Genomic DNA, 72,089 nt, shown 5'->3' on the forward strand with positions numbered 1-72,089 from the left:
AATTAAGTAATAGTGTAATGACATTGGAGAAAAAATAGAAACTCCATTAGCAACTATAATATAATAAAAGAACATCCACAATTTGTTTTTGACTGAAATATATTTCAAAAATATTTCCAAGGACTTTGCAGAGATAATAAGACTATGAATTGAGAAGCACCTCACATGTTACTGAGAAAAAATTTGAAAATCAGTACCGATATGATAAGCTGCAGAGGTCAAAATGAACAACTTAGTAACATGTATTCTTAGAAAATAAGAAAAAAAAATAAAATCATATCGTTATTTTTTGCAAAAAGAGTACATCTCCAAAATACTGTATGCTCTTCAATTCAACACTGGAAGCTAATGGAATAGGATAATGATATTAAATGATTTTACTTAAACAGGCAGCTCTGCACAATAAGTTGAAATAAGTTTCATTTATGCCATTTTCTAGTTATCTGGAAGCACTTAAATAATTTTTATATTATTTTCTTATTTTAAGCAAATCAAAATCTTGCTATGTGTGCTTACTTACTTCCATTTTTACAATTGTGGATGTAAAAAGGCACTTCAGGCACCTCATAGCAAAGCTAGTATGTAGTTGTATACTTTCCACAATAACATTTCAATATTGAAAGAACTACATTTATTCATATCTGTGGACTTTAAACTATGAAAACATGATAAAGAATGTAACAAAAAATAAGCTGTAAAATAAACTACTTTAATTGACATGGTATTTTAACATGATTAATTTAGCCAACAACTAAATGTAATAACTTGTAATGTAATCCCATTTTAGGGAAACATTTTCAGCTTAGAGTCTTTATTTAGGAGGTAGCCCTATTAAAACTAAAATGATTTTACACCCCCAAAATATTAATGATAATGGAAGGATTGATAGAAGGAAGGGAAAATACATATAATACTGATACAATTAACTTTGAAAGACATGCCCTTGCAATGAAAAGGAAGTCTGTTGGAAGCAGGGTTTAATATGAGCACAGTAGGGATGTTTTTGTACCTTGTTCATTGTCCCCGACACCAAGGAATGGTGGCATCTACCAGGGCTCACAGAGTGGAAAGAGTCAAAAGAAAACAGGCAAAGCTGAGTCAGGACCAGGCCTGCAGGGAAAGCCAGGAAGATGTGGTGGAGCTTAGCTTGGGACAAGCTCCATATGCCAGTCAGTCCTACCTAACTCTCTGAATTGTGCTTGTCTTTTGTCATCCTTGAGAATTGAGTGTGATCTTGGTAAATTCTAATGCCTAGTCTCTGTATTCTGTGATGAATTATTGAATGAATTTACTATCCATAAGTTCAGTTCATTCAGTCACTCAGTCATGTCCAACTCTTTGAGAACCCCTGGACTGCAGCACGCCAGGCTTCCCTGTCCATCACCAATCCCAGAGTTTACCCAAACTCACATTCATTGAGACAGTGATGCCATCCAACCATCTCATTCTCTGTCATCCCCTTCTCCTCCCATACTCTGGATGAAATGATAAGAGGGAGAGAAATGCGCTGACACAAAGAGCATAAAAATAGCAACAGGCATTTGAACACACATGTGTGAACCACAGACTGGGAATAGACTGCTGCCAATGCAGAGATCTGAGATTGGAGCAGAGTGATTAGAACTGGAGTCCAAACCAATGATCCCATGGAATATGATATGGGAGTAGGTGAGCTGTGGTTTTCCTATTGATTAGATTATGTTTGCTTAAGCTGCTGCTGCTGCTAAGTCACTTCAGTCGTGTCCGACTCTGTTTGACCCCAGAGACGGCAGCCCACCAGGCTTCCCCGCCCCTGGGATTCTCCAGGCAAGCACACTAGTCAGATATATAAGTATCAAATTACTAGTAATTGCAATTACAGTAACATAGCTATTTTGGATTATATGAGAAGAAAGTTGACACTACATATTTTAAGGTAAAGATTTCATGCCTATGGGACTGTGTGTGTGTAAATATACGTAGAATATATACCAATGTACATAAATTGAAATCCTAACCTTCTGTACTTCAGAATGTAACTATTATACCAATAGGATTTTCATGGAGATAATTAACTTTAAGTCTTTAGTTATTGTTGCTAAATCACTAAATCACTTTAGCTGATCTTGCTAAAATCACTAAATCACTTCTGACTCTGTTGCAACCCCATGAACAGAGGAGCTTGATGGACCCCATTGACTGTAGCCCACCAGACTTCTCTGTCCATGGGCTTTCCCAGACAAGAATACTGGAGTGTGTTGCCTTTTCCTTCTCCAGGGAATCTTCTTGACCCAGGGATTGAACCCACATCTGTAGTGTCTCCTGTGTTGGCAGGCTAATTCTTTACCAAAGCACCATCTGAGAAACCATAATTCTAGGTACTTCTTCTGTACGTACATACTATGTACATACTTCTGTATGTATTCTATGATTTATAAATTTAACGGATGCATAACTGTACCTATTTTGTCTTATTTATAGCTAGTTTTTTCAATATATATGTGTTTATTTTTCTTTAAAGCATAAAATTTAATCTTGTAATATTGAATTATGTTTAAGAATCTCTTCAATGCCGAATGATACACACACACACACACACACACACACACACACATGCATATACACACACTATTCAACAACACACTTGCATAGTTTGGATTTGCAGCTATAACTATCAGTGAACATGGTTTAGTTTTGATATTTAGTAGAAGAAACCGAATGAATAGCAGTGAGGAGAGTGTCCCAAACAGGAGAAATAAGAGCAGAGATATTGCATAGGAATAAATACAATAAGGGCTTCCCTGACGGCTTAAGCAGTGAAGAAGAAACTTCCTGCAATGCAGGAGACCCAGGTTCGATCCCTGGGTCAGGAAGACGCCCTAAAGTAGGAAGTGGCAACCCACTCCAGTATTCTTGCTTGGAGAATTCCATGGACAGAGGAGCCTGGCGGACTATAGTCCACGGTGTTGCAAAGATATGGAGACAACAGAGCTACCAGCACTTTGAAACAGGTAATATAGGTGAGAGAGTTCTGCACAAGAACTGTTGAATTGTAATTTAAACTTAATTCCAATTCACAAAAGTATCATTAGGTTGGACCCTGAATCTTAGAAAATTGTCTTGGATTTAAAAATAAGGATGTTCCTTTAAGAAGAAAATGAGTTTTTGCAAATTGTAATTAAAAGTTAATAAATACAAATGGGCGAAAGCAGGAAAGGGAACAGTACATCTTAAAGTTATCTCTGAAGGACACATGTCTTTGCAATGAAATGAGGTCTATTGGAAACAAGGCTTAAACATGCATGTAGGAGGGACCCTTCTGTAATGAGGTTCTTGGGCCTGAGCATGAGGAGTGGGGGTTTCTGCAGGGGCATATCAGAGTTGAAAGGGTCCAAGGAACAGAGAGCTAAAATCTGAGTCAGCACCAGACCTGTAATCAAATCCATAAAGGTGGATTGGGGCTCAGCTGTGGAAAGAACCGAATACACAGGCCAGTTATACACTAGTCTCTGAATTGTGTTTGTCTTTTTTTAATGTGTGATCTTGATAGATGTCAATGCCTGGACTTTATTTTCTGTGAGAAATTAAAGTATTGCTTAGCACTCAAGCTCTGAATGAAATAACAAAAATGGAAGAAATGCATCCTTACAAATCAGCATGGTAATTAACACCAGGAATTTGAACATGTTATCTGTGGTCCCCAAACCACAGACTGGGATTAGACAGCTGCCAATGAATAAATCTAAGGATAGATCAGAATGCTTTGAAATGAATTCAGATACCAATGACTCCATGATATGGAACCATATGAACTACGGTTTTGGTATTGATTAGCTGGAATTGAATTAAGCTACTCAGATATAATGTTAATAACGTGAATATTGGGGACTATACATTCTAGTTATATCAAGATGAAAGAAGAAAAGAATACATAATATGCTAAAGAACAGTTACATACACATATGCCTGTGTGTGTTTGTGTTGTATCAATCAACATGCCTTTTACGTACAAGCATTAATATGTGTGTGAAGAGATAAGAAAGCCTTCTTCAGCAATCAATGCAAAGAAATAGAGGAAAACAACAGAATGGGAAAGACTAGGGATCTCTTCAAGAAAATCAGAGATACCAAAGGAACATTTCATGCAAAGATGGGCTCGATAAAGGACAGAAATGGTATGGACATAAAAAAGCAGAAGATATTAAGAAGAGATGGCAAGAATACACAGAACTGTACAAAAAAGATCTTCACAACCCAGATAATCACGATGGTGTGATCACTGACCTAGAGCCAGACATCCTGGAATGTGAAGTCAAGTGGGCCTTAGAAAGCATCACTATGAACAAAGCTAGTGGGGGTGATAGAATTCCAGTTGAGCTATTCCAAATCCTGAAGGATGATGCTGTGAAAGTGCTGCACTCAATATGCCAGCAAATTTGGAAAACTCAACAGTGGCCACAGGACTAGAAAAGGTCAGTTTTCATTCCAATCCCAAAGAATGCTCAAACTACCACACAATTGCACTCATCTCACATGCTAGTAAAGTAATGCTCAAAATTCTCCAAGCCAGGCTTCAGCAATATGTGAACCATGAACTTCCTGATGTTCAACCTGGTTTTAGAAAAGACAGAGGAACCAGAGATCAAATTGCCAAAATCCACTGGATCACGGAAAAAGCAAGAGAGTTCCAAAAATACATCTATTTCTGCTTTATTGACTGTGCCAAAGCCTTTGACTGTGTGGATCACAATAAACTGTGGAAAATTCTGAAAGAGATGGGCATAGCAGACCACCTGAACTGCCTCTTGAGAAATGTGTATGCAGGTCAGGAAGCAAGTTAGAACTGGACATGGAACAACAGACTGGTTCCAAATAGGACAAAGAGTACATCAAGGCTGCATATTGTCACCTGGCTTATTTAACTTATATGCAGAGTACATCATGAGAAATGCTGGACTGTAAGAAACACAAGCTGGAATCAAGATTGCCAGGAGAGATATCAATAACCTCAGATATGCAGATGACACCACCCTTTTGGCAGAAAGTGAAGAGGAACTCAAAAGCCTGTTGATGAAAGTAAAAATGGAGAGTGAAAAAGTTGGCTTAAAGCTCAACATTCAGAAAAGGAAAATCATAGCATTCGGTCACATCACTTCATGAGAAATAGATGGGGAAACAGTGTAAACTGTCAGATTTTATTTTGGGGGCCATGAAATTAAAAGACACTTACTCCTTGGAAGAAACCTAGATGAGCAACCTAGATAGCATATTCCAAAAGCAGACACATTACTTTGCCAACAAAGGTCCATCTAGTCAAGGCTATGGTTTTCCTGTGGTCATGTATGGATGTGAGAGTTGGACTGTGAAGAAGGCTGAGCACCAAAGAATTGATGCTTTTGAACTGTGGTGTTGGAGAAGACACTTGACAGTCCCTTGGACTGCAAGGAGAGCCAACCAGTCCATTCTGAAGGAGATCAGCCCTGGGATTTCTTTGGAAGGAATGATGCCAAAGCTGAAACTCCAGTACTTTGGCCACCTCATGCGAAGAGTTGACTCATTGAAAAAGACTCTGATGCTTGGAGGGATTGGGGGCAGGAGGAAGAAGGGACGACAGAGGATGAGATGGCTGGATGGCATCACTGACTCGATGGACGTGAGTCTGAGTGAACTCCGGGAGTTGGTGATGGACAGGGAGGCCTGGCGTGCTGCGATTCATGGGGTCGCAAAGAGTCGGACATGACTGAGTGACTGAACTAAAACAGTATGATAAGCTGCAGAGGCCAACATGATCACCTTAATGACACCTATTTTTAGAAAAAAATTAGTATTCATATTCTTATTCTTTGCAAAATGGGTACATATTCTCCAAAATACTGTCTGCTGTTCAGTGTATCATTGTTCTTGAATGGAAATTAATGGGACAATATAACTGCCAGATAAATGGATATAAAATGATTTTGTTTAAACAAACAGCTCTGCACAAAAAGTTGAAATATAAGTTTCATTTATGCCATTTCTTACTTATCTGGAAACATTTCATATTACATAATTTTATATTGTTTTCTTATTTAAATCAAACTCAATCTTGTAATGTTTGATTACTTCCATTTTTACAGTTGTGAACATAAAAAGATACTTCATGCACCTTATAGCAAAGCTAGTATTTAATTGTGTACTTTCCACTATAATATTTCATAGTTGTAATAGTCCTATGGTTATTCATATTTGTTGATTTTAAAGCTATGTAGTATGAAAACAGATGGTAAAGAATATAACAAAAAATAAACTGGAAAATAAATCACTTAAATTGACATGGTATTTTAACATGATGAATCTAGTCAACAATTGAATGTAATAACTTTTATTAACAGCAAAATGCATTCATTTGAATCCAACATCTTCATCACTGACCATTCCATAACTACAAAGGAAATCATTAGATCTTGATAAGAAACAAATAGGAAGATATAGTTGGGTGGATTCTATTTTCACAAAATACTGCCTTATCTATAGAGATAAACTAAAAGGGTACAGCTCTCATCAGATTTAGATTCATACCAGATCCAGATGAAAAATGTGACTGAAGTAAACATGTTTATACTGATGGGTTTTATGGATGATTTAGAGGTGCAAGTCTACCTATTTTTACTTTTTCTGGCAACCTATCTTTTTACACTGGTAGGAAGTTTGGGACTGGTTATGTTGGTCATTGTGGATTCTCGGATCCAAAACCCAATGTACTCTTTTCTGAGTGTCTTGTCATTCCTGGATGCCTGCTATTCTTCAGTGGTCACTCCAAAAATGTTGATTAATTTCCTGTCAGAGAATAAAACCATATCATATCTTGGATGTGCAGCACAAATGCTTCTCTTTGTTACTTTTGGGACCACAGAATGCTTTCTTCTGGCTGCAATGGCATATGATCGCTACGTGGCCATCTACGACACCCTCCTGTATTCAGCCAGCATGGCTCCCAGACTCTACGTGCCACTCATCATTGCTTCCTATGTTGGTGGCATCGTGCATGCTACTGTACACACAGTGGCTACCTTCAGCCTCTCCTTCTGTGCCTCCAGTGAAATCAGACATGTCTTTTGTGACATCCCTCCCCTCCTCGCTATATCTTGCTCTGACACTCACACAAACCAGCTTCTGCTCTTCTACCTTGTGGGCTTCATTGAGATAGTCACCGTCCTGATTTTCCTGATCTCCTATAGCTTCATTCTGTTGGCCATTCTGAGGATGCATTACGCTGAAGGGAAAAGGAAAGTCTTTTCTACTTGTGGTCTCATCTAACTGGAGTGACTATTTATCATGGAACCATCCTCTTCACATATATGAGACCAACTTCCAGCTGTGACTCAAACCATGACATGATCGTGTCAACATTTTACACCATTATCATTCCCATGCTGAATCCTATCATCTACAGTTTAAGGAATAAAGATGTAAAAGAGGCAATAAAAAAATTGTTCAGAGAAGTTGGTTTATAACCATAGTGTATTTTTAGTACTGGATAAAGCTGCAAAGAACTTAAATGTTGCTATCTTGATGCTAAGTAACTAGAGAAGAAAATGCTCCATTTCAGTTACTAACGTTTGTGTAACCTAGAATAAAACATTACTAGTCCAACAAAAATAAGACTGGGAGCTGACTGTGGCTCAGATCATAAACTCCTTATTGCCAAATTCAGACTTAAATTGAAGAAAGTGGGAAAACCACTAGACCATTCAGGTATGACCTAAATCAAATCCCTTATGACTATACAGTGGAAGTAACAAATAGATTTAAGGGACGAGATCTGATAGACAGAGGGCCTGATGAACTATGAAAACAAGTTCATGACATCATACAGGAGACAGGGATTAAGACGATCTCAAAGAAAAAGAAATGCAAAAAAGCAAAATGGCTGTCAGAGGAGGCCTTACAAATAGCTGTGAAAAGAGAGAAATGAAAAGCAAAGGAGAAAAAGAAAGATATACCCATTTGAATGCAGAGTTCCAAATAATAGCAAGAGAGATAACAAAGCCTTCCTCAGCCATCAATGCAAAGAGATAGAGGAAAACAATAGACACGGAAAGACTAGAGATCTCTTCAAGAAAATTACAGATACCAAGGGAACATTTCATCAAAGATGGGCTCAATAAAGGACAGAAATTGTATGGACCTAACAGAAGCAGAAGATATTAAGAAAAAGGAGCAAGAATACACAGAAGAATTGTACAAAAAGATCTTCATGAGCCAGATAATCATAATGGTGTGATCACTCACCTAGAGCCAGACATCCTGGAATGTGAAGTCAAGTGGGTCTTAGAAAGCATCACTACGAACAAAGCTAGTGGAGGTGATGGAATTCCAGTTAAGCTATTTCAAATCCTGAAAGATGATGCTGTGAAAGTGCTGCACTAAATATGCCAGCAAATTTGGAAACCTCAACAGTGGCCACAGGAGTGGAAAAGGTCAGTTTTCATTTCAATCCCAAAGAAAGGCAATGCCAAAAAATGCTCAAACTACCACACAATTGCACTCGTCTCAGACGCTAGTAAAGTAATGCCCCAAATTCTCAAAGCCAGGAGTCAAAAATACGTGAACAGTGAACTTCCAGATGTTTAAGCTTGTGCTAGAAAAGGCAGAGGAACCAGAGATCAAATTGCCGACATCTGCTGGATCTTGCGAAAAGTAAGAGAGTTCCAGAAAAACATCTATTTCTGCTTTACTGACTATGCTAAAGCCTTTGACTGTGTGGATCACAATAAACTGTGGAAAATTCTGAAAGAGATGGGAATAGCAGACCAACTGACCTGCCTCTTGAGAAACCTGTATGCAGATCAGGAAGCAACAGTTAGAACAGAACATGGAACAGACTGGTTCCAAATAAGAAAAGGAGTACATCAAGGCTGTGTATTGTCACCCTGCTTATTTAACTTATATGCAGAGTATATCATGAGAATCGCTGGCTGGAAGAAGCAAAAGCTGACACCAAGATTGCCGGGAGAAATATCAATAACCTCAGATATGCAGATGACAGCACCCTTATGGCAGAAAGTGAAGAAGAACTAAAGAGCCTCTTGATGAAAGTGAAAGAGGAGAGTGAAAAAGTTGCCTTAAATCTCAACATTCAGAAAACAAAGATCATGGTAAAAGGTCCCATCATCACTTCATGGCAAATAGATGGGGAAACAATGGAATCAGTGGCTGACTTTATTTTTCTGGTCTCCAAAATCACTGCAGATGGTGATTGCAGCATGAAATTAAAAGACACTTACTCCTTGGAAGGAAAGTTATGACCAACCTAGACAGCATATTAAAAAGCAGAGACATTACTTTGTCAACAAAGGTCTGTCTAGTCAAGGCTATGGTTTTTCCAGTAGTCATGCATGTATGTGAGAGTTGTACTATTAAGAAAGCTGAGCGCTAAAGAGTTGATGCTTTTGAACTGTGGTGTTGGAGAAGACTCTTGAGAGTCCCTTGGACTGCAAGGAGATCCAACCAGTCCATCCTAAAGGAAATCAACCTTGAATATTCATTGGAAGGACTGATGCTGAAGCTGAAATTCCAACACTTTGGCCACATGATGGGAAAAGCTGAGTCATTTGGAAAGACCCTGATGCTGGGAAAGATTGAGGGCAGGAGGAGAAGGGGACGACAGAGGATGAGATGGTTTGATGGCATAACCAATTCAATGGACATGGATTTGAGTAAACTCCACTAGTTGGTGATGGACAGGGAGGCCTGGCGTGCTGCAGTTCATGGGGTTGCAAAGAGTCAGACACGACTGAGCAACTGAACTGAACTGAACTGAGTCCATCAATGTAACATTTTACAAATATATTTCATATCATTTATATGCTGATTATTACATTTAAACTGATCCATATTAAGTATTCACTGATGTAAGTACTGCAGTTGTCATTCATTCTGTGATTTGTTTCACATTCTATTGTTATAGCTATAATCTTGGGATTCGGTAGATTGATATTAAGCTAAGTCGCTTCAGTCGTGTCTGACTCTGTGAGACCCCACAGATGGCAGTCCACCAGGCTCCACCTCCCTGGGATTCTCCAGGCAAGAACACTGGAGTGGGTTGCCATTTCCTTCTCCAATGCATGAAAGAGAAAAGTGAAAGTGAAGTCACTCAGTCGTGTCTGACTCTTAGCGACCCCATGGACTGCAGCCTACCAGACTCCTCCGTCCATGGGATTTTCCAGGCAAGAGTACTGGAGTGGGGTGCCATTGCCTTCTCTGTGATTGACATTAGCTCACATTAATTATAGGAAGTCTTCAGCACACATCATGAAGTTACTTCTCCATTATGGAGCCCCTGTGAAGAACCTCCATGTGAGCTCACACAATATGTTCCATCCAGTTATATGGGCATGACTTTTCCAGTTTGTCTCAACATCATATATCTTTATTCCATTATTAAGGTGTTTTCTGATTACTGTCAAATCATAGAAACAGATTAGGTCCATTTTGAAACTCCAAAAATTATACTGAAGGTAGATGGTAATATTTATTGAGAATATGCTTAAGGTTAAGTCAGTTTAGTTCAGTCGCTCAGTCGTATCCGACTCTTTGTGACCCCATGAACCGCAGCATGCCAGGCCTCCCTATCCATCAACAGCTCCCGGAGTTTACCCAAACCCATGTCCATTGAGTCAGTTATGCCATCCAACCATCTCATCCTGTCGTCCCCCTCTCCTCCTGCCCTCAATTTTTCCCAGCATCAGGGTCTTTTCCAATGAATCAGCTCTTCCCATCAGTGGCCAAAGAATTGGAGTTTCAGCTTCAACATCAGTCCTTCCAGTGAACATTCAGGACTGATCTCCTTTAGGATGGACTGGTTGGATCTCCATGCTGTCCAAGGGGCTCTCAAGAGTCTTCTCCAACACCACAGTTCAAAAGCTTCAGTTCTTTGGTGCCCAGCTTTCTTTATAGTCCAACTCTCACATCCATACAAGACTACTGGAAAATCCATAGCTTTGACTAGACCGACCTTTGTTGACAAAGTAATGTCTCAGCTTTTTAATATGCTGTCTAGGTTGGTCATAACTTTTCTTCCAAAGAGCAAGCATCTTTTAATTTCATGGCTCCAGTCACAATTTTTCAGTGATTTTGGAGACCAGTAAAAGAAAGTCTGACACTCTTTTCATTGTTTCCCCATCTGTTGGCCATGAAGTGATGGGATCAGATGCCATGATTTTCGTTTTCTGAATGTTAAGATTTAAGCCAACTTTTTCACTTTCCTCTCTCACTTTCATTAAGAGGTTCTTTAGTTCTTCTTCACTTTCTGCCATAAGGGTGGTATCATCTGCATATCTGAGGTTATTGATATTTCTCCTGGCAATCTTGAGTCCAGCTTGTGCTTCATCCAGTCCAGAATTTCTCATGATGTACTCTGCATATAAGTCAAATAAGCAGGGTGACAATACACAGCCATGACATACTCCTTTTCCTATTTGGAACCAGTCTGTTGTTCCATGTCCAGTTCTGTTTCTTCCTCACCTGCATACAGGTTTCTCAAAAGGCAGGTCAGGTGGTCTAGTATTCCCATCTCTTACAGAAGTTTCCAGAGTTTGTGGTGATCCATACAATCAAAGCCTTTGGAACAGTCAATAAATCAGAAATACATGTATTTCTGGAAATCTCTTGCTTTTTTGACAATCCAGCAGATGTTGGCAACTTGATCTCTGGTTCCTCTGCCTTTTCTAAAACAAGCTTGAACATCTGGAAGTTCAGAGGCTTCTTGTTGAAGCCTGGCTTGGAGAATTTTGAGCATTACCTTACTAGCATGTGAGATGAGTGCAATCATGAAATGTTTGTCCTACTAAGACAAGTGTGAAATAAAAATCATAGTTAGGGCTAGATAAGAAAAATGTAAAGAAATTTTAAAGGAATTTATTTTTTTAATTGTATAAAATTAATTTAATAAATAACAAAAATGACTTTAATAAATATTTCATTGACTTAGAATACATTATATCCATTCACTAGGAAGTTTAGAATATATATATATATATTTTTTTTTTCTTTTCAGGGGGAAAAAAACCTTATTTGTACCTTGTGATATGTTCTGTTAATTTGGCTTGGTGTTCATCTTTGAACATCTTTGAAGCATGTCTTGCTTTCTTTGTCTATATATTTTTCCTTTGTTCTATTTTCCAGACTTTAATTTAATAAAATTTATTCATTTTTTCCTTAAAAAACTGGAAATAGAACTGTCATATGACCCAGCAATCCCCTACTGGCATACACACTGAGGAAACCAGAAGTGAAAGAGACACATGTACCCCAATGTTCATCGCAGCACTGTTTATAATAGCCAGGACATGGAAGCAACCTAGATGTCCATCAGCAGATGAATGGATAAGAAAGCTGTGGTACATATACACAATGGAGTATTACTCAGCCATTAAAAAGAATACATTTGAATCAGTTCTAATGAGGTGGATGAAACTGGAGCCTATTATACAGAGTGAAGTAAGCCAGAAAGAAAAACACCAATACAGTATACTAACGCATATATATGAAATGTAGAAAGATGGTAATGATAACCCTGTATGTGAGACAGCAAAAGAGACACAAATATATAGAACAGTCTTCTGGACTCTGTGGGAGAGGGAGAAGGTGGGATGATTTTGGAGAATGGCACTGAAATATGTATAATATCATATGTGAAACGAATCGCCAGTCCAGGTTTGATGCATGATACAGGATGCTCGGGGCTGGTGCACTGGGATGACCCAGAGGGATGGTATGGGGAAGGAAGTGGGAAGGAGGTTCAGGATGGGGGACACATGTATACCCGTGGTGGATTCATGTTGATGTATGGCAAAACCAATACAATATTGTAAAGTAATTAGCTTCCAATTAAAATAAATAAATTTATATTAAAAAAGTCCCATGATCTCTTTTCCTTCATCTCATGTAACTAATATTTTGTTGTTCCTCAGTCACACAGTCATGCTCAACTCTTTGTGACACCATGGACTGCAGCATGCCAGGCTTTTCTGTCCTCCATTAACTTCTGGAGTTTGCTCAAACTCATGTCCATTGAGTCCGTGATGCCATCCAACCATCTCATCCTCTGTCGTCCCCTTCTCCTCCTGCCTTCACTCTTACCCAGCATCAGAGTCTTTTCCAGTGTGTCAGCTCTTCCTATTTGGTGGCCAAAGTAATAGAGCTTCAGCTGCAACACTTCAACATCTGTCCTTCCAACAAATCACTTGATGGTCATTTGAGTTGTTTCTGTCCTTTGGCTTTCATTCATAGTGCTCATGAACATTTTCATGCGTGCATTTAAGTGAATGTATGCTTTCAGTTAACTTTAGTTACTGAAGATTAGACCAAAACCAGATGGCTTTGTAATGAAATGTACCAAATATTATTTTTTTAAAAAATCAATCATTCAACAGTGCAGAAGAGGACAGCATTCTGGAGGTTAATGATCAGCAACATAAAAGAAACTTAGTTTGCAGGATTGGTGTCATTTATTCACTAAATCATGTCAGACTCTTTTTGGTCACATGTACTGTAGCCCACCAGGTTCCTCTGTCCATGGGCTTTTCCAGGCAAGAATGCTAGCCTGGGCCTTCTCCAGGGGATCTTACTGACTAGGGCCCATATCTGTTGCTCCTGCATTGGCAGCAGTATTCTTTAGCACTGATTCACCAAGGAAGCCCAGTTTCTAGAATTATGTTCTGAAAAAGACTCATCTGCATACCCTAGTCAGCTAAAATCTGGTAGTTTATAACCAAGGATACTTTTTTCTTTGCTGAGCCAGTCTTTCTGAATTCCATTTTTACATCAAGCTAGCCTGTACCCTGACTATTACAGATTCTCTTCCTAGAACAATATCATCTTTGGGCAAACTGTTCTTTGCTTAATGGAATTTTCCTTCTGTGAATAGGACTGGACCTGGATGTTTGAAAAGACTTAGCTAGTATTGTCCAAATCATGTTGGCTGGTATTAGCATGTTTTAGAGAATGTCTGCCAGCCGTATAAGCCTTTCAACAGCCCCTGGTATTTTATATAATACTTTCTTTAATATAGTAGTGAATTTTATTTTCTCAGTTCTGGTAATCATAGTACAATTTTGTTGAAAATGCCCAATCAGTGGTGATGAGAAAAGTTAACAGTGGAGTCAGACTATCAGTGTTCAAACGTGAGCTTGTTCTTTCACTAGTGAGTGATCATGGGCCAGTTGTTTACTGTGTTCTTTAGTTTCATCCTCTATAAATTGCAACCTTCAGATACATTCATTGAGGTTTAGATCTAGGTGCTGGGGAGATGATGTTGAACAAACTAAACAAGAATCCTCATTCATTAAACTTACATGATAGTGTGTGAGGTGCGGCAGACAAGAAGCAAAATACACTAGTAAAATATTATAAAAGGTGAAATGTAGATAACTGCTATGGAAAATAAATGAAACACGCAAGGTGGAAGGGAATAGGTACACTTTTGAATGTTTTTATTAAGAATAAAATAGGAAGGAAAGCATGCATTTCTCTGCAAATAGGAAATTTCTGAATGAAAGGGAAAATGGAAAAATTCCAAGAACTATCAGTATTAGTGTGGACAGAACAGTTAGGGTGTCAGTCGTCAAATCAAAGTGAGTATGATTGATAGAATAATAAAGAATGAGTTAATGGAGGTAAGGAGTGGGGACAGGTCACTGTGGAGCAGTGGGCTATTATGAAGATTATAACACAAAAATAACAACCGCATGACAAAAAACCCCACTCCTAGGCATACACTTAGAAAAAACTATAATTCAAAAAGTGCGTACACCCAAATGTTCATTGCAACACTATTTACAGAGGCCAGAACATAGAAGCAAGCTATATGTCCATTAACAGAGTGAAACTTTTAATTCAAGAATTTATCTTTAATAATCATAACAAACATAGGAATTAGGAGAAATGCAATGCTATTGTAAAATGCACAGAATTTCAACAACAACAACAAAAAAAGCAGTTTTCTGAAGCTTTTGACACATCACACACATTTATGTGTTTTAAATGTTTTCAGATAGCTACTGAAGAAATATCACTGCATGCAGATTTTTAACTTGATGAATTTGCACACATTTCATGTCCAAAGCATTGCAAAATGAGTCTGGATTTTTCCCATTTGCCAAAAACACATTCACTCTGGATTTCAATGACAGAAGAATAACTAATGGTAAACTTGTAAGAGTACAAAGAAAGCTGCTGAAAACTTCATAGGAAATGAGAGAAATATGACATATATAATGTAATACCATGCACATACATAACTATCAATCTAGAGCATATGTCGTCGTTGTTAGTCCCTAAATGGTGTCCAACTCGTTGTGACTGCATGGACTCTAGCCCACTGGGTTCTTCTGTCCATGGGCATTTTCATGGAGTGCGTTTTCATGGCATGTCCATGGAGTGAGTTTGATTTCCTTCTCCAGGGAATCTTCTGGGACCAGGGCTCAAACTGGTAACTCCTGTATTGACAGGTGGATTCTTTTCCACGGGGCCACCAGGGAAGCCCCTAGAAGAATATATTATTGCTGCTGTTCAGTTGCTCTGTTGTGTCTGACTCTGTGTGACCACATGGACTATTGCCCATCAGCCTCCTCTGTCTGTGGGGATTGCCAGGCAAGAATACTGGAGTGGGTTGCCATTTCCTTCTCTGGAGGTTCGTCCTAAATCAGGGATTGAGCCTGTATCTCCTTCATTGGCAGGCCAATTTTTTTACCACTAAGCCAACAGGAATGCCCAGAAGAATATATATAAAAAACTTCTTTTTTTTTCTTCCAATTTTATATTTTACAAGTTTCTTGAAGAAATATTGAAGCGTTGAGCATTTACTTAGTTGTTCATGTATTTGTCTTTTAAATAAACTAAAGGTAATTTTTTTTTTGTTTCCTAGTACTTTATTATATTTTTCTCTAATGGCTTTTTGCTTTAATTTTTTTTTCTAATTTTATTTTATTTTTAAACTTTACATAATTGTATTAGTTTTGCCAAATATCAAAATGAATCCGCCACAGGTATACATGTGTTCCCATAAATTAGAATAATATTCTTTAAGAAAAAAATAAAACATTATAAGTTAAAAATAAGCAAGGATGTGAACATTCTAATGATAATAGCATTTCTTTGTAAGGCCTTAAATGCTCTACATCAATTGTGTGGTATAATACCTACAATAACACTATAGATCTGGAATTATTACTTACTTGGTGAGGTTGAGGAAATGAGTCCAAAAGTTTCAGTGATTTTTTCACATGTTACAGAGCTACAAGGGTTGCAATCAAGAACGGAAATCCTGTAATGGACAGTTCCAAAGCAAGTGCTACTAATCACTCTGCTATATTGCTTCTCCACAAAGTACATGAAATAATTTCTAAAAGTGTTATTACTGTTCCTAAAATGGACCTTTTTTCATAATAAAATTCTCTAAATTTGTATGATACTGTTTAAAAGGTAATAACCATAAGTCATAATTCTGCAAATCAGTTGTCCTTAAAAGAACACCATGAATTTAGCATGTTTCAACATTTCAAATTATTTTCTTAAGGCATATTCCAGGAAAAGGACTTCCCATGGCTCAAGGTTAAAATTTGTTGCCAATGCAAGAGATGTAGAGGATGCATGGTTCAATCCTTGGGTTGGGAAGATCCCTTGGAGCAGGAAATGACAACCCATTTCCATATTCTTGCCTGGAATATTCTGTGGACAGAGGAGCCTGGTGTGCTATGGTCCCTGGGGTCACAAAGAGTCAAACACGACTGAGCATGACCAAAGTGCCAGGAAATGCCCAAGATCATATTAGATCAAGCAAATAATCATTCAAAAAGAAAGCAAATAAATAAATAATTCAGTTTGTTTCTGGAAAGAGAAAAAAGGGGAATAAAATACAGATAAGGAAAAAAAAAATAAACTGGTGAGTATGAACACTTACCTTCAATGCTATTTTAATTGTTCAGAACACTTTACCTGGGCTTCCCTCATAGCTCAGTTGGTAAAGAATCAGGCTGCAATGCAGAAGACCCTGGTTTGATTCTGGGGTCTTGAAGATCCCCTGGAGAAGGGACAGGTTACCCACTCCAGTATTCTTGGGCTTTCCTTGTGGCTTAGCTGGTAAAGAATCTGCCTGAAATGCAGGAGACCCAAATTCAATCTCTGGATTAGGAAGATTCCCTGGAGATGGGAAAGGCTCCCCACTTCAGGCCTGGAGAATTCCATGGACTGTAGAGTGCATGGGGTCACAAAGAATTGGACACGATGGAGCGACTTTCATTTCATCTTCTGCATGACTCTACTGAGAGCATTTTTTACTTCCTTGTTTCGAAGACTGTATATGAGTGGATTCAGCATGGGGATGACAATAGTATAAAAAACAGAAGCTATCTGATCCTTTCCCAAGGAGTAGGATTTACTTGGTTTTAAGTAAGTAAAAATCATAGTGCCATAAAAGACGGTGACCCCCAGAAGATGTGATGCACAGGTAGAGAAAACTTTTTGCTTACTAGAAGTGGAAGTAATTTTGAGGATAGTAGACAGGATGGAGACATAGGACACTGCTATTGTAAGAAGAGACAGCACTAGGCTAGAGCCAGCAAAAGTGGATATGATGATTTCTATGTCATGTGTGTCAGTGCAGGACAAGGCTAAAATTGGAGATAGATCACAGAAAAAGTGAAAGATTATATTGGATTTGCAGAAATGCAATCTGCTCATGCAAAGTCCATTAACAAAAGAGTCCATAAAGCCAATCAGATAACATCCAAAGACTAGGGACCAGCAGCGTCTGGTGTACATGACAATCGGGTAATGCAGAGGGTTGCAGATAGCTGCATAGCGATCATAGGCCATGGAGGAGAGAAGGAAACATTCAGTGGCACCCAAGAATATAAAGCAGCTCATCTGGATGAAGCAGTTCGGGTACGAAATGTTCTTGGTGGAATTCAGTAAATTGTCTAAGGTTTTAGGGGTGATAACACTTGAGTAACTGAGGTCAAGAAATGACAAGTGACTGAGGAAAAAATACATGGGAGTGTGAAGCTGGGAATCCAGGGAGATTATCAGGATCATCCCCACATTCCCCAGCACAGTGATCAGGTATATCAGGAGAAAGAGGGTGAAGAGGACCAGCCGGATCTCTTCAGAGTCTGTCAGTCCCATGAGGATGAAGTCAGACACCTGTGTGATATTCCTTCTGCCCATGGTGTTCAAGTGCTCCTAACTGTTGAGAAACCAAAGTTGATATTCAGCAGGAATTACTTCAAAAGTTAAAAAAAAAAATACTTTGTGTATGTATGAATGACATCACTTATTTATATTAATTTAGTGTTTCCATGAAATGATGATAAGGAGGTGTGTATAGGGTATGCAGAGACAAAAACTTATTTTGATTTCCAAATATAAAAATAGGTGTGAGTTGACATTTGGATATATTATAACAAAAACTAATTCATTGAAGAATTAGAATAAGCCTGATATGGTCCTAAATGCTCCTGTTATTTAATTAATGCATTTCATGAGATTTTTATATCATAATTAGTACTCTTTTAGCCATATTTTTCTGATGAGACAAAGTGCACAGATAATTTAATTAACTCATCCAGATATAGAACTACTAAATTTTGAACCTGCAATTCCACCTCCATAGATTGACTTCAGAGAGCATGTCCATAAGGCCATGTGTGTGTGTGCTCAGGCATGTCCAACTCTTTGCAAATCCCATGCACTGTAGCCCTCCAGGCTCTTCTGTCCATGGAATTTCCAGGCAAGAATACTGGAGTGGGTTGCCGTATCCTCCTGCAGTATATCTTCCCCACTCAGAGATCAAACCTATGTCTCCTGCATAGCAGGCAGGTTCTTTACCACTACACCACACTATAATACCATACTCCTATTTATAATTAATTTCAACAAAACCAAGAGTAAACTGCTAGCTATATGATAAAGAATGATAAAAGAAAAGTTTTAATGTACCATGTTCTGTTCTTTCATTTCAAATACTGTTTAATGTTAATGACAAGTATCCAAACTTAGTGGACTTTAATAGAGTGTATTAAAATGATAAACCATATGTTAGTACTAATTTCCAAAATATATGATATTTTTCTAACTTGACCACTGAAAATCAAATTTCTTCCAAAATTATATTTCTAAAAATGCAAATGACTTGTAGACCCTGATCATATCAACTCTGTACTTCTCCTTCCACACATCCTGACACTTTTTAATAAGTTCTGAAAGATATCTGCATGCATATTCTGCTGATAAATTTCCCGTTTTATTGGATCCTACCTAAAACCTTCCAAATTTGAGAATGATACTTACTTTCAGCCAAGTTGGTGAAAAAAATACTTTCTTCCAATATTTTCTCTCTAGAAGTATGTCAAACTCCAATTTTTCTCACACATAACACATAAGACCATTTCAGTTGAAAATTTCTATGATGCAATATTTGTTTTCTTTGAGATAAGTTCTTTTTAATTTTAGTGCATTCATTTTGTTTTATTCTGAGGCAAAAATAAATCAAATGAAGTTTTGTTCAACTCCTGATTATACATAAAATTTGCCAGGAAGTTATGTCTAGAATGAGTATCAGGGATCAACTGTGTGCATATATGTAAGTGGGGCACCATATCTCTTGCCTCTCATCCTGATGACTCCAGACTACCTCAAATTCTGGAGACTGATGATAATGCAAACTTTGGTCATCTCTGTGGACCAATTTCCAAGCAAAATTACTTGGCATGTCTCCAAGGACAAAAGTTCAAGTACTAAACGCTGCTATGCTAAGTTCTAACTAATTTTTTTTTCCCTTAGAAGCCACACAGTGAAGAGCCTAATGCTGTGGCCTTCCAACGTTATGCTCTAAATCTATGCCTGCTTTGGTAGAGAAACTATTTTTAGAGAAATACTTTCTTATTCTGTGACTGAAACTATCAGGAATGGAATGATGCATTTTTCACAATAAAACTTTTATGTTTAAATTGTGCCAATATTATAGGAGTGGACTTCCCAGGTGACACTAGTGGTAAAGAATCTGCTTGCCAATGCAGGAGACATGAGAGACACGGGTTCAATTCCTGGCCTGGGAAGATGCCCTGGAGGAGGAAATGACAACCCACTCTAGTATTCTGGCCTATCGATCCCATGGACAGAAGAGCCTGGTGGGCTATAGTCCTTAGTATTGAAAAGAGCTGGACACAAAAGAAGCGACTTAGCACACATGCAATATAGTAGTAAATATGTACGTTGGGGAAAAAAAAAGTCAATATAATAAAATTCAAAGAACAATATGAAATAATCCAAACTAATTTAACATTTTGATTAAAGTTTCCCAATTATCTTTTTCTTCATAAAATGCTTATTTGTAGACCTCTAGATGTGCAATAAAGGACAAAAATGGTATGGACCTAACAGAAGCAGAAGAGATTAAGAAGAGGTGGCAAGAATACACAGAAGAACTGTACAAAAAGATCTTCATGACCCATATAATCATGATGATGTGATCACTCACCTAGAGCCAGACATCCTGGAATGTGGGTCAAGTAGGCCTTAGGAAGCATCACTACAAACAAAGCTGGTGGAGGTGATGGAATTCCAGTTGACCTATTTCAAATCCCTGAATATAATGATGTGAAAGTGCTGCACTCAATATGCCAGCAAATCTGGAAAGCTCAGCAGTTGCCACAGGAATGGAAAAGGTCCGCTTGATTCCAACCACAAACAAAGGCAATGCTAGAGAATGTTCAAACTACCGCACAATTGCACTCATCTCACACGCTAGTAAAGTAATGCTCAAACTTTTCCAAGCCAGGCTTCAGCAATACGTGAACTATGAACTTTCAGATATTCAAGCTGGTTTTAGAAAAGGCAGAGGAATCAGAGATCAAATTTCCAACATCTGCTGGATCATCAAAAAAGCAAGAGAGTTCCAGAAAAACATCTATTTCTGCTTTATTGACTATGCCAAAGCCTCTGACTGTGTGGATCACAATAAACGGTGGAAAATTCTGAAAGAGATGGGACTACCAGACCACCTGACCTGCCTCTTGAGAAATCTGTATGCAGGTCAGGAAGCAACAGTTAGAACTGGACATGGAACAACAGACTGGTTCCAAATAGGAAAAGGAGTATGTGAAGGCTGTATATTGTCACCCTGCTTATTTAACTTATATGCAGAGTATATCATGAGAAATGCTGGGCTGGAGGAAGCACAAGCTGGAATCAAGATTGCTGGGAGAAATACCAATAACCTCAGATATGCAAATGACACCACCCTTATGGCAGAAAGTGAAGAGGAACTAAAGAGCCTCTTGATGAAAGTGAAAGAGGAGAGTGAAAAAGTTGGCTTAAAGCTCAACATTCAGAAAACGAAGATCGTGGCATCTGGTTCCATCACTTCATGGAAAATAAATGGGGAAACAGTGGCTTACTTTATTTTTTTGGGCTCCAAAATCACTGCAGATGGTAATTGCAGCCATGAAATTAAAAGACACTTATTCCTTGGAAGGACAGTTAAGACCAACCTAAACAGCATATTAAAAAGCAGAGACAGTACTTTGTCAACAAAGATCTGTCTAGTCAGGGCTGGTTTTTCCAGTGGTCATGTATGGATGTGAGAATGGGACTATAAAGAAAGCTGAGCACCAAAGAATTGATGCTTTTGAACTGTGGTGTTGGAGAAGACTCTTGAGAGTCCCTTGGACTGCAAGGAGATCCAACCAGTCCATCCTAAAGGAGATCAGTCCTGGGTGTTCATTGGAAGGACTGATGTTGAAGCTGAAACTCCAATACTTTGGCCACCTGATGGGAAACACTGACTCATTGGAAAAGACTCTGATGCTGGGAAAGATTGGGGGCAGGAGGAGAAGGGGACGACAGAGGATGAGCTGTCTGGATGGCATCACCGACTCGATGGACACAAGTTTGAGTGAGCTCCAGGAGTTGGCGTGCTGCAGTTCATGGGGTCGCAAAGAGTCAGAGACGACTGAGCGATGAACTGAACTGAGATTTGCATAATTGTCATTATACTGAGACTCAAATTAAAATATTCCTGTGACTCTGTCATTAACTCAGAATAATTAAACCAATTTTCCTGTAGATTTAAAAGTGGCTCTTAAAGGAATGTCTGCTCATACTCCAGAATTTCAGGAGATAGTTTGTTAGTTTGGATAAAAGAGGTACTTTTGTGCTTATTGTATCTTTGATGAACCTTGGACTGGCAAATCTACTCATCATAAATTAGTGCTGTTAAAGCAATTGTGAAACAAAATTCATTCTTATGGCTAGATGAGAAAAAATTAAGATAAATTTAATTTTTTTAATTGCATAAAGAAACTTCAACTTTATAAAGATATTCCCTTGTAGCTCAGCTAGTAAAGAATCTCCCTACAATGCAGGAGACCCCAGTTCACTCTAGTCTTCTTGGGCTTCCCTGATAACTCAACCAGTAAAGTATTTGGTTGCAATGCAGGAAACGTGGATTCAATCCCTGGGTTAGGAAGATCCCCTGCAGAAGGGCAAGGCTACTCACTCCATATTCTGGCCTGGAGAATTCCATGGACAGAGAAGCCTGGCAGGTTAGTCCATGGGGTAGCAAAAAATCAGACAGGACTAAGCAACTTTCACGTTTAATACATACTTTAATACTGGTTATTCTTTGTTGACTTACTCATAACACATTATATGTATTCAATAGGTAATTTTTAATCTTTTTATATTTGGGGAAAGATAAATCTTGTGATATTTTGTGATATCTCTTCTCTTTCTTTGACTTAGTTTTCATTTTTGGAGGATCAAAATATATGCATATTCTGGGTTCTTGATCTATGTTGTCCTACTATCTTCCTCACTATATTCTTTCTAATTTATTTATTTATAATTAGAGGATAATTGCTTTACAAGTTGTGTTGGCTTCTGTCATACATACACACGAATCAACCATAGGTATACATATGTCCTCCCCTTCTTGAACCCTTTTCCCACCTCCCACTCCATCCCACCCCTCTAGGTTGTCACAGAGTACAAAATTTGAGCTCTTTGTGTCATATAGCGAATTTCCACTGGCTATCTAATGTTACATATGATAATGTATAGGTTTCCACACTACTCTCTCAATTTGTACCCCCTCTCCATCCCCTGTTGTGTCCACAAGTCTGTTCCCTGTGTCTGTGTCTCCATTGCAGCCCTGCCAATAGGTTCCTTATCACCATCTTTTTAGATTCTGTATATATGCTGCTGCTGCTGCTAAGTCGCTTCAGTCATGTTCAACTCTGTGTGACCCCATAGATGGCAGCCCACCAGGCTCCCCCATCTCTGGGATTCTCCAGACAAGAACACTGGAGTGGGTTGCCATTTCCTCCTCCAGTGCATGAAAGTGAAAAGTGAAAGTGAAGTCGCTCAGTCATGTCCGACTCTTAGCGACCCCATGGACTGCAGCCTACCAGGCTCCTCCATCCATGGGATTTTCCAGGCAAGAGTACTGGAGTGGGGTGCCATTGCCTTCTCCATTCTATACATACATATATATATATATATATATATATATATATATATATATATGTATATATATATCCAGAAAAAAAAAAGTCAGCCACTGTTTCCACCATTTCCCCATCTATCTGCCAATGGGACCAGATGCCATGATCTTAGTTTTCTGAATGTTGATCTTTAAGCTAACTTTTACACTCTCTTCTTTCACTTTCATTAAGAGGCTCTTTAGTTTTTCTTCACTTTCTGCCATAAAGGTGGTGTCATCTGCATATCTGAGGTTATTGATATTTCTCCCAGCGATCTTGATTCCACTTTGTGCCTCATCCAGCTCAGCATTTCTCATGATGTACTCTTCATTTAAGTTAAATAAGCAGGGTGACAGTATACAGCCCTGACATTCTCCTTTCCCAATTTGAAACCAGTCTGTTTTTCCATGTCCGGTTCTAACTGTTTCTTCTTCACCTGCATACAGATTTCACAGAAGGTAGGTCAGGTGGTCTGATATTCCCATCTCTTTAAGAATTTTCCACAGTTTATTGTTATTCACATAGTAAAAGGCTTTGGTGTTTTAGGTGAAATTTATGGTATACAACTTTAAGAAGTTTCTCTAAATATTATTTATGTTAGATAATGGAAAACAAGTCCTGACAAATAATTTCAAAGTGAATACATCTCATAAAAACATAGTCAATGATGAACACTGGTGTAAATGTATGTGTCTTTTTCAATTATGGTTTTCTCAGGACATATATATATGGACATATTAGATATATATAGACGTATCAGATTAAAATATTCTTGTGAATCTTTTATCAACTCATGATAATTAAACCTATTTTATATAGATTTAAAAGTGACTCTTACAGGAAACTCTGCTCATATTCCAGAATTTCAGGAGACAATTTCTTGGTTCAGATAAAGGAGTTACTTTTGCATTTATTGTAACATTTTTGAACTTTAGAAGGGCAATTTAGTCACCAAAAGTTAGTTCTACTAAAACTAGTGTGAAATAAAAATCAGGTTTATGGCAAGATAAGATAAAACTAAACAGAAATTTTTAATTTTTGCTTTAAATTGTATAAAAAAGTTTAACATAATAAAGACATTTTGACTTTAACCAATACTTTAATCTGATCATTCTTTACTGACTTACACAGAATACATTATATCCATTCATCAGTCAGTCAGTCAGTCAGTTCAGTCGCTCAGTCGTGTCCAACTCTTTGCGACCCCATCAATCGCAGCACGCCAGGTCTCCCTGTCCATCACCAACTCCTGGAGTTTACCCAGACTCATGTCCATCGAGTCAGTGATGCCATCCAGCCATCTCATCCTCTGTCCTCCCCTTCTCCTCCTGCTCCCAATCCCTCCCAGAATCAGTGTCTTTTCCAATGAGTCAACTCTTCAATGAGGTGGCCAAAGTACTGGAGTTTCAACTTTAGCATCATTCCTTCCAAAGAAATCCCAGGGCTGATCTTCTGCAGAATGGACTGGTTGGATCTCCTTGCAGTTCAAGGGAATCTCAAGAGTCTTCTCCAACACCATAGTTCAAAAGCATCAATTCTTCGGTGCTCAGCCGTCTTCACAGTTCAACTCTCACATCCATACATGACCACAGGAAAAACCATAGCCTTGACTAGATGAACCCTTGTTGGCAAAGTAGTCTCTGCCTTTGAATATGCTATCTAGGTTGGTCATAACTTTCCTTCCAAGGAGTAAGCCTCTTTTAATTTCATGGCTGTGGTCACCATCTGCAGTGATTTTGGAGCCCCCAAAAATAAAGTCTGACACTGTTTCCACTGTTTCCTCATCTATTTCCCATGAAGTGATGGGACCAGATGCCATGATCTTCGTTTTCTGAATGTTGAGCTTTAAGCTAATGTTTTCACTCTCCACTTTCACTTTCATCAAGAGGCTTTTTAGTTCCTCTTCACTTTCAACAGTGCAGAAAAGGACAACATTTGGGGGCTAACCAATCAAAAACATAAAAGAAACATAATTTCCAGGATTGTTCTGTGAAAAAGAGTCATCCACACACCCTAAACAGTTAACATCTAGGAATTTGCAACTGAGGATATTGTTTTCTTTATTGAGCCACTCTGTTTCTGAATCCCACTATTACACCAACATAGCCTGTTCCCTGAATATCACAGATTTATTTTTTAGACTAATACTATTGAGGGATAAACTGTTCTTTAATTTTCCTTCTGTGAATAGGACTGTGACTGTATGTTTGCCAAGGCCTATCTAGTAATGCCAAAACTATACTGTCTTCAATCAGCATTTCCAGAGAATGTCTGCCAGCTACATACACCTTTCGACAGCCCCTGGTATTTTCTTTAATGTTTTCTTTAATATAGCTGTGAATTCTACTTTTTCAACTCTGATAATTGTAGTACACTTACGTTGAAAAAATATCCAATCAGAGAGTGGTGATAAAGACACAAGTTGTCTTTATGAACACTAGAGTTAGGATATCTGGGTTCAAATGTGAGCTAGCTTGTTCTTTAACTAGTGGAGTGACCATGGACCACTATTTACTCTTTCTGCTCTTGCAGTTTCCTCATCTGTAAATTGCAACCTTCAGATATATTTTGAGGCATAGATCTAGTGCTGGGGATACAATGTTGAACAAATTAAGCAAGAATCCTGAACTTATTACGTTTATATGATAATGTGTGTGTGCAGGGGGGAGAGGAGCAGAAAAGAAAAATAATGCAAAAATGCACTAGCAAAATATTATTAATGGTCGGATGTAGATACTCGGTATGGGAAACAAATGAAACATGAAAAAGAATAGAGAACAGGTACAATTTTAAATAAAGTGGCAAGGATGTTATTATTAAATAGAATAAGACCAAAAAAAAATGTAGTTGTCTATAAACAGGAATTTCTGAATGAAGGAAAAATGGAAAAATCTCAGGTAGTATCAGGACTAGTATACACAAAAAAGTTAGGATGTCATGTGGTTAAATCAAAGCTTAAAGCTCAACATTCAGAAAATGAAGATCATGGCATCTGGTCCCATCACTTCATGACAAATAGATGGAGAAACAGTGGAAACAGTGTCAGATTTTATTTTTGGGGGCTCCAAAATCACTGCAGGTGGTGACTGCAGCCATGAAATTAAAAGACGCTTACTCCTTGGAAGGAAAGTTATGACCAACCTAGATAGCATATTGAAAAAGCAGAGACATTACTTTGCCAGCAAAGGTCCATCTAGTCAAGGCTATGATTTTTGCTGTGGTCATGTATGGATGTGAGAATATAAAGAAGGTTGAGTGCCAAAGAATTGATGCCTTTGAACTGTGGTGCTGGAGAAGACTCTTGAGAGTCCCTTGGACTGCAAGGAGATCCAACCATTCCATCCTAAAGGAGATCAGTCTTAGGTGTTTTTTGGAAGGACTGATGTTGAAGCTGAAACTCCAGTACTTTGGCCACCTGATGTGAAGAGCTGTCTCATTGGAAAAGACTCTGATACTGGGAAACATTGAGGGCAGGAGGAGAAGGGGATGACAGAGGTTATGAGATGGTTGGATGGCATCACTGACTCAATGGACATGGATTTGGGTAAACTCTGGGGTTTGGTGGTGGACAGGGAGTCCTGGCGTGCTGCAGTTCATGGGGTCACAAGGAGTCAGACACGACTGAGCGACTGAACTGAACTGAACTACTTATCTCTGTTAAGTAATTTAAAACAAATGAGTTAAGCATTTACAATATTGTAAAGTTAAAAAATAAAATAAAATAAAAAAATTTTTAAAAGCATTTAATTTATTAATTTAATTTTACAAATCTCTAGAAATTGAGAGACAGGCAATTACACTGTAAAATACACTATAAAATACAATTATACTATAAAATATCAGTTATAAGAATTTCAATTAAAAAGCAATTTACTGAAGTTTGTTGACACATCATAGAAAGGAGGGATTTTTTTTATATATTTTCAGATAGTAACCAAAGAGATATAACTATCTGCAGATTTTTAACTTGATGAATTTACAAACACTTTGCATTCAAAGAATTGCAAAATGAAAGTCAATCTTTCCCATGTGTCAAAAACACATTCATCTTAGAATTCATTGACAAATAGTTAAAGGTTAATCTTGTTAATGTACACAGTAAACTGCAAAAAGGTGCATATGAAATGACAGAAGTATTGTTCTAGCACATTATATACACACACACACACACACATAACTATCAATCTGGAAGAAAACATACAAAGTTATTAATTTTTAGGGCATTTCTATTTCCTTAAATTTTCAACACTTTTCAAGTTTTCTGCAATATTGACATGTACCAGTTTAAATCCAAACCTGTGAGGTGCTGAGTTTTTTCTTAGCTATTTGTCTTTTAAATCTACCAAAAGTAATTTTATACAAACAAGAGAATATTCTGTAAGAATAAGACACTGTGCATTAAAAATACTGAACAAATAAGAGTGTCCTAATGATAATGCTGCTGCTGCTAAGTCGCTTTGGTCATGTCCAACTCTGTGTGACCCCTTAGACGGCAGTCCGCCAGGCTGGGATTCTCCAGGCACGAACACTGGAGTGGGTTGCCATTTCCTTCTCCAATGCATGAAAGTGAAAAGTGAAAGTGAAGTAACTCAGTCGTGTCTGACTCCTAGCGACCCCATGGACTGCAGCCTACCAGACTCTTCCGTCCATGGGATTTTCCAGGTAAGAGTATTGGAGTGGGGTGCCATTGCCTTCTGCCTTCTTCTTCTAATGATAATGGTCTGCCTTTAATAGTACTACCTTAAACACTTATATCAGTTATATGATTTAATCTTTAGAAAAACTCTATGGACCTGGAATCATAATTTATTATATTCTATTGAGAAAGTGTTTTATTTAAGAGTTACACAGCTGAAAGAGTTGCAGATCTAGAATCAAAAGTCTGGAGTGTTTGGTTCAATAACAAGAGCATTCTGCTATACTGTTTTTCCACAATGTAAATGAAATAATTTCTAAAAGTGTTAGCATTGTTCCCAAAATGAAACTCTTTTCCATCATAAAATTCTCTGAATATGCATGAAATACTTTAAAAGGTGGTAAATAAAATTTTTATTTTGCTAATCAGTTAGCCTTAAAAACAGATAGATTTGTACCATGGATTTAACATGTGTTGGTGTTTCCAATTACAATGTGGAATTTCTAAAGGCATATTCTAATAAATGTCCAAGAAAATATTTGGTAAATCAAAGGATAATTCTACTGAATAAATGAATAAATAAAGAACAAGTAAAGTCTTCAAGTCATTTCTGGAGAAAGAGGAAGGAAATACCATAAAGGGAAGAAGGAAAAAAAATAGCTTAAAATTTCAGCATCACTGTTATTTTAATTGCTTGGAAACCTTTCTTTTCTGAATGACTCTACCGACAGCATTCTTCACTTCCTTGTTTCTAAGACTGTATATAAGGGGGTTCAGCATGGGGATGACAATAGTATAAAAAACAGAAGCCACTTGATCCTTTCCCAAGGAGTAGGACTTACTTGGTTTTAAGTAAGTGAAAATCATAGTGCTATAAAAGATGGTTACTCCCAGGAGATGGGAGGCACAGGTAGAGAAGGCTTTCTGCTTCCCTGCAGTGGAAGTGATTTTCAGGACGGTGCACAGTATGAACACATAGGACACGGATATTGTGACAAGAGACACCACTAGGGCACAGCCAGCGACAACGAATATCATGATTTCAACGTCATGTGTGTCAGTGCAGGACAGGGATAGAATTGGGGATGTGTCACAGAAAAAGTGGTAGATTACATTGGAGTCACAGAAATGCAATCTGTTCATGCAAAGCACATTGACAAAGGAATCTGTAAAGCCAATCAAATAGGATCCAAAGACAAGAGAGCAGCAGCATCTGGTGGACATAACAACGGGGTAATGCAGAGGGCTGCAGATGGCTGCATAGCGATCATAGGCCATGGAGGAGAGAAGGAAACATTCAGTGGCACCCAAGAAGACAAAGAAAGACATCTGAGTGAAGCAGTTCACGTATGAAATAGTTTTGATGGAAGTCAGTAAGTTGTCTAAGGTTTTAGGGGTGATGACACTTGAGTAACTGAGGTCAAGAAATGACAAGTGACTGAGGAAAAAATACATGGGTGTGTGAAGCTGGGAATCCAGGGAGATTATCAGGATCATCCCCACATTCCCCAGCACAGTGATCAGGTATATCAGGAGAAAGAGGGTGAAGAGGACCAGCCGGATCTCTTCAGAGTCTGTCAGGCCCATGAGGATGAAGTCAGACACCTGTGTGATGTTCCTTCTGCCCATGGTGTTCAAATGCTCAAACTGTTGAGAAATCAAAGTTGAAACTTATCAGAAATTACTTCAAAAAGGTTTGTGTTGCTATATATGACCTGACATATTTATATTTGTTTAGTGTTTCTAAGAACTGATGATAATGAGGTATGGACTGCATATGAAGAAAAAAATTTGATTCCCAAATATATAAATAGATGTAAATTAACATTTAAATACAACAAAAAGTAGTATATTGAATAAATTGCATAAGCCTGAAAGTGAAAGAAACTGAAGTCACACAGTTGTGTCTGAATCTTTGTGACCCCGCAGACTGTAGCTTACCAGGCTCCTCCATCCATGGGATTCTCCAGGCAAGAGTACTGGAGTGGGTTGCCATTTCCTTCTCCAGGGGATCTTCCCAACCCAGGGATTGAACCCACGTCTCCCACACTGGAGGCAGAGGCTTTAACCTCTGAGACACCACAGAAGCCTCCTAAATGCTTCACATTTTTAATGCATTTAATGCCCACGAGTTTATTATACCATAGCATTATTACCCACATTTTTCATATGAGAAAAAGGGAACAGAATTTGAGTAACGTGTCCATAGTTAGAACTATTAAATGTTGGCTCTGTACTTCTACCAAGATAGATTGACTCCAGAGAGCATGTCCATTATATATTCCTGTCATAGTTAATTTCAAATATGTCTACTAAAATGCTATATGTATCATAAACAATCATAGTAGAATATTTTTAATATACTATGCTCTGCTATTTTCCCCAATATTATTTAATACTAATGAAACATAACTATCAATCTTTGGACTTTAGTAGACTAACCACATACTTAGTATTAATTTCCAAAAGATACAAACTTATCATAATCTGGCCATTCAAAATCAAATTTCTTCCAAAATTATATTTCTAAATGGCTAAAAGACCATGATCATAACAACTCTATATTTCTGGGTCCACCAGTCCTGGCACTACTGAAGGCAAAGATATCTAAAATGATATCTGCATGCAAACTCTTCTGATATTATTCATGCTTTATTTGATTTCAACTAAAATCTTCAATTTTTGAGAACAATACTTACTGGGAAGCAAGATTGACTGAAAAACAGCTTCCTCTAATATTATCTATCTTTCTTTAATATAATATTTGTTTCTTTGAGATAAATTCTTTTTAAATTTTAGTGCAGTCATTTTTTTTTTTATTCTGAAGGAAAAATTAATCAACCTAGAAAGTTTGTTCAGTTCCTGATCAAATGTAACATCTGCCAGGAATGTATGTCTAAAATGAATATCAGCAGAGCAGAGTGTGCCTTGCCTCTTATCCTAGTAATTCCAGGGCACCTCACATACTAGGGATTGATGACTGCAACACTTGGTCATCCCTGTGGACCAATTTCCATGGAAGAATTCTTGGCATATCTCCAAGGACAAAAGGTACTTGGCATGTCTTCAGGGACTAGATGCAGGTATGCTAGGCCATGAGAAACTAGATGTCTTCCTTTCCAAGACCCACAGTGAGGGGCCTAAAGGCTTGGTCTTCCTGTGTGATGCTCTAAATTTTTGCCTGGGTGGTAGAGAAACTATTTCTAGAGCAATACTTACTCTATGCCTGAAACTGTCAGGGAAAGAATGATTTTTTCATTCCTTCATTCCTGAGGAAAGACTCATTTTTCATAATGAGTCTTTTATATTTAATTGTGTGACACTGTTATGGGAGTAGACATTTGCATTAGAAACAAATTGAGAATTTAACAAAATTGAAAGAATGATATGAAAAATTTCAACATTATATAACATTTTGATAAATTTTGTAACATTTTGGTAAATTTCTCCAGATGATTTTTTAATATACTGCTTATTTGCATACCTATAGAACTTCATAATTATTATCATACTGGATATTGAGTATCCATCCTCATTTTATAATTTAAATTTCATAACATACTATAACCATGTTATTCTAGTCTCTCATGAAACCAATAACTTCACGTTTTATTTATTGACTGACACCCTATAACCAACTTTATTCTAGTGAAGTCTTCTTCAGATGTTAAGAATGTTATTGAATATTGTTTATCCAAGGTGAAATAACAAGGAAAGGCTATAAAAAGGGGTACACTGAGAATCAGGTTAAAATACTCTTATGAATCTTTCATTAATTCATGAGAATTAAACCAATTTTCATATAGATTTAAAAGTAACTCTTACAGGAAACTCTGGTCATCCTCCCGAACTTCAGGAGATACTTTGTTGTTTGGAAAAAAGAAAAAAATTGTGCATTTATTGTACTTTTAATGAATTTTGGAAGGGCATTTATACTCACCCAAACTTTGTTCTGCTAGAATAGGTGTGAAATAAAATTCATATTTTATGATAAAGGTAAGAAAAATTATAAACAAAAATGTCCTTCTGTCCTTTCACCTCCTCTCTCCCCTCTACCGTGCATTGTGTATCTGCATTATACTTTGGCCAAACCTCCACTGTCAACAGAAACCTGCTCAGCCATAAAAAGCGACATTCTTCTAGCGTCAACAAAGCAACTCCTTAAGATATTCCTTCTTAATCTCATATGATACCACTATGACCCCTGACTTCCCTGGTGGCTCAGATGGTAAAGAATCTGCCTGCAATGTGAGAGATCTGGGTTTGATCCCTGGGTCGGGAAGATTCCCTGGAGAAGGAAATGGCAACCCACTCCAGTGTTCTTGCCTGGGAAACCCCATGGACAGAGGAGCCTGGTGGGATGGGGTCATAAAGAGTCAGACCCAACTGAGAAACTAACCCTTTCACATGAACGATAACCTAGTACTTGCTTAGATCTAGATTGTATCTACTGTCAAATATAGATCATTTAATGTACAGGTCTCTGTCTCAAAAACTTATGTAACTGTCCTTTGACTTCTAAGGGGCAGAAAGTTCCTGTGGATTTCTGAGCTGTCCTCAGGTTACAATCCTCAATTTGACTTGAATAAAAGTTTCCATTTCTTTCTTCGAGTGACCAGTTAAATTTTCACTGAAAGTCTGACTCTTTGCAACCCTATGGATTATAGCTCACCAGGCACCTCCATCCGTGTGACTTTTTTAGGCAAGAATCCTGGAGTGGTTGCCATTTTCTTCTCCGGGGATCTTCCCAACCCAGGGATCAAACTCAGGGCTCCTGCATTGCAGGCAGACTCTTTACACTGTGAGCCACCAGGGAATCCAGTCTTATTTAGGGATTAGAAAGCCAGAGTAAACTTATTTGATGATAGGTAACTTCGGGAGTTAAGTAAAATAGGCTAATAGTAATTTTCAATGTAAAAACCACCTCAACAACCATAATATTAACATTAGTCACTTAGTTGTGTCCAGCCCTTTGCAACCCCCTGGACTATAGCCTACCAGGTTCTATGTCCTTGTAATGCTTTAGGTGAGAATACTGGAGTGGGTAGTCGTTCCCTTCTCCAGGGAATCTTCCCGACCTGGGGATTAAACTCAGGTCTTGGGGATTTCAGGCAGATTCTTTACCATCTGAGCTACAGGAGTTTCCTTGAAGCTTTGGGTGACTATAATTTTGACTCTATATTTGTGACTATAATTTGGTGACTGCAAAATGACCAGGAGCAAATCACTTGCTTAATATTTTCCCATCCTTGAAATTTATCTTGATTATCTTCAATATTTTTTTTTATGATTTGGGGTTATTATTGCACCTTTTATTGTACCATAGAAGAAACCAAAGTCTCCTCAGAGATTTTTTTTTTTAAATCTCTCTTGATTTAATATGATATAGCTTTATCCTTTAATTTGTTAGTTTTAACTATGCCATCCACAAACATTCCTTTCACATTCCTTTCTCTCTTGGACTCTATGGTTATTTTTTTTTTTTTTCTTTAATGAGTGAAAGAATGTTTCTTTTATTTTCTTTGGATGCTGCTGTTGCTGCTGCTTAGTCACTTTATTCATGCAGAACTCTTTGCAACTCTATGGACCATAGTTCACCAGGCTCCTCTGTCTTTTTTCATAAATGCTATTAAATTATCTTTCTTTGTTTTCTAATTCATTAATTGTTATCTAATTTGTATCACTTTTCACCTACATTATGAGATTTGTGGGGAACAAAAAATAATTTTCACTCTGTCCTTTCGGATTTTTGGCTGAAACCCACCTTCTTGTAATGAAAGGCAGGCGACCAGGATAAAAACAAATAGAAATTTAGTAATATATATATCCCCTTTATACATGGGAGACATCCAATAAAACTGAGTAATTCTCCAAAAAGGGTCCAAGCCACGACCTTAAATACCATCTCCAGCTAAAGGTAAAAGAGGATGTGGGAGTGTGGGAGTCAGGAAAGAATAGTAACAAAGAGTGCAGTTGTTAATGCAGACTCAAATTCATTCTTTTTCATTGGATAGAGATTTAGTCATCTTTCTCCTGGCATAGAAAGGGAAGCAAAGTGAAAGTGATAGTCACTCAGTCATGTCGGACTCTTTGTGAATCTTTGTGGCCTCATGGACTGTAGCTCTCCAGGCTCCTCTGTCCTTGGAGTTCTGCAGGCAAGAATACTGGAGTGGGTAGCCATTCCCTTCTCCAGGGGTTCTTCCCAACCTAGGGATCAAACCAGGTCTCCTGCATTACAGGCAGACTCTTTGCTCACTGAGCCAGCAGGGAAGACCACAGAGAGGGAGACATCCTTCCAAATAGAGAGTAGTAGTGTTACTCACTCAGTACCCAGCTCTTTGCAACTCCATGGATTGGACTGTAGTCCACCAAGTTCCTCTGTTCGTGGGGATTCTCCAGGCAAGAATACTGGAGTGGGTTGCCATTTCTTTCCCCAAGGGATCTTCCCCACCCAGGGATTGAACCCAGGTCTCCTGCATTTCAGGCAGATTCTTTACCATCTGAGCTACATGGACATTTCCCTTTTAAATGTAAATGCCTCCTACAAAAGGATAACTTCAGTTTCCAGAACATCTTCTGTGTCTACTATTTTATTTTTAAATAACTAGATAATCCTTGAGCATAGAAAGCATCTATTGGCATTGAAAATTCTGTTCCCTTTCAGGTTGAATTTACTGTATTTTCCCTAAGACCTAGTAATACCTGCTTAACCCACTATGGAAACATATGAACTAGAGGTTTTGAGGGATGGTACAGATAGAGCAGTTCAAAGACAGAATGATGAGAGGTCATGAAGGATAAGTTTGAGGTGTATATCAAAATATGTATACATATGGACATTTAATCATAACTCGACAAGTAAAATATATTTCTACATTTTATGATTAACTGGAAAAGTGTGGTATGTTTCTGCTCTTAGAGAGAGATCAACTAGGAAACATTAAAACGTAAAAAATAACAATTTGATATATAATTTTATTAATACTAAATAAAGATAAAGGCCTGAAATGATCTACAGAACACATACACAGTGCAAGTGCAAATAATACACATAATTAGAACCGAGGAAAATATAGGTAAATATAAATGAATTTCAACAGCTGACATTTTTCACACAATTATAAAAATTTAAGCATTATAGTTACAGTGCATAAATGAAAAGCTTTGATAGAGGGGGGAAAAAGGAAATATCAGTTTAATAATTTTCCATGATGATGGTGAAATATAATGAAAGCAATCATCTGAATCAGATATTGTGCTTAGAATGAAAAATGTATGTAGGTTTAAGAAAGGGAATGAGTGATGAGTTGCTAAGACAGCCTTCAGATCAGTTCAGTTCAGTTCAGTTCAGTCATTCAGTAGTGTCCAGCTCTTTGTGACCCCATGAATCGCAGTGCTCCAGGCCTTCATGTCCATCACCAACTCCTGGAGTTCACCCAAACTCACGTCCATCGAGTCGGTGATGCCATCCAGCCATCTCATCCTCTGTCGTCCCTTTCTCCTCCTGCCTCCAATCCCTCCCAGCATCAGGCTCTTTTCCAATGAGTCAGCTCTTTGCATGAGGTGGCCAAAGTACTGGATTTCAGCTTTAGCATCAGTCCTTCCAAAGAACACCCAGGACTGATCTTCTTTAGAATGGACTGGTTGGATCTCCTTGCAGTCCAAGGGACTCTCAAGAGTCTTTTCCAACACCACAGTTCAAAAGCATCAATTCTTTGGCGCTCAGCCTTCTTCACAGTCCAATTCTCACATCCATACATGACCACTGGACAAACCATAGCCTTGACTAGATGGACCTTTGTTTGCAAAGTAATGTCTCTTCTTATTTTATTTATTTATTTTTTTGATACCATGTGTATTTATTTTTCCCCCTTTTATTATTATTATTATTTTTTTTTTACTTTACAATATTGTATTGGTTTTGCCATACATCAGCATGAATCCGCCATGGGTGTACACGTGTTCCCAATCCTGAGCCCCCCTCTCACTTCCCTAATGTTTTTTGAGTGCTGATATGCACAGGATTGTCTAAATACCAGGAAAGATATAAACATGAATAAAATAGAATTCTTAACCTTAACGAATTCATCACTATGTTTCCACAAGCCAAAAAAGCAACTAAAGCATTTACTTATATACTGCATATGTGACACATTTGTTCCATGCTGTGGAGAGCAAAACTATGACTAAATACATTTTTCTCAAAGAGCTTACAATCTTGTTGAAGAGAAAGACAAATATTTTAAATACATATATTTTCTCCTAAAAGAACTTCATGAAATTAATCTTTGGTTCCTTTCAATAAATGTTTTGACTGCTCAACTTGTTTCATTCCTTCTCAAGATTCATGCACAGTGAAGGCAGCAGCAGGGATTTCATCTTTTCCAGAGGTCATTTTGTAACAATGCTGAGAAGAGTACATTAAACTGGGTTGATGTTCAAGTCTCTTTTCAAGGAAAAATAAAAGCAAAACCCAGTTTTATTTTTAACATTATGGACTTAATGAAGTTTTTCTGCCTGATTTGGAGAAGTGAGAATCTCTAAATATACCTCCAAAATGGCTTAGGAATTATGCTATGCTAAAGTACTTCATGTCTCTCCACACACGCATAGACACACACACACATAAACATTAAAAAATTATTGACTCTTTGATCTTAGGGAAGCACATTATAGTGAATAAAAATTAAACCCAGCTCTTTTTTTATGAGTTCTGTACTCCACTGCATAAATGCATCACCTTTATCTTGAAAACAAGGTATAAACATAACTTGTCAAAAGACTAGAAAAATGAAAAATACCCAGAAATATAAGAAAAAGCATTATGCTTCTGAAAGATGAGAGAGGGGTTAAAAAGTATATTATTGAACAAATGCAAGCAAAAATAAATAGCAATTGCTTTAAGTATAGAGTCTAGAAAACATGGATATCAGAGCAAAAATAAGTCATAATAATCTTAAGTGGAATTTGTAAAAATGGAAAATAATTAAAATAAATTATGTAGGTGAAACAATACACTTTTAAAACATTTGAATTTGTTGAGAGTTTTGAATTAATACAAATAATTTACATTATCTCCTAATAGAGACTTTATGCTTATGCATTTTATTTTTAACATTTAAAAATATTTACAAAAATCAAAGATTGTTTTACATAGAAAGCAATCTAAATTTCAAGTAACAAATTTTATATAACCACTGATATTTGAATAAAATGATCTATGTAGTTTCAAAAGTTTAAACAAGATATATGCAATACCTGGAAAATAAAAAATACTTTCTAAAATAAGCTTTCAATAGAGAAAATTAAAATTGCAATTCAAGGTTATGTACAAGAAAAGCTTTAAAATATAAGAAATTTTAGCATCCTAGTGATTAAAGATTATAGGTTACCAGAGCTTCTGAATTCATTGCAAATTGGCAGCTTTATAACTTTTCTCTGTTAAAAAAAAATGATTAGATGAACCAAGCATTTAGATTAAGAATTTATTTTTAATAGTCATATCAAACCTATAGAAATTAGCAGAAAGGCAGTAATGTTTTAAAATACACAGAATTTCATCAAAGATGCATTTACTGAAGCTTATTGACATGTAACAGAAAGATAGCCTTATTAAATATTTTCAGTTGGGAACGGGACGCCAATCGAAGAGTGAAGGAATATGTGTATACTTATAACTGATTCACTTTGTTGTACAGCAGAAACTAACACAGCATTGCAAAACAATTATACATCAGTAAAAAACTAAATAAATATTAATAAAATAGAATTGATATATTCCAGGAGCCATAAAAGTGATAACACTGCATGCAGAATTTTAACTTAATAAATTCACAAATATTTCATGTCCAAAACACTGCAAAATGAGAATCTAGATCTTCTAACCAAACACAGTCCTTTTAGATTTCAATGATAAAGGAATAATCGAAGATTAAACTTGTAAGTATACACAGAAAACCTCAAAAAAGGACACAGGAAATGATAAGAATATCGTTCATATACCTAATACACACACACAAACACACACACCCCTGTATATCTATTTAAAACTATCCATCTGTTTACAATAGCTAGGACTTGAAAGCAACCTAGATGTCCATTGGCAGATGACTGGATAAGAAAGCTGTGGCACATATATAAATGAAATATTACTCAGCTATTAAAAATAATGCACTTTTTATGCATTTTTTTACCTCAGTTCTAATGAGCTTATTATACAGAGTGAAGTAAGTCAGAAAGAAAAGCACCAATACAGTATACTAATGCATATATATGGAATTTAGGAAGATAGTAACAATGACCCTATATGCGAGACAGCAAAAGAGACACAGATATAAAGAACAGACTTTTGGACTCTGAGGGAGAAGGTGAGAGTGGGATGATTTGAGAGACTAGCATTGAAACATGTATATTACCACATGTGAAACAGAGCACCAGTCCAAATTCTGTGCATGAGACAGGACACTCAAAGCTGGGGCACTGGGACAACCCTGAAGGATGGGATAGGGACCAGGGTGGGAGGGGGGTTTAGATGGGGGATTAGATTGGGGACACATGTACATCCATGGCTGATTCATTTCACATTAGGGCAAACACCACCAAAATATTGTAAAGTAATTAGCCTCAAATTAAAATAAATAAATAAAAAATTATCAATCTAGAAGAACACATACAAAACCCTGAAAAACTTCTTAGGCATTTCTATTTCCTTAAAGTTTTCAAATATCTCCAATATTAACACATTCCATTCTAAAAGCAAAACTGTGAAATGCTAGGTTTTCCTTTAGTTTTTTTGTGTGTTTGTCCTTTGAATCAACCAAAGCTAATTCGTAAAACTACACATGAATATTTGTTAAGAAAAAGGCATTAGGCATTCAAAATACTGGGAGGTGAGTGTTCTGATGATAATGGCCAATATTTATTCAGTTCAGTTGCTCAGTCATGTACAACTTTTTGCAACCCCATGAATCACAGCACACCAGGCCTCCTTGTCCATCACCAACTCCTGGAGTATACCCAAACTCATGTCCATCAAGTAGGTGATCCTATCCAACCATCTCATCCTCTGTCATCCCCTTCTCCTCCTGCCCCCAATCCCTCCCAACATCAGAGTCTTTTCCAATGAGTCAACTCTTCGCATGAGGTGGCCAAAGTATTGTAGATTCGGCTTTGGCATCAGTCCTGCCTTTAGGATGGACTGGTTGGCTCTCCTTGCAGTTCAAGGGACTCTCAAGAGTCTTCTCCAACACCACGGTTCAAAACCATCAATTCTTCAGTGCTCAGCTTTCTTCATAGTACAACTCTCACATCTATACATGACCACTGGAAAAACCATAACCTTGACTAGATGGACCTTTGTTGACAAAGTAATGTCTCTTCTTTTTAATATGCTATCTAGGTTGGTCATAACTTTCCTTTCAAGGAGTAAGCTTCTTTTAATTTCGTGGCTGCAATCACCATCTACAGTGATTTTGGAGCCAAGAAAAATAAAGTCAGTCACTGTTTCCACTGTTTCTCCATCTATTTCCCATGAAGTGATGGGACCAGATGCCATGATCTTAGTTTCCTGAATGTTGAGCTTTAAGCCAACTTTTTCACTCTAGAGACTCTGTCTCTTTCATCAAGAGGCTCTTTAGTTCTTCACTTTCTGCCATAAGGGTGGTGTCATCTCCATATCTGAGGCTATTGATATTTCTCCTCACATTCCAGCTCGTGCTTCCTCCAGCCCAGCGTTTCTCATGGTGTACTCTTCATATAAGTTAAATAAACAGGATGACAATACACAGCCTTAACATACCCCTTTTGCTATTTGGAACCAGTTGTTCCATGTCCAGTTCTAACTGTTGCTTCCTGACCTGCATACATGTTTCTCAAGAGGCAGGTCAGGTGGTCTGGTATTCCCATCTCTTTCATAATTTTCCACAGTTTATTGTGATCCACACAGTCAGAGGCTTTGGCATAGTCAATAAAGCAGAAATAGATGTTTTTCTGGAACTCTCTTGCTTTTTCCATGATCCAGCCTTAAAAAGTTAACATCAATTAAGTGATTTAATCTTTACAGTAACTCTTTGGACCTGGAATTGTTATTTATCTGTGCAGTTTAGGAACTTGAAACTTAAAGTTTCAGTGATTTTTTTTTTTAAAGCATTCTAGAGGTAATTGAGTAGAAGGTTTGGAATCTAAATCCGAGAACTTATGGTTCTCAACCAAGTACTCATAATCACTCTGCTCTCCTGCTTCTCCATCAAGTAAAGGAAATGATTTCTGAAACTGGTATCATTTTTTTCCAAAATGGGACTCTTTTCAGTCATAAAATTCTCTAAAGTTTGATTATGCATGGGGATTTGTACAGCACACTTTAAAAACTGACAACTATACTTTTCATTTTGAAAATCAGTTGCCCTTAAAAACATACATATTGTGACCATGGTTTAAATGTGTTTCATGGTTTCTAATTACAGTGTAGATTTCTAAAGTCATATTCTTAGAAAGGCCTGAGATTGTATTTATTCAAGCAAAGGATGGATGAATAGAATAAATAAATAAATAGTTCTATGTGTTTTGGAGAAAGAGCAAGGAAATAGACTATAGGGACAAAAATAAAAACATACACAGACAAACAGAGGAGCTTAAAAGTTCAGGATCAGTGTTACTTTAATTGTTTGGAGCTCATTCTCTTCTGTAAGACTCTGCTGAGAGCATTTTTTGCTTCTTTATTTTGAAGACTGTATATAAGTGGATTCAGCATGGGGATGACAATACTATAAAAAACAGAAACCACTTGATCCTTTCCAAAGAGTAGGACTTATTTGGTTTTATGTAAGTAAAAATCGTAGTGCCATAGAAGATGGTGACTGACAGGAGATGGGAGGCACAGGTAGAGAAGGCTTTCCACTTCCCTGAAGTGGAAGTGATTTTCAGGATGGTGGACAGGATGGACACGTAGGACACTGATATTGTGATAAGAGACGCCACTAGGGTGGAGCCAGCAAAAATGGATATTGTGATTTCAATATCATGTGTGTCAGTGCAGGACAGGGCTAAAACTGGGGGTGCATCACAGAAAAAGTGATAGATTACATTAGAGTCACAGAAATGCAATTTGCTCAAGCAAAGCACATTGACAAAGGTGTCCATGAAGCCAATCAAGAAGGATCCAAAGACAAGAGAGCAGCAGCATCTAGTGGACATAATAGCTGGGTAATGCAGAGGCTTGCAGATGGCTACATAGGGATCATAGGCCATGGAGGAGAGAAGAACACATTCAGTGACCCCCACAAAGACAAAACAATTCATCTGGATGAAGCAGTTCAAGTATGAAATATACCTGTTGGAAGTCAGTAAGTTGTTTAAAGCTTTAGGGGTGACGGGGGTTGAGAAACTGAGGTCAAGAAATGACAGGTGAATGAGGAAAAAATACATGGGTGTGTAAAGCTGGAGATCCAGGCAGATTATCAACATCATTCCTGCATTGCCCAGCACAGTGATCAGGTACATCAGGAGAAATAGGGTGAAGAGGGCCAGCTGGATCTCTTCAGAATCTGTCAGTCCCATGAGGATGAAGTCAGACACATGAGTGATATTGTTCTGCCCATAGTTTTAAAATGCTCCAAACTGTTGAGAAATCAAAGTTGATTCTTAGCAGGAATCACTGCAAAAAATATTTATGTTTCTATGAACAACATAGCATATTTATATTAGCTTTTTCTGAAAAAGGATAATATCGAGGGGTGTCTCAAGTATAAAGAGAAAAATCTTTTACTTGATTTCTAAATATAGAAATGTGTATAAATTGACATTTAGATGTAATGTATTAAAAGCTACTGTATTGGAAAATTAGAAATAGCCTTGTAGTGTTTTAAATGTTTCACTTTATTATAGCGTTTAATTCCACTGAGAAAATTATACCATAGATATTAATATTAGTCACATTTTTTAGATGAAAAGAAGTACGTAGAGAATTTAGATAATTTATCCAGAGTCAGAGCTAGTACATGTTGTCTCGGTAATTCTATGAAGATAGATTGATCACAGAGTGCATGCCCACAATACTAATTCCTATTCATAATTAATTTCAGCAACCCTGAAAAACAAATACTAGATATAAAATAATGATGAAAGAATTGTTTCAACACATCATGCACAATTCTTTTTTTCCAATATTATTTAATACTAATGCAATATAAATTCAACCTTTGGAATTCATTAGGGTGTATTAAAATGATCGACCACATATTAGCATTAATTTCCAAAAAATAACTTGATATTCAAAATCAAATTTCTACAAAAAAAAATATATTTCTAAAATACACACATTCATTGCAGTCCCTGATTATGTCAATGTTATCTTTCACAAGTCCTGGGAGTACCTAGGGTAAGGTTAGATGATATCTGCATGTATGCTTCTCTAATGTCCTTGTTTTATTTGAACCTAACTAAAACTTTCTGATTTTCAGAATAATACTTACCAGTAGCCAGAGTTGGTGGGAAAACAACTATTTCCAATATTATCTGACTAGCAGTATGACAAAGTTTCCCTCACAAATAAAATATAAAGACCCATTTCAGCTGAAAATTTCCATAACATAATATTTTTGATATGTTCTTATTAAATTTTAGTTATTTTGTTTTATTCTGTGGGAAAAGTAAATCAATGTAAAAATTTTGTTCAACTGCTGTTCAAATGTAAAATTTTTCAGGAAGTTGTGTCTAAAATACCAGGGATCTAACTGTGCAAGAATGCAGAGTAGAATATGCCTTGCCTCTCATCCTGGTAACTCAAGGGAACTTCATTTACTGGGGATTGGTGATTATGCAACATCTGGTCATCCCTATTGACCAATTTCCATCAAAGATTGCCTTGCATGTCTCCAAGGACAAGAATTCAAGGACTAAATGCAGCTGTGCTAAGCTTTGAAAAGTTGGTTGCATTTTCCCTTAGGAGCCAAACAATGAAGAGCCCAATGCTTTAGTTTTCCTTTGGGATGTTCTAAATTTATTCCTGTGGTGGTAGAGTAATTATTTCTAGAGAAAGGATTAATCTATGACTGTAACCATCAGGGATGGAAAGATAAATTTTTTACAATAAAATTTTATATTTATATTTTATGTTTATATATATGTGTGACACTATGCTAAGAGTAAATATGTCCATTAGATACAAAATGAAGTCTCCAAATATGAATAGGATAATTCTTCTAGGGGTGATGAAAACTGATTTTTTTAGCTTTACTGAAGCATCACTGATACAGGAAGATTTATACACATTTACTCTATACTTATTAATGAATTTAGACATATGCATATATCCAAATGCCATCACCACATTTAAGGTTCTAAACCTAGCCATCATCTCCAAAAATCCCCTTGTGTTCTTCTATGCATGTGTGTGTTTTGTTGTAAAAAATGATTTCTAAAGATCACCACCACATACTAAAATATAGCATGTACAAAAATAAAATGAATATATAACAAAATTCAAAAATGATATGAAAATAATCAAACTCAAATTTTGGTGAATGTCTGAGCTATTTTTGTTCATTGAATGCTTAATTGTATTCTTCTATATTTGCATACTTATCATATTATATAGTCAGTATCCATCTGCATTTTATAACTAAAATTTCACAATATAGTGTGATCAGTTTTATACTAGCCTTTCATAAATCACATAATTAAATGCCTTATGCATTGACTGATACCCCTTGAACAACTTTCCTCCAGAGTTCAGTTCAGTCACTGAGTTGTATCGACTCTTTGTGACCCCAAGGACTGTAACATACCAGGCTTCCCTGTCCTTCACCATCATCTGGAGTTTGCTCAAACTCATGTCCACTGAGTCGATGATGCCATCCAACCATCTCATCCTCTGTCATCCCCTTCTCCTCCTGCCTTCAATGTTTCCCAGCATCAGGGTCTTTTCTAATGAGTAGGCTCTTCACATTAGGTGGCCAAACTATTGGAGCTTCAGCTTCAGCATCAGTCCTTCCAAGAATATTTATGAATTATTTCCTTTAGGATTGACTGGTTTGATCTCCTTGCAGTCCAAGGGACTCTTAACAGTCTTCTTCAATACCTAGTTCAAAAGCATCGATTATTTGGTTTTCAGCCTTCTCTATGGTCCAGCTCTCACATTCATACATGACCACTGGAAAAACCATAGCTTTGACTATATAATCCTTTGTCAACAAAGTAATTTCTGCCCCTCCAGAAAAGTTCATCAAATATTAAATATTTCATTGAGGATTATTTGCCCAAGAAGAAGATTCTAAAAGGGGGTAGACTAAATATCATATTACAATATTATTATAAATTTTCTGCTGATTCTTGATAATGAAATCAATGTTTATGTAGATTTAAAAGTGAATCTTACAAGAAAGTTTTCCTATACATCCAGAATTACAGGTAATAATTTATTCGTGTTGATAAAGAAGCTACATTTTTATGTGTTATACATTTGATACTGCTGCTGCTAAATCACTTCAGTCGTGTCTGACTCCGTGCGACCCCATAGACAGCAGCCCACCAGGCTTCCCATCCCTGGGATTCTCCAGGCAAGAACATTGGAGTGGGTTGCCATTTCCTTCTCCAATGCATGAAAGCGAAAAGTGAAAATGAAGTCACTCAGTCGTGCCTGACTCTTAGCGACCCCATGGACTCCAGCCTACCAGGCTCCTCTGTCCATGGGATTTTCCAGGCAAGAGTACTGGAGTGGGGTGCCATTGCCTTCTCCAGACATTTGATGCAGGGCAATTCTATTTATCAAAAGATAGTGCTGCTAAAACAGGAATCTTTAGAAATAAAAATGCCAGTGTAAACTTATTTGACAACAGACAACTTTGGGAGTTAAACCAACTGAGAAACTCTCAGTTATTTTCAGTCTAAAGTCACGTCAATAACCATAGTGATTGCAAAATTATCAGAAGCAAGTTCTTGCTCAGTAATATCCCAATGTTGAAACTCATTCTGTTGAAGTTTAGGATTATGCTTTCAGAATATTTATTTATTTGACCATGACCATTTATTTTGTCATGTTGATACAAAGTCCTCATAAAATTGAGCTCCTCTGCTGAGTTTATCATTAACATCTTTATCCAAAAATTATTCCCTTCCTTGTCCAACACCTGTTCCCCACAAAGTTGAGAATTATCAAAGAGGGATTGAAACCCAGCAGGACCTTTTGGGGCCTTCCCAGGTACAAATGCCATTTCTAGTCCCCAGTTTCCTGTTTGTAGAAAGAAGGTTTTCATCCTCCTTGACCTTTCCTGAGTTCCGAAGGACATATTCAAACAATAACTAGGTCAGTTAGCACACATGGAAAGCAACAATAGTGTAGTAATGGGCCAGTGTCCTGCTTCTTCCACAAGGGAGGCACGTAACAGTGCATGTCACTGCGATCTTCTATAGGAACTAAGGCCCCACCCAGGTGGAGCATGGTAACTTCAGGCTGAGCACAAGAACGGGGACCCCAGACTGATTGGTACCAGAAGGTAGATCTCTGGAACACTACCTTGTGACCTCACCACCAACCAATCAGAGGAAGGTCACGTATCCTGTAGAACTCTTGCAAATTTTGCCTATAAAACTTTTCCTTGAAAATCACCTGGGAGTTTGGGTCTTTTGAACATATGTGCATGTGTGCTAACTCACTTCAGTCGTGTCCGACTCTGTGCAGTGCAACGAAATGTAGTCTGCCGGCTCCATTCTCCAGACAAGAATGCTGCAGTGGGTTGCCATGCCCTCCTTTAGGGGAGCTTCCTCACCTAGAGATTGAATTCTCATCTCTTATGTTTCCTGCATTGGCAGGCGAGTCCTTTACCACTAGCCACCTGGGAAGCCCTTTGAAAATGAACACCACATCCTTCTTGCTTAACCTTGGAATAAAGCTTTCTTTGCTCCAAATAGCAACATTTCTCAACAATACCTACCAGTTGAATTCAGTTACTTACAATCACCTATGCAATGTAGAATTCTGTATACATTCATTTCAATGTCCTAACCACTAAGGAAAACGTGATTTGAAAAGATATTTATAAATAAAAGATATTGTGGTGAACCAAGGACAAAAGAGCAGATAAAACCAAGAAGGGTCCTGGAATGCAGGAACAGAAACACCAGACCCTTATCGTCCTTCCCTCCCCTGAGTTGTAACTATTAATGGATTTCAGGTCCTCCTGAACAGTATAACCTGTCCCCCCTCCTACTCCATAGACATAGCATTTGCCTTACTCTGCCCCCTGCTCAGTATACCTGCCTCATCCAATCAGCAAATGACCCACAAGTCCCGTATCCCACTCCTTGTACCCTGGGAATAAAAGTGGACTAAGGATCCCTGTTCAACATCAGTTCTCCCTTGAGCTGATCTGCTGTTCAAAAAGCAGCTCCCACTCTAATAAACTTTATTTCCCTCTCATTCTGTCTCATGTCTAGAAATTCGTATCCAACCCATGCCCAGACCCTGACAGATGTCTTTGAAATGATTTCTTAAATAGAATTTTCAACAAAACTAATAGTTTTTGAGTGCTAATGTACATCTGTACTCAGTTGCTAAGTCATGTCCAATTCTCTGGTATACCACAGACTGTAGCCTGCCAGGCTCCTCTGTCCATGGAATTCTCCCACAAGAACACTGGAGTGGATGGCCATTCCATTTTCCAGGGGATCTTCCCGACCTAGGGATCAAACCCGGTCCCCTGCATTGCAGGCAGACTCTTTAGCATCTGAGCCACCACCTCTATAGATGCCTGCAAAATGCCTCAGGAATTGTGCTATAGCCAGTGCTCTATTAATCTACACACACACACAGTTTATTCAGGCTTTGAACTTAGAGAGGCACGTTGTATTTGTTAAGAAATGGAACTCTGTGGTTTTTGAAATATTCTCTACTTCATAAAATGAGGTTTCATAGATAAATGGTAAGGGTTTTAACCCTCCTGGCAAAATGAATGCGCATTACCAAGAGATCTCTCTGTATCACCCAATGTCCTCTTATCACTTGTGTTTACACCTCATGAAAATTAATAACTCTAACCCTCACCACTCCCTTCCGGCCACAGATTTATAATCCTTTTTATTATTTCTCTATGGCTGAAGCAACTTAGCAGCAGCAGCAGCTGCTTTCACTTCCTCTCAGCTAATCAGCAATCATTTCTTGTTAATAGTATTTGAGTCACCATTTCTTAATCTACCAATTTTCTACTCTCAATTTGTTGACAGTGGAGAAAACACCATGTCAAAACGTATAAAAAATCAATTTAATAGTAGTTCAACATTTTGCAGTGTGATGGCATAATCATAGGTGGGTTTAGCCACCATTCAGATGCTTTACATATCTGTGCATGTCTACGTCTGAATAATTTTAGTACTGAAATGAACACCTTCCATGGTGATCCAGTATCCATATCAACAAATAAAATGATAATTCATCTCCTGCATTTCATGGCTCTGTTATCATTTATTTTGTCTTATTCTTTTGGGGGTTACTCTACTAGCTCCCAAATTTTTGAGCCATTGAATGCCTGAAGCACTCCAGGTTTGCTTTAGTTGCAGTATGCACAGATTTGTCATGGAAACAGTTTTTGAAATGCTTTCAGGAGAGCATTTTTTACATCTTTGTTCCTCAAACTATAGATAAGTGGATTCAGCATGGGAATGACAATGGTATAGAATACAGATGCCACCTGTGCCTGGGTCAAGGAAGATGTGTTATCAGGCTGCAAATACGTGAAAATCAGGGACCCATAGAAGACGGTCACCCCCACGATGTGGGACACACAGGTGGAAAAGGCTTTCTCTCTGCCTGCTGCAGACCGGATCTGCAGGATGGCTGAGATGATGGCAATGTAGGTGACTGTGATGATGAAGAGAGAGCTAAGCAGGGTGAAGCCAGCTAAAACAAAGATCACCATTTCTGTGCTGAATGCATCCACACAAGACAGAGCCAGAAGAGCTGTGGTGTCGCAGAAAAAGTGATTGATGCTGGCCTCACAGAATGCCAACCTGCTGATCACACAGATGGAGACCAGAGAATTGGTGAAGCCCATCATATAAGGCATGACTCCCAACCACCTGCACACCTTCTGTGACATGACCACGGGATACAGTAAGGGATTGCAGATAGCTACATAGCGGTCATAGGCCATGGACCCCAGAAGAAAACACTCACTACACACTAAACCCACAAAAAAGTACATTTGAACAAAGCAAGCAACGAAGGAGATGGTTTTCTGAATTGACTGGAGATTTACCAGTGCCTTGGGTGTTACAGTAGAAGAATAAAATATATCAATGAATGCTAAATTGCTAAGGAAAAAGTACATAGGTGTGTGGAGCTGAGAGTCAATTCTGATTATCAGAATTAGTCCAAGGTTCCCTAAAACAGTGATGAGATAAATAAAGAGGAACATCATGAAGAGGCTGACGTGTAGTTCAGGGTGATTTGCAAATCCAGAGAGAATGAAGAACGTCACCTCTGTGAAATTGTTCCCAGCCATTTCTGTCAACTCAGACCCTTGACTTCTCTACTGAAAAATGATAAGAAAAGTTAGAGGAAATTCAAGTCCAAAGGCATGATAACCAGCCCTGACCTAGACTCCCATAATGAGAGAGTAACAGATGGAAAACAAATATAAAATGACTTCAAGTTAATTGAGAATTTATACATGATTTTAATTTAAAAACAATAGAACTAACAAACACTAATCAAAAATTCCAAGTGCACATTCACTGGAATTGGTTGCACTCTAAAAAACCAAATCTATCTGGATTGCTTTTTAAAGAAATTTCTCTAGAGATAAACCATCCTCTTCCCTTATCTATCACTGGGACTCAATTCATATACTTAGAAACTTACATACTGTGATTGATTATGTATTATTCTTAGAAAACATGGAGCTCAACTGGAAATTTAAATTTTGGTATGCAATGATACCTTGTGTGGCAGTCATAAGATTTCAGCAGCCAATAACTACTTTACAGGCTTGTTTTAGGTGCTTAATGAGATCTTCAGTGCGCATATCTAATAGTTCCTTGGACTCAATAAAGCTTGCTACATTTTGCAAATATATATATGCATTTAAATATATAAAATGTATATTTTACAAAATGTTATATATAAACATATGCATATATTTACATAGAGTAAGTGAGATATTACATATATAAAATGGAGAAGGGGATGGCAACCCACTCCAGCATTCTTGCCTGGAGAATCCCATGGACAGAGGACCCTGGTGAGCTAGAGTCCATGGGGTCACAAAGATTTGGACACAACTGAGTGACTAACACACACACACTTTATATATATACACGTAAGTCCCCTAATACGAACCCCCAAGTTGTGAGCTTTCAAAGATGCAAATGTGAGTTCACATGTTCAATTGCATGTCAGTTTACATGTCTGGGGTGTGTTGTCCGTCCTCTACAATTGGTTGTGCTTCTGTGTATTTTACTGTACATTGCTATGTGGAGTGCAGTAGTGCAGGATCTTTATTTCAAGTGCAGGTTGGGGGGAAGCAAGCATAAAAGCAGCAGTGATGTAGCTGGCACTGCTCAGAAGAGACTCAGGAAATGGTAAAGGGATTTTATTTATTTGAGGAGACACTGCAGTTTTTTGAGGCACAGGACCCAAATGTAGAATGGTGCATGAAAGCTGCAGCAGCCGTTTAGAATGCAATCCATTGCTAGCCTGTCATCTATGACAAGAATAAAAGAGCTACTACTCAGACATCGTTGCATCGATTTTTCAAGAGGGTATTCATCGATAGAACTGAATCCAGCAAGGAGCAAGAACCTGTGCATCAGCGTCAGGCCTGAGTGACACCCCAGCTTTCCCTGTTACTATCACTGACGATCTTCAGCTCTGCCATCTCTCAGCTCCTCTCTTCCCTTCAGTCGGTTATTTTTCTTGCCTCCTCACTCAGTGCCAGCCCCTGTATGCCAGCTGTTGTTCTGTAGTACTGTGCTTTTCAAGGTACTGTTCTGTAAGACTAAAAATGTTTTCTTTCTCTTTTGTGTTTGTTTTTTATGCATTATTTGTGCAAAAATTATTATAAACCTACTACAGGACAAAACTATATAGCTGATTGTGTTAGCTAGGTACCTAACTTAACTTTGTTGGACTTAATGAACAAACTGGACTTCCCAATGTGCTCTAGGAACAGAACTCATTCATATGTAGGGGACTTATATGTTATTATAAAAGGAAAGAAACATCTTGTTTATTTTATATGTTAATGCTAAAATCCTCTCTACTTTTTTTTTTTTTTTCTATCACATACCCTTTGTTTCTATTGGTGAACATTTCTGAATGGGGAACATAGTCTATGATGCAGCCAAATTGTTTTTCCTCTGTGGTTAGAATCAGGTTTATTGACAGAATGAAACATTTGGTTATCTACAACATCAGGCAATAACTAATTCGTTGCCAATAACAGGATTCAACTCAATAATATGATGTGAAGAAGCCTACAAATGGTAAAATGAATGATTTGTTATATTTAAAACAGAAAATTTAAATATAAAGTGATTTCACTAAAAATTAAATCACTTATTTTCCTAGTTACATTGACATAAGCATGTGATAAGTTTATTTCAGACATGTGGCACTCTGCTTGAGTAGCCCAAAGGAATCTTATGTTATATAAAGTATACTTAATCCCTTAGTATCTCTCATGTTCACAGTGTTCCTATTTACTTATGCACTCATTCCTTTATTTAGCATTTAGTCAATGAAGACATTTTGTCTTGGTTGTCATTAAAGGCACTTTTCTTAAAGCATACTGGAAGCTGCAGGTGTATAAAAATAAAAACTGTGTCAATGTGAGAAACGCACATAACTACACAATAATTAAAAGAAGAGGATGATAAAATGAGACTTACCTGGGATTTAGTCATCAAAAGGAAACTCTCTTTTCATTCAGGACTCTTCTACCTTTTTTCAGGTTTATGATCAGACAATAGAAAGAGAAAACATTGCTTAATACTTGCAAAATTCATCATAATTTTTGGCACATAACTATATTTTTCTCACCTATAATTCTGAACTCTGTGAATTCCCAGTAAGATGACTTGGATCTGTTGCTGTTTTTGCTGCCACTGGGCTTATCACAGAGCTCTATTTCTAACATAATGGACCCCTAATGATATCAGGAAGTTGATGGGGAAAATGGTGGTGGTTTTGATGACAATTATGGAAAATACATATATCACCTTCCAATGATGGGATAAAATATGAGCCAAAATAGCAAAGTGATTGTTTATCTGTATGTACCTTCTCAAGAATTCAAATCTATTTTTTAGTTCAAATTTAGATTTACATTCAGAATTATTTTTGTTCTCAGTGTTTTTATAAAGCATTCTTATGACAAAGAATTATCTTCAGAAATCTAGTCTTAAACAGTCTTTTTGTATCAAAATCTCTGTTTAAACTCACAAATATATATCATAAAGAAACTGGTCAATTAGCACCTTTCATCTCTTGAGATTTATATTTTAATTGTACCCCAAGGTTTATTTTTAATTTGCATGGGATACATCCACAGTGAAAAAGTTTGGAAATAAATAGCCCTTATTGTGTGTATTTGTTTAAATGTCCATAGGCATACTGAAAAGTGCAATTTAATATGGTTTTCAAAATTATATTTATTTTTATTATACATTTAAATTATTAACATTATATTTATTATATTTGTTTTTATTTTATACATTTAAGATTTTGTTATTAAAGTGTTATATATATATTATATTATTCATATTATATATAAATATATATAACAGCTTTTCTAAAATATGAAATGTATATGAGATTCATGGTATTAGAAAATATCAGATAACTACTGCCCCTTTCTAAGCTTCCCAGGTAGCTCTCCCAAAAGAGAAGTGCATCTTCCTATCTACTGATTTAACATTGAAATCATGTTACCACCCAGGTTGATAAATCATGTATGCTTTTTTTTTTTATTGCAGGCATTCAGTGATTTTTAATTGACTTGCTCCATTGTATGTACACAAAATAACTAATTGAGAATAAGTACGCCATCTAGAAAAATAAACAAAAAATCTTAAAGTTTGTGCTCTGAGTTTCATGCTCAGTGGAATGGTCAGAAATTTGAAACAATTTAATTATATTATTATTGTTTCTTTATTTTCTAATCAGCTTGGTAGGACACACTCTATAAAGATTCTAGGTTAGTAAATCTGTGACTGACCCACAAAGGTGAAATTTTTAAAGTGTCTCAGGTCCATGGACTCTTTCCAAATACTAGCTTAGAAGAATCTCACAGATTTATCTAATTAAGTTACTTTTCAATTGGTATCATTATATTTTATTATTTTACTTACCTTTAGAAGGGATTTAGTATTACAATGATGAAACATGACAGATTTTTCATTGGGGAAGAAAAAAAACACATCTCTAATTCTACTTGTTGCACTATAGATTTAAAAAGAGAAATAAAATCTATTATGCATGGGCCATATCAGTTAAAGGTGGACAGCAAATTAAGACATTAGGAAGCAAGAAATTGTACTACATTTCCCCCCCTCTAGTATGTATCTTGAAAAACTTAGACTTTTAAAACATTGGGCTGTAAATACCAAATTTCCATCCATTATCTTACTTCTTTCAACATACTTTTATCGAGCAACTATTAAATAACAGATACGGTGCTTTCTAACTGTGCTGGGTTAGAAATGTTGTCTCCGCATCTCTCGGACTCTGAGCGGCTTGTCTCTTTACCTTTCTCACCGGTAGAGTTGCGTAGACATAGTTGGCTAGGTAGACCCGTTGTTACGTGCCATTTCCCCAATCTGTACTTTACTGCCATTTCGCAGTTTATTAACAGCCTAGTGGGAAACCTGTTTTCCTGTATCATTGTGAAATTATGAGACAAGATAAACTCCTCCTTTTGACAGCAGAGCTTATGGAGTATGTTTTTTTTTAATATAAATTTATTTTAATTGGAGGTTAATTACTTTACAATATTGTATTGGTTTTGCCATACATCAACATGGATCTGCCACATATACCCGTGGTTTTGAACATTCGTTCAGTACCTGCAGTTTATGGTGTAGCAGAATTAGGGATGGTCTGGAAACTACGAAGAACATTTAAACTTTTAATCATTTAATCTTGTTCGATATGTTTAAGGTTCATTGCGGTTTATTGGAGAAGGAAATGGCAACCCACTCCAGTATTCTTGCCTGGAGAATCCCAGGGACAGAGGAGCCTGTTGGGCTGCCATCTATGGGGCCGCACAGAGTTGGACACGACCGACGTGACTTAGCAGCAACTGTGCTTTATGTGGGAAAACAAAGATGAGAATAAAATCATCTCTACTTTTGCATAGTAAAAAGTTGCCTCCTTCAAGTTTCATAATTTGTCTCAGTTCTTCAAAATTCTGATGTTTGATAAGCTAAAGTGGCTGCCATTGCTTAATTGGTTTAGGGACTTTGTTTGGCTGTGCTATAGAGTAAGTGTGTGCGTGCATGCTAAGTCACTTCAGTAATGTCCAGCCCTTTGCAACCCATGGACTGCAGCTCACCAGGCTCCTCTGTCCATGGGGATTCTCCAGGCAAGAATACTGGAGTGGGTTCCTGGGCCCTCCTCCAGGGGATCTTCCCAACCCAGGATGGAACCCACGGCTCATGTCTGCTGCCTTAGCAGGAGGGTTCTTTACTATGTAATAAATGCTTGCTCAATTCAGTTCATATATCTTATAAACCCATTTATAAGAGAGTGAAAAAAACTGCCTTGAAACTCAACATTAAAACAAACAAACAAATGAAGATCATGACATCTAGTCCCATCACTTCATGGAAAATAGAAGGGGAAATAGTGGAAGATTTTATTGACAGATTTTATTTTCTTGGGCTCCAAAATCACTGCAGGAAGTGACTGCAGCTATGAAACTGAAAAATTCTTGCTCCTTGGAAGACAAAGATCCATAAAATCAGAGCTGTGGCTTTTCCATTAGCCATGTAGGGACTGAGTTAGACCGTGAGTTACACCATGTGAGACTTAGACCACAAAGAAGGCTGAGTGCTAAAGAACTGATGCTTTCGAATTGTGATGCTGGAGAAGACTCTTAAGAGTGCCTTGGACTGCAAGGAGATCCAACCAGTCAATTCTAAAGGAAATCAACCCTGAATATTCATTGGAAGGACTAATGCTGAAGCTCCAAACTTTGGCCACCTGATGTGAAGACAAGAAGACCTGATGTGAAGAAAAGACCCTGATGCTGGGAAAGATTGAAGGCAACAGAAGTGAGTGGCAGAGGATGAGATGGTTGAGAGCATTACTGACTCAACGGACGTGAATTTGAGCAATAGTGAATGACAGGAGCTTGGTATGCTGCAGGCCATGGGGTTGCAAAGAGTCAGATATGATTTAGCCAGTAAACAACAATAACAAGAAAATAAACCCACTTTGGGTTCTGGCTGTTAATCAGCTATATTTTTACTTTTTATTAGATATTTTCAGACTTACAGATGCACCTTACCTTGCTCAGGAACGCTAACAGCTTACATGATTATAGCATAATTATTAGCATAAAGAAGAAATAAATTAAAGAGTTTACTTAATTTTACCAGTGTTTACACTAATTTCTTTTTTCCTGTTCCAAGATCTGAGTCAGCATAGCATGCAGCAGTTGCTCTCGCAGACACTGTTGAGGCACCCCATTATGTTAGCCTTTCTTCAGCTCTTGTTTTCTCCACCCATTTAACCTACAGATGTTTGTTCTTCCTCTCTTTCTTGCTTAATTGCACTCTGAAAATGTTTACCCTCTAGCTACACCCCTCCAAGACAACACTCTCTTAACAGTCCTTTCCTCTGAGGGCATTCTTCATTCCAGAAAGAGTATTACAGGATGATGATCTCAAGAAACATAAGAACCTGTCCTAGAATCACCTGAGGTCCTGGAATCACCCTAAAGATCTCAATGCCTCCAGGAGGAGAAGAATACAAGACCACATCAACCCTGATCTTTGTCTTCAGCCCCACTTTCCATCCTGAGACTATAAGACTTCTTCCAACTTCTGAGGAAGGGGGTGCAGTCTTGGAAGTATTAGTTTGCTGTGGTTCCCCTTTGACTGGCAAAGTAATATAGCTACTCCTTTCTACACCTCCAAAACTCTGTCTCCATATTTCTTTTCAATATTAGCAAAGAGAGGTCATTTTTTTGGCAACACAGTTAATGTCTTATCTCTTTAGTTTTCTGTTATCAGTGATTGCCTCTTTTCCTTTCCTTTTCCTTCATGATCTTGATGTATTTTAAAGAAATTGGTCAAGTATTTTGAAAAATGTCTCTCAATTTAAGTTAGCCTGGTTTTTTCTCATGACTAACTTGAAATTATTCATTATGGGAAAAAGTACCAAAGGCCCATATATATGCCTTTTTCATATTATCAGAGGATACATTACATTGATTAATATTTCTAGTAATATTAAACTTGGTCACTTAGTTAAGGTAGTGTCTGCCTGAATTCTTTACTGTAAAAATATGATTCCTTATTATGTAATTTACATAAATTAATATGAATATATAATTACATATATATGCAGTATGAACATTCTTACTTAAATTAATATCATTTACTATGTCTTTTATACAATTTCATATATATGTAAGAAAACAGACTATGTAAGGTTATTTCATTGATACTTTTTGGAATCCATCAATAAGCTACATCTAATGAATATCACAGTGGTGCTTTCATAGTAAATTTCCATTTCCCATATTCTTTCAATGTATTTCAATTGAAAATGTCCTCTAAGGGAGAGTGGTTCTTATGCATTTATTTATACCAGTACGTACTTGTTTATAAGTGCTTTGTCCTTTGAGGTTATTATCCAACACTGTCATCACTTACTTTGTTGTTCAAATTGTTCTAGCTTTGTTAGTGGGGACATCACTGTTCCTCTGTGCACTGTTGTTTGTACATGCTTGTCATTTCTCTTTGTTTTATTTTTACTTCTTACACCCTGGAAGCGCAAGGTACTCCAGGTTTATTTTAAATTTTCCTGGGGAAACAACCACTTTTCCAAGGACGCATTATCTTTTATGAGAGTAGGGTGTTTGGAATCCAGGATATTTTATTTTCACTTGCATTTCATTTTCGTGCGTGCATTTATATTTTTCCCTTAAGAATATATAAAAGTTTTTTTAACATTTTTAATGTTTTTAAGTTTCAAGTCTTTCTAATCATAATTTTATAAATGAAGACTCTATGCTTTAGTTGAAGATGTTTAGAACTGGGAAACATAATTCTGAGTTTGTGTTCAGAAAAACCATTTGCTAGCTTTATGGCCATGTAAGCGTTTCTTATCGCTTTGATTCACAGTGTCCTTGTCTGCAAAGTGACAGTAGTAGCACCCACCTTACACGTTTGTGAAAATTAAATTAAATTATAAAATATGCTGCATGGTATTAAGATTTTACCAGGTATTCAATAGATACCTTAGTGGATTTTGATATATTCAATCAGTTCCCTGGTGGCTCAGATGGTAAAGAATCTGCCTGCAATGTGGACGACTTGAGTTTCATCCCTGGGTTGGGAAGATCCCCTGGATCTTGCATGGAGCAAGCCTACTCCAGTATTCTTGCCTGGAGAATCCCCAAGGACAGAGGAGCATGGTGGTCTACAGTCCATTGGGTCGCAAAGAGTCAGACATGACTGAATGACTAAGCACACATTCAGTCAGTATCTCATGTCCTTAATATAAATGCTTTGTAATAATCTATTACAACCATACATCCACATTTATTGAACTGTTTTCTCTACTGTTTGACTTTCACACTAATCATGATTTTTTGTTGTTTATTTTTATACATTTTAAAAAAATTTTATTGGAGTATAATTGATGTACAATGTTGTGTTCGTGTCTTCTGTAGGTTGATATGGAATTACAAAATACATATAGGGAATTCTATTTGTTTATGTAAAATGGTAGGAGGACTATATTCTAATATATGAACATATGCGTGCTTGAATTCTACTTCTGAAATCTTGATTTTTTTGATCTTGATCAAGCTTTTTTTTTTTTTAATCTTTCCTTCTTGTTTATTTGTTCCAGTTAACTTAGAAACAGTAACTAGGGGTTTAACATTTGGATCCTCAGATGATAGTTCATTTTTTTTTTAATTTTATTTTATTTTTAAACTTTATAATATTGTATTAGTTTTGCCAAATATCGAAATGAATCCGCCACAGGTATACCTGTGTTCTCCATTTATCAAGCTTTTAACTCCATTGATCCTTTGTTTCCTCAACTACAAAATGGATTAGTTCCTATAGAGTTTAAAAAAGAAGGAAAATTGAGACCACTGTCTGTAACTGATTTTGGGGGGGAAGTGCTTTGTATAGAAGCATGTATGTGTGGGTGTTTGTGTGATTATCATCTACTGGTTCATTATTATTCAATCAAAACTGAAAATCATATTTTATAACTAAACTACCTGTAGAAGATGGTGTCAGTTTCTTACATAAGAAGTTAGAAGAGATTCAAAATAACAATTTTGGAATTGAAGGAATCCAAAGTGTACAGTGGTATAAAATTATTGTATACTGGAGATACTTTGGATTCAATGTAGAGAGACTTCTCAGAGATTCCTTTATCTGACTGAAGGCAGAACTTCTGAGAGTGAGGCTGCCATAAACCACCTCTCTTTGGGGCTTCTTTGTCTTCCAGGAAAAGACAGAGAAGGCCACCTGCCTCTATCTTAAATAAATGATGCCCCAAGATTTCTTATCTCCCATCTCTTCCCTTATAAGCCCATTTGTTTTTCTCACAGAAGCCATTTCTCACTCTTCCTTTCCTATATTGTCACATTATTGAATTATTGATGCTGTGAAAGTGCTGCACTCAAATGCCAGCAAATTTGGAAAATTCAGCAGTGGCCACAGGACTGGAAAAGGTCAGTTTTCATTCCAACCCCAAAGAAAGGCAATGCTAAAGAATGCTCAAACTACCGCACAATTGCACTCATCTCACATGCTAGTAAAGTAATGCTCAAAATTCTTCAAGCCAGGCTTCAGCAATATGTGAACCATGAACTTCCTGATGTTCATATGAATAAACTTCATTTATTCTCCCATTAATCTACCTTTTGTCAATTTAATCCACAGTCCTTTAATTAATAAACCTAAGAAAGTAAAAGAAAAGGTTTCTTCCTTCGTGACAGAAAGTATTGCATATGTATGAATGTATATGCACACACATAAAATGTGATATAATGTTTGGGCATCTATTTCCAAACGCCAATGAAAAGTATCTTTGTGCATATGCTAAATTTAAAATATCATCCTTCTTTTCTCCAAAATTCTCTCACATATTTAATAATGTATCCATATGTAGCATCATCTACTATTGTTAAAAGTTTCTGCTTGAAAATCATAGTCACTGAGCAAATATTTTTCTCATGATAATTCTTTTCATTGCTTCTTTGGCTTCTGTGTTCCTTATGCTGTATATCAGAAGATTTAGTATTGGCAGCAAAAGGGTATAGAACACAGACAAGATTTTGGCTTTCTCGTCTGGGTAGCTAGAGCTGGTCCCCAAATAAGTAAAAATCATTGTTCCATAGAAGACACTCACTATCGTTAGGTGGGAGGCACATGTGGAGAAGGCTTTGTATCTGCTTCTCAAAGACCGTGTCTTCAGGACTGTGAGAAGGATTCCCAGATAAGAACTAACCACCATCAGAAAGGTAGCCACTGATGTGGCTCCAGAGAGGATGGTAAATAAAGCCTCACTGTAATGGGTGTCAGAACAGGCAAGTTGGAAAAGCAGTGGGATATCACAGAAATAGTGGTTAATGACATTGTGTCCACAGAAGGACAGACTGAGCAAACCAGACAGGTGGGTGAGTGAGTTGGCACAGCCCAGTAGATAGGAGGCAGTGACCAGGTGGATGCAGAAGGTGGGTGTCATGAGACCTTTATAGTGAAGAGGGCGGCAGATGGCAAGGTACCGATCATAGGCCATGGCAGCCAAGAGGAAGCATTCCGTGGTCAGGAACAAGCTGACAAAGGAGTATTGCAGGAGGCAACCACTGTAGGAGATAACTTTCTGTCCTACTACGTAGTTCACCAACAGCTTAGGAATGAAGACTGAGGAATAGCAGAAATCCAGGAAAGCCAACTGGATAAGGAAAAAGTACTTGGGAGAGTGGAGCTGATCACTAACCAGGATGATGGTGATGATCCAGACATTGCCCAGGACAGTAATGAGATAGATTAAGAGAAACACCACAAATAGGACTGTATTCAGTTCCAGGTTATCAGTCAGCCCCAGGAGGATGAATTCAGTTATCCCACTGACATTGCTGTCAGCCATTTATGTGACTCCTCTAAGACGGATCTGCAGAGGGTAAGAGAAGAAAGAAAATAAGCAAAGGAATAACTTGAATATATGAATTCCATCTGCTAGTAGCTTTAGAAAACTGCATGGTTTTAGTTAATAATAATAAGCTGAAAGTGAAAGTGAAGTGCTAGGCAGTCAGTCTTGTTCAGCTCTTTGTGGACCCATGAACTGTAAACCTGCCAGGCTCCTCTGTTCAGGGAGTTCTGCAAGCAGGAATACTGGACTGTGTTGACACTGCTTTCTCCAGAGGATCCTCCTGACCCAGGGATGGGACCTGGGTCTCCTGCATTGTAGGCAGATTATTTACTGCCTGAGCAACCAGGGAAGCCTCAATAATAATAATAGTAATGTATAACTGCAGATGTTGACTGCAGCCATGAAATTAAAAGACGCTTACTCCTTGGAAGGAAAGTTATGACCAACCTAGATAGCATATTCAAAAGCAGAGGCGTTACTTTGCCAACAAAGGTTTATCTAGTCAAGGCTATGGTTTTTCCTGTGGTCATGCATGGATGTGAGAGTTGGACTGTGAAGAAGGCTGAGTGCCGAAGAATTGATGCTTTTGAACTGTGGTGTTGGAGAAGACTCTTGAGAGTCCCTTGGACTGCAAGGAGAGCCAACCAGTCCATTCTAAAGATCAGCCCTGGGATTTCTTTGGAAGGAATAATGCTAAAGCTGAAACTCCAGTACTTTGGCCACCTATGCGAAGAGTTGACTCATTGGAAAAGACTCTGATGCTGGGAGGGATTGGGGGCAGGAGGAGAAGGGGACAACAGAGGATGAGATGGCTGGATAGCATCACTGACTCGATGGACATGAGTCTGAGTGAACTCCAGGAGTTGGTGATCGACAGGGAGGCCTGGCATGCTGCAATTCATGGGGTCCAAAGAGTCGGACACGACTGAGCAACTGATCTGATCTGATCTGAATATATAATAATCTAATTCTTTTTAGTATGAAAAGTTTACCAGATATAAAACTTTATTTGGTACAGTGTGTCACCAGTGCATGTAACCTGGCATTATCCACCATACAAGAACCGCTAGAGAAATTAAATTCCTCTTGAAGAGCCCTATATTTAAAAAAGAAAATTCAGGAGATAGATCCTGGATAACAGTATAGTCCAAATTCCAGACATAGACAAGAATCTCATATTTAAAGAAAGTACATTTGTTAACAAAGAGCAAAAAAAAAAAAAAAATCAGTATTTAACAGATAAATTATTGGGACATCTAGCAAAATTATTCTCTATAACAACTTTTCCACTTAGACAAAAAACATATGTTGAGCAATAAAAATAACAAATGAATAGAATATATATGCATATATATATGCATGTATATAATATCACCTAATAAAATTAATGATTATCCATAAAAATGGAAAATGACAATTATGGGCATCTAGAATATAGAAAGTAACAAATTTAAAAACTGTCTATCCTAACATACCTTAATTGTTAAAACTCACTCACTGCAGGAAGTCATTCTTTGCTCCTTCAATAGATATTTATTATTTCATCCTGATTTCCCATTTTATTATCCAATGGCTTGAATTAGTCCATATCAGATTTTTAAATTAAGATAGAAAACTTTCAATATTTTTTAATCCTGGCAGTCAAAAAGTCTCAAATCTAATTTCAAGTATAATGCATATGCTTTTGTCATATTTCATCCCATATCTGAATTTTTGCTGCTGCTGCTAAGTCACTTCAGTCATGTCCGACTCTGTGTGACCCCATAGATGGCAGCCCACCAGGCTCTGCAGTCCCTGGGATTCTCCAGGCAAGAACACTGGAGTGAATTTTCACTCAGGTATAATTATCCAGGAATAGTTAGATCATTATGTTCTTTTAGGTTTTTATCATATAACTCAAAGTACATAAAAGTCAAGGTTCTTGTAAAGCAATTATCCTTTAATTAAAAATAAATAAATTTTAAAAATCAAGGTTTTGATATTTAATATATTGGGGAAATACTTGATTAAACAATTTTTAAGGAAGGTTTTCTTTACTGCAGAACTTTTAGTAGTGCATAGTATATGACTATGTTTTGTGAGTGCCAAAAAATAAATAAATATAGAACATGTTGAACGTGTTTCACATCCAATTAACAGTTGAATATATTTTCACTAAAAATTAATGAATATTATGTTCCAAAAATCCATGCTTTGGAAATAATACTTCCTGGTATTGAATGAAGAATGAATGAGTTTGGATCTCTATGCCTTATTATCAATGTGATGTAAAGTAAGCTATTTAATAAAATTATTGAGATCCAACCAGTCCATTCTGAAGGAGATCAGCCCTGGGATTTCTTTGGAAGGAATGATGCTAAAGCTGAAACTCCAGTACTTTGGCCACCTCATGCGAAGAGTTGACTCATTGGAAAAGACTCTGATGCTGGGAGGGATTGGGGGCAGGAGGAGAAGGGGACAATGGAGGATGAGATGGCTGGATGGCATCACTGACTCGATGGATGTGAGTCTGAGTGAACTCTGGGAGTTGGTGATGGACAGGGAGGCCTGGTATGCTGCGATTCATGGGGTCCAAAGAGTCGGACATGACTGAGTGACTGATCTGATCTGATCTGATCTGATGTAAGCTATTAATAACAATTCAAATACTGCAAACCATGTTACAAAATACCTTTGATTATGTCCATGTTACCAAAGCACAAGATGTAAAAAAGAATGACTAGACACTTTTTACCACCTTAAGCTGTGGTTTCATGTCTCTTAGCTTCACATAAAGCCCTTCCTCAGATGTAGTTATGGGAATTAAATAAGAAAACATGTGAAAGCCATGTTGTATACCATAGGTACCTCTTAAAGGTTGCTTTATATTCAAAGTAAAACTAATAGGGAAAATAGAGATAAGACTATCTGTTGATACACAGGACAAACAGCTTTTGGCTAAAGTCACTTTTTGGATCTTTGCTGTTTTGGGTTTCGTTTTGTTAACTTTGCATTGACTAACTTTCTTTAATGATGAGTTTCTTATTTCATTGATTTCATATTTCTTTTTTGCTTGAGTGTCAATTTCTCAGTCATGTCTGACTCTTTCCAACCCCATGGACTATAGACCGCCAGGTTCTTCTGTCCATGAAATTCTCCAGACAACAGTACTGGAGTGGAATCCCCTTCTGCAGGCAATCTTTCTGACCCACAGATCAAACACAAGTCTCCCACATTACAGGCAAGTTCTTTACTGTCTGAGTCACCAAGGATCACTTAATAAATAGCAATTTTCCTCTATACTGCCTCATAACAGCACTTTTCTTTTGCTATAAATTCAGGTATATAAAATAAATTAATCTTTGAGTTTCAAGATTAGCTTTGGTAATAAATGACTGTTCTTTCCCTCAGATTTAACAAAATTCAACAGTTTGCAAGAATTCGTTTTAGTTCTTAAAGAATTTCTTTGAATATATTATTTGTTTTAATTTATATAGTTATGTGAAATTTTAAGCACAGCTACTTGAGGAAATATGGACTAAGCCCACTGATTCTTTCAAGAGAGTTAGTTGACTTGTATTGAGACAGTTCTATTTCCAATGATGAGAATAGATTTGAGGCAGGTGATTTTTCTTCCCCTTCCATTCACAGCATGTACTGAGAGTTGGTGTTTTTGATACGTGGAAAGGCATTTATAATTCCTTTGTTAGAACACATAAATGCAACACCTACCTGGTGCCAAAAGGAAGTCTGTTCCTCTCTCTTAGTTTCCTGACCTGTGTTTATATTTGGCTCTGGGCCTTTGGAGGATGTGATCACCGGGGATTCTGTCAATACTGAGTTTCATCAAAACGGCTAACAAGAGGCATGGGAGAAGTAAGGTCTCAGCACTATGTTTCCAAATTACAGCAGTTCATGGATTTGGCTTTTTTCTCAGGGAAAATTGTATATGTTCTTGTATATGTTGTATATGTTCTATATACATATACATATACATATGTATATGTATATAGAACATATATGTATATGTTCTAACTAATAGGAGGCTCTACATGGGAAAGTGCTTCCCTGGTGATTCAGTGGAAAAAAAATCTGCCTGCAATACAGGAGAAGTGGGTTCGATCCTTGGGTCAGGAAGATCTTCTGGGGAAGGAAATGGCAGCCCACTCCAGTATTCTTGCCTGAGAAATCTCACAGACAGAGGAGCCTGGTGGGCTACAGTCCATGGGGTCACAAAAGAGTTGGACATGACTTAATAACTAAACAACAACAAGGAGGGAAAACCAAATTATTAAAAATGAACTCCATGGTGTTTATAATTATGATTTACATGGCCTAATTATATGTGTGTGTGTGTGTGTGTGTGTTTTAAAGCATGCTAAGTTCCATTTTTTGATGACCACGTGTTTCTGTTGTGGTAGTTGTTGTTCAGCCACTAGCCATATTCGACTCTTTGTGGCCCCATGGACTGTAGCCCTCCATGGGATTTCCTAGGCAAGAATACTGGAGTGGATTGTCATTTACTTTTCTGAGGGATCTTCCTGATCCAGTGAACACATGTCTCCTGCATTGCAGGTGGATTCTGGACCTCTGAGCCACCAGAAAAAGAGCCATAGTGGTACTACGCTTGTGTGCATGCCAAGTCACTTCAGTTGTGTCCAACTCTTTGCAACCCTATTGATTGTATCCCTCCAGCCCCCTCTGTTCATGGGACAAACCAAGCAAGAATATGAGAGTGGGTTGCCATGCCCTCTTCCACGGGATCTTCATGACCCAGGAATTGAACCCATGTCTCTTACATCTCCTGCATTGGCAGGCAAGTTCTTCACACTACCACCACCTGGGAAGGCCAAAGAAACCTCAAATCTTAGGAACACAAATTGATTGCACTGACTTGAGGGTCTCCTACTATCAAAGATGACCACAATGCCAGTTTGCCATGGCTAGTCCAGATGCTGCCAGGAACTTATTTTTGTAATGATTTGGACCATTTCCAAATTGCAGACTCTATGTTTACACATATGAAATAAAATTAGCACATATTTGATAGAGGTTCTCTGAGTGCTGAGAGGGAATTATGTGATATAAACATCATCTGAGCCGTGATTTCTTTCAATATGGATATTAAACAGTAATCAGTTTTATGTATGAAGTGCAGGGTTTAGAGCTACAAGTGCTCATTCTCAATTTTTTTCCTGATATTTTACATGACAATTGATAGAGTACTAACAGATATTTCATTGGTGAAGTCCTCATTGATTTCTCATTGACTAATTGTATTTGTCATTTCAGTGCACGATGCTGGATGCTTGGGGCTGGTACGCTGGGACGGCCCAGGGGGATGGTATGGGGAGGGGGAGGGAGGAGGGTTCAGGATGGGGAGCACGTGTATACCTGAAATTTTTTTAATTTTAAAAATAAAAAAAATAATAATAAAATAAATAAATAAATAATTAAAAAAAAAATAAAGACATTTAGAATGTGCTTAACTCGGTTTATTTACTTTCAGGATATACATTAATATATATATATATATATATATATATATATATATATATATATATATTTAGTTTGTTACTAATTTTTGTTATGTCCCTAATTTTTCAATCTAATAATATGAACTACAAATCTGCGACAGACTCGCCATTTGTCTGAGAATTCTAAGACAGAGATTTATTTTCCTCCCTTAAGCAGCCAGTTTCTTTTTATAGTATAATATAGTAGCTCTTCACTGGAGAAGGGAATGACAAACCACTTCAATATTCTTGCTTTGAGAACCCCATGAACAGTATGAAAAGGTAAAATGATAGGACACTGAAAGAGGAACTCCCCAGGTCAGTAAGTGCCCAATATGCTACTGGAGATCAGTGGAGAAATAACTCCAGAAAGAATGAGGGGCTGGAGCCAAAGCAAAAACAATACCAAGTTGTGGATGTGACTGGTGATAGAAGCAAGGTCTGATGCTGTAAAGAGCAATATGGCATAGGAACCTGGAATGTCAGGTCCATGAATCAAGGCAAATTGGAAGTGGTCAAACAGGAGATGACAAGAGTGAACTCACTGCAGACGGTGACTGCAGCCATGAAATTAAAAGACGCTTAGTCCTTGGAAGAAAAGTTATGACCAACCTAGACAGCATATTAAAAAGCAGAGACATTACTTTGCCAACAAAGGTCCGTCTAGTCAAGGCTATGGTTTTTTCAGTAGTCATGTATGGATGTGAGAGTCGGACTATAGAGAAAGCTGTGCGCTGAAGAACTGCATGCTGATGCTTTTGAACTGTGGTGTTGGAGGGAAAAGACTCTTGAGAGTCCCTTTGATTGCAAAGAGATCCAACCAGTCCACCCTAGATTAAATCAGTCCTGAATATTCACTGGAAGGACTGATGCTGAAGCTAGAACTCCAATACTTTGGCCACCTGATGACAAGCGCTGACTCATTGGAAAAGACCCTGATGCTGGAAAAGATTGAAGGCAGGAGGAGAAGCGGATGACAGAGGATGAGATGGTTGGATGGCATCACTGACTCAATGGACATGAGTTTGAGTAGACTCTGGGAGTTGGTGATGAACAGGGAGGCCTGGTGTGCTGCAGTCGCAAAGAGTTGGACACAACTGAGTGACTGAACTGAACTGATAGAAGTTCTTGGGCTACCCAGGTGGTAAAGAATCACCTGCCAGTGCAGGAGATGCAAGAAAAGCAGATTCAATGTAAGTCAGAAAGATCATCTGGAGGAGAAAATGGCAACCCGCTCCAGTATTCTTGCCTGGAGAATCCATGGGCAGAGGAGCCTGGTGGGCTATAGTCCATAGCGTAGTGAAGAGTCAGACAAAACTGAAGCAAATTAGCACAGCACACAGAACATACTATAACAGAATTTAAAAAATAGAATTAAAAATTTATTTTTCTGAGTTTAATAATCTTATCTGTATACTATTCCTTGTGTTCCATACTCTATATACAAGATATTGAATGTTCTTGAGAAATTGTGAAGAATTATATAAAATTAGGCTTAAATATTACCATTATTTTATTTTATTCTGAAAATTAATTTCATACAAATCCATTTGCATGAAGCCTCATACCAAAAAAAAAAAAAAAAAAGTTTAAATGTAGCCACATAGGAGTCAATATCAAATTATATATTAAATGATTTTGGAAAATTGTCAATGTCTATACAAATGGAATTCCCTGGTGGCTCAAAAGGTAAAGCGTCTACCTACAATGCTGGAGACCTGCGTTCAATCCCTAGGTCAGGAAGATCTCCTGGAGAAGGAAATGGCAACCCACTCCAGTATTCTTGTCTGGAAAATCCCATGGATGGAAGATCCTGGTAGGCTACAGTCCATGGGGTCATGAAGAGTAGTGTCCGACTGAGAGACTTCACTTTCATACAATTGTTATATGCTCTTTTTGATAGTAGTTGTGGTGTTATTTCATTCTAAAAAGTAAACTTTCAAATGAATTTCTTCGCAAGAATGGCTAATATAATAAGCATTTCAACTGCTACCTTCTCAGGTAGTGGAACTATTTACATATTATTTTAATTGAAACTGAGAAAAAAATTAAAAACATGACAATATTTATTGAGCTTTCAGCTTTCTCATTGTGCTCTTTAGCCTACTTGCCACTAGTTATTTCAGTATTTAGAAAATTAACTATGATTTTTTTATAAATGAAAGTATTCTTTAGAAAACTGTTTCTGTTTTCCAGATAGTCCAATTTATAGCAATTTAGGGAAAGGAGATCACTATGGGACAATCAGTATTTACAAGCCTGATTTTATCATTATGCATCTGTACATAAAATTTGGGTGTTTTTTTTTTTTTTTCCTTATCTTGTAAAGTTTTTAACTGAGATGTAACATGTGCTGTGCTCACTTGGTAAGTCGTGTCTGACTCTGCAACTTCATGGACTGTAGCCTGCCAGGCTCCTCTGACCATGGGGATTCTCCAGGCAAGCATACTGGAGTAGGTTGCCATTTCCTTCTCCAAGAATTAACATATACATGCACGTCAGTTCAGTTCAATTCAGTTCAGTCGCTCAGTCGTGTCCAACTCTTTGCGACCCCATGAATCGCAGCACACCAGGCCTCCCTGTCCATCACCAACTCCCAGAGTTCACTCAGACTCACATCCATCGAGTCAGTGATGCCATCCAGCCATCTCATCCTCTGTCGTCCCCTTCTCCTCCGGCCCCCAATCCCTCCCAGCATCAGAGTCTTTTCCAATGAGTCAACTCTTCGCATGAGGTGGCCAAAGTACTGGAGTTTCAGCTTTAGCATCATTCCTTCCAAAGAAATCTCAGGGCTGATCTCCTTTAAAATGGACTGGTTGGATCTCTTTGCAGGCCAAGGGACTCTCAAGAGTCTTCTCCAACACCATGGTTCAAAAGTATCAATTCTTCAGCACTCAGCCTTCTTCACAGTCCAACTCTCACACCCATACATTACCACAGGAAAAACCATAGCCTTGACTAGAAGAACCTTTGTTGGCAAAGTAATGTCTCTGCTTTTCAATATGCTATCTAGGTTGGTCATAACTTTCCTTCCAAGGAGTAAGCGTCTTTTAATTCCATGGCTGCAGTCACCATCTGTAGTGATTTTGGAGCCCAGAAAAATAAAGTCTGACACTGTTTCCACTGTTTCCCCATCTATTTCCCATGAAGTGGTGGGACCAGATGCCATGATCTTCGTTTTCTGAAAGTTGAGCTTTAAGCCAACTTTTTCCCTCTCCTCTTTCACTTTCATCAAGAGGCTTTTTAGTTCCTCTTCACTTTCTGCCATAAGGGTGTTGTCATCTGCATAACTGAGGTTATTCATATTTCTCCTGGCAATCTTGATTCCAGCTTATGTTTCTTCCAGTCCAGCGTTTCTCATGATGTACTCTGTATATAAGTTAAATAAGCAGGGTAACAATATATAGCATTGACGTACTACTTTTCCTATTTGGAACCAGTCTGTTGTTCCATGTCCAGTTCTAACTGTTGCTTCCTGACCTGCATACAGATTTCTCTAGAGGCAGGTCAGGTGGTCTGGTATTCCCATTGCTTTCAGAATTTCCCACAGTTTATTGTGATCCACACAGTCAAAGGCTTTGGCATAGTCAATAAAGCAGAAATAGATGTTTTTCTGGAATTCTCTTGCTTTTTCCATGATCCAGCGGATCTTGGCAATTTGAAATCTGGTTCCTCTTCCTTTTCTAAAATCAGCTTGAACATCAGGAAGTTCACGGTTCACATATTGCTGAAGCCTGGCTTGGAGAATTTTGAGCATTACTTTACTAGCGTGTGAGATGAGTGCAATTGTTCAGTAGTTTGAGTATTGTTTGGCATTGCCTTTCTTTGGGATTGGAATGAAAACTGACCTTTTCCAGTCCTGTGGCCACTGCTGAGTTTTCCAAATTTGCTGGCATATTGAGTGCAGCACTTTCACAGCATCATCTTTCAGGATTTCAAATAGCTCAACTGGAATTCCATCACCTCCACTAGCTTTGTTCGTAGTGATGCTTTCTAAGGCCCACTTGACTTCACATTCCAGGATGTCTGGCTCTAGGTCAGTGATCACACCATCGTGATTATCTGGGTCATGAAGATCATTTTTGTACGGTTCCTCTTTGTATTCTTGCCACCTCTTCTTAATATCTTCTGCTTTTGTTAGGTCCACACCATTTCTGTCCTTTATTGAGCCCATATTTTCATGAAATGTTCCCTTGGTATCTCTAATTTTCTTGAAGAGATCTCTAGTCTTTCCCATTCTGTTGTTTTCCTCTATTTCTTTGAATTGATCACTGAGGAAGGCTTTCTTAACTCTTCTTGCTATTCTTTGGAACTCTGCATTCAGATGCTTATATCTTTCCTTTTCTCTTTTACTTTTTGCTTCTCTTCTTTTCACAGCTATTTGTAAGGCCTCCCCAGACAGCCATTTTGCTTTTTTGCATGTCTTTTCCATGGGGATGGTCTTGATCCCTGTATCCTGTACAATGTCATGAACCTCAGTCCATAGTTCATCAGGTGCTCTATCTGTCAGATCTAAACCCTTAAATCTATTTCTCACTTTCACTGTATAATCATAAAGGATGGTTTCCCCTAGTTTCTTCAATTTAAGTCTGAATTTGCAATATGGAGTTTTGATCTGAGCCACAGTCAGCTCCCGGTCTTGTTTTTGCTGACTGTATAGAGCTTCTCCATCTTTGGCTGCAAAGAATATAATCAATCTGATTTCGGTGTTGACCATCTGGTGATGTCCATGTGTAGAGTCTTCTCTTGTGTTGTTGGAAGAGGGTGTTTGTTATGACCAGTGCATTTTCTTGGCAAAACTTATTAATCTTTGCTCTGCTTCCTTCCATATTCCAAGGCCAAATTTGCCTGTTACTCCAGGTGTTTCTTGACTTCCTACTTTTGCATTCCAGTCCCCTATAATGAAAAGGACATCTTTTTGGGGTGTTAGTTCTAAAAGGTCTTGTGGGTCTTCATAGAACCGTTCAACTTCAGCTTCTTCAGCATTACTGGTTGGGGCATAGACTTGGATTACTGTGATATTGAATGGTTTGCCTTGGAAACGAACAGAGATCATTCTGTCATTTTTGAGATTGCATCCAAGTACCGCATTTGACTCTTTTGTTGACCATGATGGCTACTCCATGTCTTCTGAGGGATTCCTGCCTGCAGTAGTACATATAATGGTCATCTGAGTTAAATTCACCCAGTCCAGTCCATTTCAGTTCGCTGATTCCTAGAATGTCGACATTCACTCTTGGCATCTCTTGTTTGACCACTTCCAATTTGCCTTGGTTCATGGACCTGACATTCCAGGTTCCTATGCCATATTGCTCTTTACAGCATCGAACCTTGCTGCTATCACCAGTCACATCCACAGTGGGGTATTCTTTTTGCTTTGGCTCCATCCCTTCATTCTTTCTGGAGTTATTTCTCCACTGATCTCCAGTAGCATCTTGGGCACCTACTGACCTGGGGAGTTTCTCTTTCAGTATCCTATCATTTTGCCTTTTCATACTGTTCATGGGGTTCTCAAGGCAAGAATATTGAAGTGGTTTGCCATTCCCTTCTCCAGTGGACCACATTCTGTCAGATCTCTCCACCATGACCTGCCCATCTTGGGTTGCCCCACAGGCGTGGCTTAGTTTCATTGAGTTAGACAAGCCGTGGTCCTAGTGTGATTAGATTGACTAGTTTTCTGTGAGTATGGCCTCAGTGTGTCTTCTCTCTGATGCCCTCTTGCAACACATACCATCTTACTTGAGTTTCTCTTACCTTGGGCATGGACTATCTCTTCATGGCTGTTCAAGCAAAGTGCAGCCGTTGCTCCTTACCTTGGAGGAGGGGTATCTCCTCACTGCCACCTTTCCCAACCTTCAACGTGGGATAGCTCCTCTAGGCCCTACTGTGCCTGCACAGCCACTGCTCCTTGGACCTGGGGTTGGTCCTCCCGGCTGCTGCCCTGACCTTGGACGTGGGCTAGCTCCTCTCAGCTGCCGCCCCTGACCTCAGACTTGGGTAGCTCTTCTTGGCCGTTCCTGAGCCGTCACAGTCTGACACTCTAGGCCGCTGCCCCTGACCTCGGACATCAGGTAACTCCTCTCAGCCGTGCTTAGGGTGCCGGTCGCAAGAGAAGCCCATAAATTGTAAGTGAATAGATTTTAATAGAATGAACACGGTCATGTAACTACCACTCAGATCAAGAAACACAGCATTACCAGCAATCCAGAAGCCTCCCTCAAAATGGGAAAAAATATTTGCAAATGAAGCAACTGATAAAGAATTAATCTCAAAAATGTAAAAATAATTCATATAGCTCAGTATGAAAAAAAAAAAAAATGCAACCAAAATATGGGTGGCAGACCTAGACATTTCTCCAAAGAAGACATACACATGATCAACAAATATATGAAAAGATGCTCAACATCACTAATTATTAGAGAAATGCAAATCAAAACTATGATGAGATATCACCTCACAACAGTCAGAATGGCCATGATCAAAAAATGCATGTATAATTTGAGTCAAAAGGAAAGCAACTGGCTTCATACATTTTCTCTCCCTAGAATTCAGAGCATGTTTTCTTCTATCTAAACTACTGTCAGAGAATTCTTTATTTAATGTCTAAAGAAGATGTTGGAAGATCCTTAAAGGAAAGGGGAATAAGTCTGATTATTAATGGTTCCTTAATTAACTTGACAGCACACTTTATAAACATTAAGTAAACTTTTTCAGGGTATATTTCCTGTGAGTGTTAGTGGCCCTTCTGTGTGAAATGGTAAAGAAACTGAGGCATTCCACCTTTCTCAGTTTCATATGATTTAATAGTAATGGAAACCATGGTGAGAAAAAAAGAAACGGTCTGGACTAACCCCTGTGAGTGGAAAGGTAATCAAGAACGAAGTCCTCTTTGACTATTTTTGCGTGTTTGCATTCATTTTGCAGAATATCTGACTATAAAAATTTCAGGCTAATTCCAGGAACATGTATCTGTAAGTTTTATTGGGTAGTTCAAATACCAATGCCTTTTCCTTTAAAATTATTTTGCTTTTTGTCTATGCTCAATAGAAAAAATTAGTTAAGAAATACTTCATACTTATGAATTTTATGTTTGTGTCTCCCTATTTGTGGGTGTGTCT

At 37.7% G+C, this 72,089-nt stretch overlaps 5 protein-coding genes and 1 pseudogene across 5 annotated transcripts; 1 reads left to right on the forward strand and 5 right to left on the reverse strand.

Annotated features, from left to right (window-relative positions):
* Positions 1 to 6,516: 6,516 nt before the first annotated feature.
* LOC133244023 (olfactory receptor 5T3-like) lies at positions 6,517 to 7,472 on the forward strand. The gene is given in 2 exon segments (XM_061410696.1): positions 6,517 to 7,264; positions 7,267 to 7,472. Coding segments are annotated over 2 exon segments (924 nt in total). The 5' UTR covers positions 6,517 to 6,546.
* A 9,784-nt stretch (positions 7,473 to 17,256) lies between these two features.
* On the reverse strand, positions 17,257 to 18,186 carry LOC133244013 (olfactory receptor 8H3-like). Its single transcript, XM_061410689.1, has one exon. The coding sequence runs from the start codon at positions 18,184 to 18,186 to the stop codon at positions 17,257 to 17,259; it is 930 nt and encodes a 309-aa protein (XP_061266673.1).
* A 10,632-nt stretch (positions 18,187 to 28,818) lies between these two features.
* Positions 28,819 to 29,766, reverse strand: LOC133244011 (olfactory receptor 8H1-like). Its single transcript, XM_061410687.1, has one exon. The coding sequence runs from the start codon at positions 29,764 to 29,766 to the stop codon at positions 28,819 to 28,821; it is 948 nt and encodes a 315-aa protein (XP_061266671.1).
* Positions 29,767 to 40,786: 11,020 nt separating this feature from the next.
* Positions 40,787 to 45,571, reverse strand: LOC133244014 (olfactory receptor 8H1-like; annotated as a pseudogene).
* Positions 45,572 to 47,699: 2,128 nt separating this feature from the next.
* On the reverse strand, positions 47,700 to 48,629 carry LOC133244020 (olfactory receptor 8I2). The gene has a single exon (XM_061410693.1). The coding sequence runs from the start codon at positions 48,627 to 48,629 to the stop codon at positions 47,700 to 47,702; it is 930 nt and encodes a 309-aa protein (XP_061266677.1).
* Positions 48,630 to 58,534: 9,905 nt separating this feature from the next.
* LOC133244012 (olfactory receptor 5J3-like) lies at positions 58,535 to 59,473 on the reverse strand. The gene has a single exon (XM_061410688.1). It carries the CDS (start codon positions 59,471 to 59,473, stop codon positions 58,535 to 58,537), a length of 939 nt encoding a protein of 312 aa, XP_061266672.1.
* Between the last annotated feature and the right edge of the window lie 12,616 nt (positions 59,474 to 72,089).

Source organism: Bos javanicus, unplaced genomic scaffold (genome assembly GCF_032452875.1).
Source record: "Bos javanicus breed banteng unplaced genomic scaffold, ARS-OSU_banteng_1.0 tig00000403_1, whole genome shotgun sequence".
Lineage (NCBI taxonomy): Eukaryota > Metazoa > Chordata > Mammalia > Artiodactyla > Bovidae > Bos > Bos javanicus.

Coding starts and splice junctions, on each gene's coding strand:
- LOC133244013 (XM_061410689.1), bottom strand. CDS start 18,186: ATGGGCAGAAGGAATATCACACAGGTGTCTGACTTCATCCTCATGGGA.
- LOC133244020 (XM_061410693.1), bottom strand. CDS start 48,629: ATGGCTGGGAACAATTTCACAGAGGTGACGTTCTTCATTCTCTCTGGA.
- LOC133244012 (XM_061410688.1), bottom strand. CDS start 59,473: ATGGCTGACAGCAATGTCAGTGGGATAACTGAATTCATCCTCCTGGGG.
- LOC133244011 (XM_061410687.1), bottom strand. CDS start 29,766: ATGGGCAGAAGGAACATCACACAGGTGTCTGACTTCATCCTCATGGGC.